This window comes from Ischnura elegans, chromosome 7 (genome assembly GCF_921293095.1).
Source record: "Ischnura elegans chromosome 7, ioIscEleg1.1, whole genome shotgun sequence".
Taxonomy (NCBI): Eukaryota; Metazoa; Arthropoda; class Insecta; order Odonata; family Coenagrionidae; genus Ischnura; species Ischnura elegans.
In genome coordinates, this window is record NC_060252.1 from 36675883 (window position 1) to 36747971 (window position 72089).

General features: G+C 39.3%; 2 protein-coding genes across 2 annotated transcripts; one reads left to right on the forward strand and one right to left on the reverse strand.

The window, feature by feature from the left end:
* Positions 1–23649: 23649 nt before the first annotated feature.
* On the forward strand, positions 23650–29910 carry LOC124162960 (nose resistant to fluoxetine protein 6-like). Its single transcript, XM_046539740.1, has 6 exons — positions 23650–23714; positions 24163–24226; positions 24333–24522; positions 26989–27131; positions 27307–27422; positions 27878–29910. Exons 1-6 carry the CDS (start codon positions 23650–23652, stop codon positions 27888–27890), a joined length of 591 nt encoding a protein of 196 aa, XP_046395696.1. The 3' UTR covers positions 27891–29910.
* A 12678-nt stretch (positions 29911–42588) lies between these two features.
* LOC124162761 (LIRP-like) lies at positions 42589–49771 on the reverse strand. The gene is made up of 3 exons (XM_046539398.1): positions 49605–49771; positions 45640–45868; positions 42589–43478 (listed from the first exon to the last, which is right to left on the reverse strand). Exons 2-3 carry the CDS (start codon positions 45866–45868, stop codon positions 43246–43248), a joined length of 462 nt encoding a protein of 153 aa, XP_046395354.1. The 5' UTR covers positions 49605–49771; the 3' UTR covers positions 42589–43245.
* Positions 49772–72089: the final 22318 nt, after the last annotated feature.

Below are 72089 nucleotides of genomic sequence, written 5' to 3' on the forward strand. Positions count from 1 at the left end.
AACCTATCTTTAAATCCATTAAATATTACTAACTCAGAGCTATTTCTGGTAGAAATGATTTTTTTTTTCTTTTTAAAAATGACTTTTCATTTTTAAAATGGGAAGTTTTTCTCCCAATCACAATTATTGTGACAGCTTCATATTTCGCCATTAACCTTTACAGCAAAATAGAACACGTAGTTGAAGTCTTTTCTGAATAGAGGTGAAAATTTATACACTTTTGATATTAATGAGAAGCAACATTGTGTATAGTGAGCTAAGTAATAAGCAGTAGTTTTTAGGCTATAGGTGCGTGTGCGACTAAGGCCATTTTGCACCACTTACTGATCGATTTATTGATAAGGAAAAGAAAACAATAATGCTTAGAAAAACAAGACTACTAGTCCTGAAATATTGTAAAAAAATATGCATAAAAATTATTCCAAGCATATTTTATTGAAGAGGTTACTTGATCGTATAAATCTTATGAGTCGAGTGACATGTTCGGAGTTGCCTCCAGGCACAGCAGCTAATTTCCCTACGACGTTTTGACTCATTCGTTAGACCCGATATCTTTCACAGTCCGTCAGGAGATGCCACACTGTTAATGGACTATCGCAATCTACGCATTGGGGCTGAATTTTCTCCTCCGTGAAGAGGTGTGAATGGGTTAGGATGCCGTGACCTATCATCAAACGTTCTAAAAAGATATCCTCCCGGCGGATATTCCACGCAGATATGACAGGCCTAATTTCTCGAATTTCGTTTACTTATTTATTTTTTATTTATTTATTTATTTTACATTTTCGAATTAACCCAAGGAAAAACATTTCAAAAACTTATTACAAAAGCACTTTCCAAAAGATATACCAAAAAACATAAAAATAAGTTATAATCACGCTCTTATTTTCAACTATTACAATAATCTTCCAAAGAAAATATTAAATAAAATTCAACAATGCATACTTTGCAGGTTACAAAGATACACTATTCTTAATTATGATACTTATCTGAGATATAAATACATTTTTATCCCATGATAAATCTTACTGTTTGCATACAGTGTTGTAATCCCCACACATTCTTAGCAGTGGTGAGTTGCAACAATATTTTGATTTTGCAAACGGAATGAGGAAGGTTTGCTGGCACTTTTGGATATATTGAGGAACATAAAAATTTAATTTAATGTTTTAGATACACCAAATTAATTGTTACAATGTGGCATAGCTACCGAAAAACCAATAAAATTACTTTCAGCAGCCCTGAGGATAAGCCCTGAGTCGTAGCTTGAAACGTCGGCAGAAATGGAGTTTCTAACCCGTTGGAAGTTTACCCACATGATCGCCGTGAAAACATCAATTATTTTTTCATCAAAATAGAAGTAACTATTTTAGGAAGCACCCTTGGAAGTCAGCGACTTAATAGGACAAAATACGAAATAGGATAATAACACAATACTCTAAATACCTATGCACTTACTAGGTACGTGTTCTAGCTTTAAAAATAGACACATGCAACAGCGTCGAATGTAATGCCCTCGAATCCTGAGTAATAGACGCAACAACAGAGAAAGTTCTGCGAGAAGTGAACGTGAAGAAGGTCATGTGAGGCGAAAATACGCCTCACGAACTATTTAATTAATTTAAAAAATTACTTCGCGTGAAAAGAATAAAATGCGAAAGTTTTACGATCTCGCCCGCGTTACGCACGGAAATTGATTTTGACCGGAGGCCATCGAGTGAGAAACGGTTTCAAACTCCATTTCAGCAAGAAGGTAGCCATAAAATTTGAAGTTGTGATGGGAATAAAAACTTTATGCTTTTCGTCTACTCTAGAGCAAAACAAAAACTTAAGTCCACTTGTAGGTTCGCCACGTTAAAAAAAGTTTATGACCTCCATGGAGTACACTTCCGACCCGAACCAAAAAGCTACTCACTTTAATTAAATAAATTGTTTAAGAAACCTACTCCAAGTGTTGCTTACTTTCAACGATAAAAATTAGGATAAAAGGCTGTTGTTTTTTCGACACAAAGAAGACCACTGCAAATAATTCCGGTGTCAGTGTAGTTAAAAGCAAATCATACACGAGTGATTAGGGAATAAAATATTCCAAGGTAAATGACGCTGTCTTACGGGTGAGAAACGTGAATCGTGTTTAGTATCGTTTCGGGGCTTATTAAATTTAGTTTTGCTACCACATTATGAAGACAAAATGGCGGTTAATGCAATTCCAATGGCTGAAAAGTCTCAACTTCGGATAACATTGTCGACAGCTGCCTGTTTCCTGGGCGATGACCACGCCAAGTTCGGAAAGAAGAAATCTATCACTGAACATAACGATACCTCCACTGCACCAGCGCTCAACAATCGCCTACCAAATCAAATCCGCTCATCTAGTAGCCCTAGTAGTACTAGATGAGCGGATTTGATTCGGTGGGCGATTGTTGAGCGTTTATGCAGTAGAGGTAACAATAATGACAGCATTAAGGAGCATAGCGATGGCTAAGTTCTAACAACACGTATCTCAAAAATAGCAACTTTTCAGGAGAGCAAAAGAAACGATTTGTAATTTCAATTGTACACTAAAATTAAAAACCAAAAATTCATAAAAATAAAAAATAAGCATACATTTGCAAGCAAAGAGTTTTTTCCTTCATTTTTATTTTTTTATGTCATAAAATGTTAAATGTTTTTTAAATTTAACTGTGTCAAACCGAACAAATTTTGAGGTATGTGTTGTTATAACTTTGCCGTCGATAGGATAAAACAACAAAGACACGCGTCTCAGCTTCTTTGATTTTTCTAGAATGAGCATGGTAAAATCCGTTTAAATAATTCACTCACTCGGGGATACAACCCATAGGTTTTTTTGTGGAAAGGTGAGAATGTACGAGTAAACCGGTTCTGCTATTTTAAGCCTACGTTATCGGTTAACACATCTCCTAAATAAAATGGATCATTCCTTAAAGTACAGTGTAATTTGCTACGCTCATACACTCTACTACATAAGCTGCAACTTAACGTAATGCATCTTGCTGTACCAAACTAACAGACCCAGTTGCTTTTCGGTCAAAGCAGTCGGGGATGCCATAAAAATGAATACCCAGAGGGGGTTAGGAGGGGGCAGCCCAAGAAGCAAAAGTAAATTTAGTTCAAAACGAAAGTTTTGATCAATACAAGTAAATTCTAAGCCTAATCAATCTTAGTAAAGCTTAGTCCAAGTAAAATGATATTTAAAATGATGTTCAAATAAATGTTTTGTGTGTCGATAAAAGATGTTTAAAACATGTAATTAAAATAAAAAACATTTTTCCAGCAAATAACTGTAAAAACTAATATAGCGCTGATACAATCACCTTAAATTTTTGTTTCCATAACCTTATCTTATTACTACTTGAACAACCTCTGCTTTCCTCCCTAATTTTGATCCTGTGTACCCCCTTGAATGAATACACGTGCAGTTCAAGTGAAACCGTGTTGGATCCGTCTTTTTTTCCCTGCCAAAATGCAATACAACAAAAGAAATACGAAATAAAAATAACAAGTAAATAACAATTATGATTGAAAATTCAGTTCAATTTGTTATGATATGGTAAATAAAGGTTATATGATGAATAATATCTATATGCCAGAAAACCCACTTCTGACCACTTACTACGCACTCACTGATGCAAATTTTTAGGGTGAACGAGACGAGATACGACAAAAGTCATCGAATTGAACCCCTCTAAAATCGTCTGAAACCCTAGGATAATGTTGAAATACGAATTTTTTTATTCGCTGCGATGTTTCCAACTGCATTTGGGGTCAAGAAATCGAACTATCAAAAATGTAACTTTTGGAATCTAGACTATGTGATACGTCGAGATACCAATTTCCAGATAGATCGGAGCACTTTTAATTTAGGCAAAATATTTCACTAGTATTTCGCGAATTACTATTTCAACAACGGGGAGGGATGCAGTGTTGCGTCATAGGGCTCAGCAAAGATTGTAAGAACTGGCAGAGTGATCAGAAAAGGCAAAGGAAAGCGAGTCCTGATCTTAAGGCCTGTTTACACGGTACATTAATCCAAACGAGTTAATGTATAAATGTATGAAAGGGTGAGTGAACGCAAAAAAATGTACCTTTCAACCACCCAACTTGTGCATATGCGTGAACAGAACAAAGAACCTGTTCTAATTTTGTTCATGCATGCGTACATGTTCCGTTCCGGTCCACCAAAAGCGTTCACGCATGCACACACGAATATTAAAAAAGAGGATCATCAAGTCGTCTTCCAAATGTGTTGCCAACCACCGCGCATTTGAATGGATTTACAAAAGTCGCCACTCGCGTCTCTGACGAACAAATTGATCTGAGTTTCACGGGTAAATCAAGTATAATTAGGGTTCTTAACTGAAATTTAAATAGATGATAAATGTGATATATTAAATCCATAAATTTTCAATGCCATTCCTCGCAATTACAAAGATTATAACGCAAAATATTTGAAAAAATGGATCGCATTGCACTCAACACCGCGCCGCGGACATTTTTGAAAACATGTTATAATGCGACTGAAGTGGCAACAGAAATCAGCCTTCTGCGGGATGGAATTGGGCCTTCTCTATATAGTCCCTTTGCTTGCACACATTAAACCGTACGTGCTAATTGGGTGGTTTCCTATATTTTTTTACTGCCTAAATCGAAATATTATTACTCCTGGAGTGCGCATTTCACGCTCTTAGATTTTCGAATGACGATATCTATTTTTCGCGATTAAACGAAAAGTGAAAAATTTCAAGCGCGCGAAAATGCGACGGCTAAGTAAGAATGATGGGAAAAGTCCGTGTGACGTATTTCTGGTTCCAGCTGTCGCCGTGTGAGGTGACTTTGGGGCGAGGCTTGAGCGCTGATACGACGCAGGCTGCTAGCAGGTAGCAGAGTACCATGCTAGCTGGTAGCGCTTGGCTTAAATAAGGATTATTAATACTTTATCAAACGAAGAAAACTTTCCGACCTTAGCCAGTTTTAATAGGTGATTATTAAGACATGTTTCCCTGAGCTCTGTGCCTCATGCATGTATTGGTAATCTCAGGCGATGTAAAAGTCCTATGTACTCGTATAGAAACTAGGTCCCTGTAACGTCACGTGGAGTGGCATCGTATGGGCGCCAATCTGGCCTTCTTCAAATGCGGGTAAATTGACCATTGCCATTCGTCTAAACTGGGATTTCTAAGACCAAATAATTTGTATATTATGATTACAGTAATGGTGGGTAACGAAGCGCAATCAATGCATTTCGTTTTATTTGATGAAGGAAACTACCCTATTTATCGCGTTAACAGGCTTTCAAAACTGAGAAATATTTGGGAGACTCACCATGTACTTTTGAGTAGACTCGGCGTCGCGACGTGGACCAGCTGTCTATGTCGGTGATGCACAGGTCTATATGCGCACATCCGAGCAGGGTGTAACGGGCGAAATGAACGGCCCAACTCCGACGAAATGCGATGCACTTCTGAGACGGTGCCACGGTGCCACGACGCTCGACGAGGCTTATCTCGCGTACGCCAGCTCCGACCACAAGGTCGACTGCAAACACGCTCACTCATGCTACCCTCACTGCTCCGTTGAATGGGGCAGAGCTAAAGAAATTAGCCCCTCTAACTCGTGTCCAGGAACCACGGCCCGCGATGGGATGAACCAAAAAGTGGCCGGGAGCCGACGAGGAGGATCGTGTATTGCGACGGGGCGGGCAGAGTCGAAATAGGCAAGCGGGTTAGGGGAACGTTGCGCTCGCCGATAAGAGTCCCATCGTTTTTTCATTGGGTCTATTCCTTGTGTTAAGGGTTTCAACCCTCAGCCCCCGGGCCGTATGCGGTCCGCCGACTAATTTCTTGCGGCCTCTAGAGACAAGAAAATATTGTGTCGCGCCGTGCCCGCAAACGATACTCCAAAGGACGCTAGCGACACCTACTTGGAAGTTATACTCTCTGTGAGCTCGCATTGTTCATTATAAAATCGCATTGATTAAACATTTTAACCGATAAAGATTATTGAACTTTGAAACTATATGCTTTTTTTTATTGTATTGACGTGGTGGTAAAGTGACGTTGAGAATTGTGGCCCTATGGACGATGTGAAATCGATTTTTGGCCCTTGCATTAAAAAAGTTTGAAGACCCCTGCCCGAGGGCAATAATATTGCGACAGAGAATTCTCCTGTCGGCCTTCACTTGTGATGTCGCCCACCGCACATTTAAATGGGTTTTCAAAATTCGCCACGCACGTCACTGACTGGTAGGGCGATCGCAATTTCACGGAGAAATAAGCCATAATGAGGGCCCTTATCTATGCACTATAAGACCCACTTTCGACCACTGAATTACTGACTCATAAACAAATGAGATGTCCATGCGCAAAGGCGGAAAGATAAAAAAGATCGAAGATATAACTACCAAAAATCCATTAAGCCTTTGTAGCCCAAGTAGAGGATCTTGACCGCTTTAATAGGGTAGTCTCCTTATTCAAAGAAAACGAAATGAATTGATTGCGATTCGTTACCCACCATTAGTGTATTCATAACATACACATTATTTGGTTTTAGAAATCCGAGTTTAGGCGAATTGTAATGGTCAATTTTAACCTCATTTGAAAACGGCCAGATTGGCGCCCATGCGATTCCACTCCACGTGACGTCACAGGGACCTAGTTTCTATACGAGTAGATAGCAGTTTTACATTGTCTGAGATTACCAATGCATGCATGAGGCACAAAGCTCAGGGAAACATCTCTTAATAATCACCCATTAAAATTACCTAAGTTCGGAAAGTTTCCTCCGTTTGATAGGGTATTAATAATCCTTATTTGAGCGAAGCCGCTACCTGCTAGCAGGTAGCAAAGTACTCTGCTAGCAGCCTGCGTCGTATCAGCGCTCAAAGCCTCGCCCCAAGGTCACCTCACACGGCGACAGCTGGAACCAGAATGACGTCACACGGACTTTTCCCAGCATTCATACGTAGCCGTCGCGTTTTCGCGCTTGAAATTTTTCACTTTTCGTTTAATCGCGAAAAATAGATATCGTCATTCGAAAATCTAAGAGCGTGAAATGCGTACTCCAGGAGTAATTATCTATTGATTTAGGCCATAAAAAAATAATAGGAAACCACCCTATTGGATTCAAACGTAAATTTTCGAAGTTGTAGAGATTCTGATCAAACAATTTTAGCTTGTAGAGTAAATTGAAATCCCCAAAGGCAGTTATGGGATGGGATAGAATGGAGGCAAATCAGTAAGCCATTGCGTAAAACAAATCAAGATAAGATAAAAAGTTTTTTTTCCATTCTAATATATTTTTTAATGTGCTCATTGACCTGCTTCTTTGTCTCCCACCCACCCGATCCCATCTTCGCCTAATCCCTTAACTTCACGAGCAAAGAGCACGGCCTTGGTGGATTTCATTTCATTCAACCGGTGCACGGCCATAGAACGTTCATTAATTGAAATAATAAATTTCAGCTTGCCTGTTTTACTCTATATCATCTATTAGTTGTCTAATGCTGATCCAACTGGCTATATTTTTAGACATGTAGTATACTATGGTTTTGGGGGAGGCGACCGACAGCTGAGTTCATTTGCGCCATGAGGGAAGGGTATGGAAGGAAGGGTGGAGAGAAACCCGGCGTCGACATGCCTGCTCTAAATGAAAGGTTTAGGATAGGAACACGGCATACGTCCCATCCGACAGACGGAGTGTTGCGCTTGAAATGTCTTCCACACAGCGTTCAAACAGGCAAGTAGGGAGGTCTCTGAAAATTCTCTGTCGCCGCCGGGATTTGAACCCGAGCCCTGAGGGTGAGAAGCCAACACTCTAGGCACCACACCAACCCGACCCCCGTTATACATGTTGAATTAATTGTATCACTTATTGCCCTCTTGGTTTGATAATATCTTTACTATAGATATATTCCCAAGGTAGATCATTGGCGGGGATAAATATGGATATTGAGAGGCGAATGAGGGTGATGGTGTTTACGCTAAGAGAGACATTTGAGCGGGGTTGATTTGTTACCTCGGTTGTGTGAAAAGCGCTTGAAAGTGGCAGAAATCAAAGCCCAAATTTGCCGCAGTAAAGTGCACTTAATTCACGGGAAATTCATGAAACGTGAGTTTCCCTGGCCTTAATAACAGACGCTGTTTATTATAGCTCGAACGAGAAAAAAAACGGGGCCGTCGTGGGACTGGCCGACAGAAGTGAAAACTGAAACCATTATTATCCGTTTATTTTTTATATAGATTTAATATTATTAAAGAACTAATTTTTCCAGTAATACTCATTTTTCAACAAAAATTTAAATTATTTTTTTTCAGCAAACTGTTTATAATTAAACAGATATTAAAAATACGATGTGTATGAATAGAAAGTAACATCATTTACATATTAAAATATAATATGCTTTTATTTCTTTACCGTACAAAATTTTTATATCTATAATTTATGTTACAATGTAATATGCTTTTATTGCACTAATTTACAATATTTTAAAAACTAGTTTACATAAAACATTTTATACTTCTGAAAAGTTAACTTTCATGTACAGTTTGAACAACACTTGCACCATCTTGACGACCAGCACCATCATCATCAATTTGTAAAACTGATACAATAGGTTTAGGTAGCTAAAATAAGAAATGAACAATTTTAAGATCGCGGTGTCGGGTCGGTGACGCTCACGCGAATTCTATGCTTTTTCCCCATTCCACAAAAGTGCTTAACGCCGCTAAAGAAGTTTTCACTTCAAAAACTTTAAACCTATAATTGTTCGCTATGCACATAAAAGAAAAATGCCTTAAATTGTAATGACCTGTATTTTTATAGCGCGTACACTCTTCTGCACGTTCATGCACGAGCTCTTTATATTTAATGAACTTATACTATATACACTATAGATTTTTATTTTCAATTTTAATATTTTTAAAACAAAAAGAATTTAACAGTCTATATATTAACAATATATTAACAAAGTTTATATATTAATCTCTATTAACAGTCCACAAAATAATATGCACTGTATAGAAAAAGTACATATGTACAGTATAGAACTAGAAGCAGACAGATGCCAGTATACCGTATGTAAAAGTATAGCGGTGACGCAACCGTTACCATTGTATACACTATACACACTACACATATGTATATCTCGCTGTAGCGATCGCGGTGTCGGATCGGTGACGCTCACGCGAATTCTATGCTTTTTCCCCACCCCACTTAAGTGCTTAACGCCGCTAAAGAAGTTTTCACTTCAAAAATCGTGGGAACCAGGAATCGTAAAAAAAGTATTTTATTTTTTACCCTATGAACTCTCGAGAATTTCCACGACATTAAATCGACTTGCTGTAAACTACGGTCAAAAATTTATGGCTCTTTTCTCCAAAGAACTCAGGGTTGGTATGAATGAAATTTTGCGTTGTTTAACAAGGCTGGTATTTCACACGAATCCGCCCGCTAAAGAATCCGCACAGCCTCCATTGATATCATTCATGATATCATAGAAAGCTCCAAATATGGAATTTTCAATATTTAAATAAAAGATGGTAGCACTTTTCCACGATGTTTTAATGCGCACGAAGTGTTTCGGCTAAAAGAGCCATCCTCTGGTTCAAGACAGTACCAGATGATAGCTCGGTGTCTTGTACAAGATGATGGCTCTGTGAGCCGAAGCTTTCTGTTGCAGTAATCGTAAATGAATGTTTTATCTCCCACTCCTTGTGCGGCTCAATCCAGCTTTTATTTTCTGATGCCAAGTATCCGTCCAAGTAACACTGATTATTACCATTTTCATCGCAGTGCTCTGGTGGCCACAATGATCCTGCTCTCTACGTCTGCGACATTTTTGGACATATACTTGGGTCCATCCCCTGAAAACATGCGGGAAGACAAAGGTAAGTATCAGAAAACAACTCGTAATTTCATTTCCAACAACTTTTAATTCAAAAATAGCACATGTTGTATCAATCACAAATCGAGTTACACGCCATATTACACGTAACGAACAGAGAGAGAGAGAGAGTTCTTGAACAAAACAAAAGAATGGCGAAAATATAATCAACTTCACAGATTCAAATTGATATGACACAAAATAATGATGTCAAAATATTAACTCCAATAGTAAGATGATCTGATTTGTTTTTTACGTTTAGCCTGAGAAGTAAACTTTCCGACAAGTTTAGGGTCATCTATTTTTATCCCAGTCCTGCGGTTCTTTATTCTTGAAATTTTTCAGCCGCTCTAATGTGCTTAAATTCTCTTATACACACAAATATCAATTAAAGTATTTTTTAGCGCCATATCCGAGATGCAACAGCATCTCAAACGGAAAAATTATCACCAATCAAGCTATCCAAATTAAGTTCCAATCTCACGTATCTTTCTGAATGCAATCTTTTTTATGAGGGTAATCTTCTCTATCACTTTTTCTGCTCTTATTTACCTTTTACTATCGTGAAGCTAATGAAATTCAATTGGGCAATTATTTACATTGAGGCGGGCTCCTTATCGCAACAGTGTCCCCTTCCTTTTTCCTTCCTCTGCACTCCCCTCTCAAAGCCTGAGGGAAAAAGTCGCGGACCTCATGATCCTGGCCTCACAGGTGTATCACCGCGGGCCCACCCCTAGGATTCTGGTTTCACTATCTCCCAATAACTAACGATTAAGTTAACTTTCATAGATGTGAAAAAGAAATTCTTTTGCTATTTAACTTTCACCATTATTCTAATATGAATTCCGTGGTATTTAATTCATAAACTTACTTCTTATTCTTAGATTTTTATGTGGATTACGGATTAATTTTAAATTCTTAAACGCTCCTCAGGAAAAAAAGATAGCATTCTCTTGTTACTCACGTTGATACTTGCTGTGGTTAGCAACAATTTTCTCATCACGCCGATCCAAATATACACATAAATATCCAGGCTTGAAGGTTGATTTTCGGCATCGGTGGCAGCGGGGTACAGTATTCGCTTGCCAAACCGAAGATCGGGGGTTCGAATCCCGTCTGGGCAGATTGCCCCAATTCAGGACATACCTGTAGGTGTTTGTGATAGTCCATTGCTATGCTTTGTTAGGCTATAACTATGGATAGATAGACTATTAGATGTACAAACAACAATGAATATCACAAACGATGTAAATTAAAACAGTGTAATGTGAATGCCCCAGGATGTAAATTGCATAATAATGTTCATGGTAAAACACAAAGAACAGTGTAATTCCACAAACTCTATGATGCGCTCGACTAGTTTCGACGGCTATAGCGTCATTCTCAATACAAACAGAATGACGCTACAGAAGTCGAAACTTGTCGACAGCACTATTAAGTTGGTTGAACTCTACTGTGTTTTTTGTTCTACCATGAGTTGTTCCACCAAGTCATGCTAAAATTAGTTGATTTTATTCCTATTATTGTTAAATATACATGATTAATATTAAGTATATAAAATAAATTTTATACAATAGAAATGTTTTCCTATGCGTACGAATTAACTACAAGATATCCTTATAGGCAACCCGCGTACCACCCAAACTCCCGTGAAGTAAATTTCTCGCTGTGTGCCTGATGTGTGATAACATTATGTATGCCAGGGGCGCAGCTAGAAATTAAGGCTGGGGGAGGGGGTTTAGGTGCAACTAATACCGGGGTGTGTGGGGGTATGGACTACCCACCAGGATAAGCGGTAAGTACGATATTAATAAATTGCGGAATTTTAAGATAAACGGTTCAAAATGGTGAGTTTTTCGGCTTTCTGAAGGATATTTTATTATCCATACACTATTCTATTAGTAATATCAATCCAATTAAGTAAAATGGATTAAACTTAAAAATTTCTCTGAGCTCTGGGGGGGGGGGGGGTTTAACCCTCAAAACCCCCCCTCGCTGCGCCACTGATGTGTGCCGATCGCGTAGCTATGCAAAGAGTGGCAAATATCATACGACCATCTTTTTCGCAGGTTTTATGACCAACTTGCTGCTCTGTTTCTCCATCAAGAACAACCTGGTGCATTTGCCGAGGAAGCGTGAGAATGTGGGTGGCCTCAACGTCATGTTCGGCATTCGATTCATCTCCACGGCCTCCGTCATCGTCTCGCACAAGTTCATCCACGTGCTCCTCGGACCCGTCCAGAACTCCAAATACGTCGAAGAGGTGAGCGAAACCTGCTACCTATTTAATCCTCAAATTTTTTTTTTTTAATTGACACGTTTCATTATACTCGCTTTCCTGTTTGTGTGCCCTACTGAGCAAAATCTTGCAGCTCAAATTTCGACCACTTCCTGATTGGCTAGAGCAGTGAAATGTTTAGGATAGCTCAGAACAGGTTTAACCCTTTAAAGACCGAACTGACTCACCAAACTGATTTGTTTCATTTTTTTGGCTTATCCTATTCATTTTATAACTAATTAAGAGATATTACGAAAGAAAACCCGGGCAAAAATTTTTAATGCGTTTTCAAGTGTGTTCCCAAATGGGAACACGACAAAAAATTTGCTATTTCTTGAAAAATAAATGTACACTTGACCAAAAAAAATAAGTTTAACAACTAAGGGCCATAGGCGGATCCAGGGGGGGCACGTGCCCCCGTGTCACTCCCCCCCTTAAATCCGCTTTAGGCCCTTGGGGCACGGGTTCCCATTACAATAATGCCTTGACCGGGATTCGAACCCGGATCCCCCGATTTCCGGTCGAGTGCTTTAGCCAGTTAAGCTACCGAGGCATCATTCTTCCCTGTGGTTATTTTCGGATACTACCGGACAAGATGTTGCTGGACTGCTGAGCATATGATGCCACAAACAGTCCAAATCGTGTGCACAGCGCCACAGCCGGAGAGCAGGCCCGGACATAGAACACAAAGAGGTGTTCGCTCTAGACTAGTTTAAAGTATACCGAGACTTGCCGCGGTGATAACTTATACGGGAGTCACCCGCAATGCACAATCGTGCGAAAAGATTTTTTTCTCTGTGGATCTTTCGCACGATTGTGCATTACGGGTGACTACCGTAAAAGTTATCACCGCGGCTAGTCCCGGTATACTTTAAACTATAATGCCACTAAATTGTAGCACAAGAATATGAAATACATTTAGGCCATTTGAAACCAGGAAAACTTAACTTATCGAAATTCTGAAAAAGAAGAAATAGCCTAGATGGTGTATGATGTTTTTTCCCTCACTTACTTTTCCAGAACAACAGGAGTCCTTTGCACGCGTGTTTCCTCCACGGAGACTTGGTCGTGGACACGTTCTTCACCTCTGGCGCCTTCCTCCTAGTCTACATCCTGATGCACGAAATGGAGCGAAGGAAGCCTGGAATCTTCATCATTTACCTCTTCCGATACATGAGGTGAATATTACTACCATAATGGATGATTTAACACATTCCCGTCGAATACAATGAATAAACTTCTCACTTGTTTGCGCGCGGGTCAGAAAAATTAATTTCAGGAGTCAATAAAATGAGCCATTCCCTCATCTAACGCCTAAAACTGGCATTATTATCTGCCTAAAGTTTATTTTAATTTTAAAGCCATATAAAGTATATTCCATTGCCAGGAATGTGAATACAATTAATATTGGTTGCAAGCCACGAGGAGGCAGAGTGTTATTGTGAATCGAGCTTTTAATAACCCTGTCGAGGCACTCTTTAATTCTTCAGACCCGCTTGCAAACCAGAGATAAGTTTCATTACTGCTGTCATTATTACAGTCAAGGCCGCCAACGATTGATGCCGAAAGTTATACAACACGAAAAATATTTTGAGTGGATGGAAAAACTTTGGGGGGAGGATATGTTAAATTGCGTATTACACGATGAAAGATTTCTAGTTTTCCCTACGGATTGCTTTTGCGAACTCTTCTCAGGTAGTACACTGGTCTTTAAACCGGATCAAATGGTATAAGCAAATGAAAGATCTACGGCCGTTTAAGAGTCGAAAGAAAATAAATTCCCGAAGGCCGTACTCTTTGCTGGGCAAAAAAAGGACGAGGGGGTGTTTGAGAAGTTAGGAGGATGACTGTGGGGTGACACACACCAATTAAAACTGAAACACAATAAAACAAACAATCGCGAAGTCTCGCTAACTCACCTAACAGATTTGCCAAGGGGAACAAAATCCGCGTAGATCACAATCACAAACTCACTCAGGTTTACGAAGCTGCCGCTTACGCCAGTGACCCACTGGCACCAATGTAATAGACCAAAAATATAAAATTAGGAAATGCCCGCTCACACTCACGCACCTCGTGGATTTGATCTAAGGAACAAATCAAATGGTGAATGTTGGCCGACGTTTTTCTAGAATTCTTTTCTAGCATCCTCAGGGCTGAGATGAGAATCATACCTCAGACCTAAGGATGCTAGAAAAGAACTCTAACGAAGCGTCGGCCAACATGGGCCATCTGACCCGGTGTAAAACCCGAGAGTAATTTACCAAAATGTATAGTGCATGCCGCTCCATCGGTCGTAATTTGTATTTTTTCTTGGCATATTAATCTTTGCATCGGAAAGGAAGCGTTCATGAACAGGACGGAGCTTATGATAGGGTCGTTATGTAACAGTTAAAAGAAAAGGTTAGTGAAGAGTTTGATTTGGAGTATAGCTCTCTACGGTGCGGAAACGTGGACTCTCAGGAAGGAGGACGAGAGAAGACTAAAGGCATTCGAGATATGGGTATGAAGAATGGAGAAGGTGAAATGGACAGAGAGGAGGAGAAGCAACGAAGTGCCGGACATGGTGGGTTAGGAGAGGCAACTTTTAGATGAGATACGGAGGAGACAGAAGGCTTAGATGGAGCGAGTACTTTGGGATGGTAAGTTAAAAACAGTGTTAGAGGGTAGAATGTTGAGAAAACGAGGGATAGGAAGGAAAAGAGTAGGTTTTTAGATAGAATTTAGTAGGCCTGGTAGTGAATTGAAGAGGGAAGCGCTTGAAGGAAGGGAATTTTCCCAGAATGCTTCTTAAGTACTCCATGGCAACCTACATTCATCGGTAGATTACTATAGTAATAATTAATCATTCAAATCTTTCGGCATATATAGTCTACCTTGAACTTACATGTTTTTTTTTTTTCATTTGAAAGGTTTGCCCCAATAATATCTCTCGTGCGAAGTTGTATGTTTGACATTTAATCAAATTTTGGCAGTTTTTTACTCTTATATTCCTTGAGAATTTTTAGATGATAATGCAATTTTTAAACGAGAACAGACACAATGCGACCTGGGTTGCATTAAATTCGTAATGGGGGTGAGGATCATCACTAACCGCAGCACCTTCGTGGCATGGAATACCTCGCTGCGATAATACGTCTGAAACCTCACATACGCATACATTTGGCTTTAAGATATTCATTAATTGTTTTTTGAACTGATGTAATAAAATAATGTAATAAATATGTGGTGTGTGTATTGAGGTAATTACAATTTTTTATAGTTATTTTAATGTTTTCGACTCGCTTCGGCTCACGGAGCCATCATCTGGTCCAAGACCTGGATCTGTGAGACGGAACGTGAGGTACACATCAAAATAACTGTGGAGAGTTGCGGGGGGGTGTTTCAGAGTCTCATGGGATTTATTTCAACATGCCGAACTTCCACTATATACGTAGGTAGGGGGATGTTAAAATGCATATTACATGATATCAATTCATATTGCATGATATTAATTCGCCAGTGAATGCGAGAGATTGATGTCTCCTATCGATTACCCAAAAAAATGAATCCATGACATCATATTTAACCGAAAGTAGAAACCATTATCCTATCAGAACCAAAAAAGCCGGCCTGAATCAGTTGAATTTACCTTGGAGTGTGTCTTTTGAATGGGGGTAAAATTTTCGTTCGATTTATGGTGGCGATCATTCATGGCTTCCTTGACACCAATATCTCCTCTCTTGACCCGCCTTGCAGGTTGACGCCAGTGTTTATGTTCCTGATGTTCTTCTATGCCACTCTCCTGAACAAGATCGGGTCGGGCCCACTGTGGGAGAAGATCACGAGCCCAGAGAAGGAGCGCTGCCAAGAGAACTGGTGGACCAATATGATCTACGTGAACAACTACGTCAACCCCGAACGAATGGTACATTTGTGCTTCAAACAACAACACATAATGAAATAATATTTGACGCTTTCCCGGCGAATAATGAGGGTGAACGTTTCTCGGGATTCCCACCGGGTTGAATACTCCATTTTAGCCGACGCTTCGAGCTCCAACTCTGGGCTCATCCTCACGGCTGATGATTTTAATTATTCCATCGTGCCTTTTTATTATTTCAGTAGTAGTGACGTCATGGCAAAATTATCACCGACGGGACGCACTTTCCTCAACTTTTATTATAAGTGAAATATTACTCTGCGTGTTTTTTTATTGCCAGTTATTATTTAAATTTTAACACAATTTTTTGGTCTGGTTACAAATGTACATATATTAGAAATTTTGAGGCAGCAAAATTGATAAAAGTGCTATTTGATTATTATGTCTTTTGTTAACCAGTGCCGGAATGTACCAGAAGGCCGTTTTTATATTTATCCCGAGGGGTACGTACCGGAACCATGGCACCACTGTTCAGTTGCCCTGAGAATGAGCTCCGACTCGGGGATCATCCTCATCATTTCAGCACCCCTGGCGATGAGCCCTGATTCGGAGCTCGAAACGTGGGCTAAAATGGAATATTTAATCTGGTGGGAATCCCAAGAAATGTATATCAACATGACAAAATCTCACCCTAGAACCAGTGGTGTAGCCAGGGGGAGGGTCCGGGGGGTCCGGACACCACCTCCCCCCCCCCCCCCGAAATATTAAAACAATTATTTTCCTTCATAAAATAAAACAAAATATGAAAAATCATGAATCTACAAAATATGTCTTTAACAAATGAAGTTTTTCTTCGATTACGAAAAGTGTTAAAATTAGTTAATAACCCATTACTCAGTACCCTGTTTTTCAAACATTTTCTCCCCTGGTTTTGGACCCCCCCTCCCTGAACGAAATTCCTGGCTACGCCATTGGCTAGAACATTACTAATTTTCCATTTTATCAAAATTGAAGGTATTCAGATATGGGGAGTACCCGTCGGACTACGTAATACTAGATTTTTTCTCGGTATTTAATTGAAGTGTCATCATCATCCTCAGCGGTCGTCAATCCTAAGATTGGTTTAGTGCAGCTTTCTACACAATTTTCCCATCACCTATTCTTTTAACTTCCTCCCATCAGCTATTCTTCTGCTCTACATTCTTCATAACCTGGTCTATGTATCACAACTGTGGTCCACGAATATGTCAAAGAGGCCAAATTAAAACTAAAACATTAAATCTCTGCATTTCTAACAAGCAGGATTGCTTGGATACGAATATTTTTTAGGGTTCCCCTTAGTGAAAAAACTGTTAAAAAAAACTGTTGAAAATTTCAACAGTTAATTGGGACAACTGTTGAATCCAACAGTAACTGTTAAAATCCAACAGTACCTAACTGTAGAAAATTCAACAGTAACCATAGAAAATCCAACAGTGACTGATGAAACCCAACAGTAACTGTGAAAATCCAACAGTAACTGTAGAAAATCCAACAGTAACTGTAGAAAATTCAACTGTAACTGTAGAAAATTCAACAGTAACTGTTGTAACTCAACAGTAACCATAGAAAATCCAACAGTGACTGATGAAACCCAACAGTAACAGTGAAAATCCAACAGTAACTGTAGAAAATTCAACAGTAACTGTTAAAATCCAACAGTAACTGTTAAAATCCAACAGTTTTTTCTCTAAGGGTCCATGGGGGGTTTAATCCCTCTTGATCCCCCATAGTAATGCCATTTATTCAAACTAAATGTCATCTAATTGTGTCAGCATTGCAGTTATTATTTTTCTCTCTGATGAAGATTCACTATTTCTCTCTCTGACAAGGTACCTATAATATTACCATTGCTTTCATCATTGCGGGATAATGATACCACTGCGATTGGGTCTGTATGTAGGCTAGAGTGTTTGCATTTTATAATATTTCTTGGAGTTTAGGTCAATGTAAAACTAGTTATAGCCAACGTTTTGATTTATTTTTAATCATCCTCAGGGCTATGAAAGAAAAAACATGAACAATATAAAATACAAAGATAACAACGATATACAATATTTTTAGATAAAAATATTACGATCGCATTTTTTATACAATAATATAATTTAAAGTATACACATATATATATATATATATATATATATAAGAACAGAATAGAATACAATGCACAAAAAATTTTGGCATACCTCTTAACTTTGTATATATTTATTGATGTTATGTTACTAAGGTATTGCCACACCTAGTTACCATTAATTTTGATTAGAGTGTTTGCTTCACACCTTGTGGGCCCGGGTTCAAATCCCAACTGTGAGAGGTAATATTCTGAGGTTACCCAATGCCTGTTTGAGTGCTATGTGGAGGGCACTTCAAGCACAGCACACTGTACGTTGGATGGAACGTTAAGCCGTGGTCCCCTAGGCATCTTTCATTGAGAACAGGCTAATGCTAACGTGGGGCATCTCTCCACCCTTCCTTTCTCACCCTCCTTCACTGTGTAAATGACCTCAGCTATCGGTCACCTAATCCTAATACTCAGGGACGCCGACTTGCAAAAAATATTGGGGGGGCCCAAACCGGGGACTTGCCCCGGGAAGTTTTATAAGCAGTGAGTTTTAAGTTTTTTAAGCATTTTAGAAGAGTCATATGATCAACATTAGAACCCTTATAACTCGAATCTCGATATCTGGACACTCCGGGGAAAATTGACAAGCCTGGCACATTTTTTCCTAACACCCATAACGGATTTTTGAGGAGGCTCGGGCCCCCTCAAGCCCCATGGAGTCGGCGCCTATGCTAATACTAACGATCTTTAAAGTTAACAGTCTTTCAACACCCATGAAAACCAAGGGCTCACAATTTTCGTACCATACCATAATGACAGTATATTTATCAAGGATGTTGTAAATATCTGGAGGAGGCACCACCGGTTTTGAGTGTGGAGCGAAGTGTGGCCAGAATGGGGGTGCTTGGGTAGGACGAGCCACGCCCACTTTGACCAAAACATTGACAATCTAGTAAGGGTCAATGATTTCTATTTGGTGATAACTCGTTAATACATTAAAATACCCTATGGAACGCACAATGCAAACCTTTTTTTCTTACTTCATTGATAGGCTTCACGAAGTTATGACTCAAACATCTTTTCCTAGGGAAAAATTATTATCAATCACCACGGTTACGTTCTTCAACCAGCTCGGCTAAAAATAAAATTTACGTTAGTAAACTCGTCTTTTACCTGCACTTATACTGGTATTTATTTTTTTATTATTATAGCCAATGGAAACAAATCTAACAATTACAGTAATAAAGTATATTTTCAAGGATTTTCCCACTAGTAAAGTGGCTAATAGACACAGTGTTTATACATCAACAGAAATATCAGGAATGATGGCAAAAATCCAAAAACAATCACGGGGAAAATACTAGTGAGTAAATTTTCACTCACCATAGTGCATTTTCAGATCACAACTTAGCCACATCAAAATATCAGTAGGAGACTAAGTCCAAAAATTGTCAAACCAAGATGGTGGAACTTTAAACCACACTAAAAACTTGGAAACAGCGGCTCCAGATATTTACAACCTCCTTGATATTTATCAATAACTTGCTTCTCTCCCCCTCCCATCTCTTCTTCAGTGCATGAGTCACTCGTGGTACCTGCCGTGTGACACCCACATGTTCATGATCAGCGTTCCGCTCATCTTTCTCCTCAAGAGCCGACCACGAATCGGCATAATCCTGCTATCCATCGGTGCTGCCCTCTCAGCCCTCATCCCAGCCATCATCACACTGACCCGAGGCCTGGATGCCACCCTCCTCATCTACCTAGAGTAAGGGCTCAATACAGGGGTGGAGTATTAGTTGAAGACCCCAGGAGCAACATGGTCAAAGGTTCTCTACCAGAAAAGCCCCCTATCAAAAATAAAAGTGCGAGGGCATATTTAACAAGTTCCCTGGCGTGGACTTTTGGACGGTTTCGCCCATTGCATCGACATGTTTTTCTTTTTTCTTTCGTTTTAATGCTTGGTTCCATTCCATTTGAGTTTTCATGTACATTCAGCTACGCATGCCACGTCAGTCACGTCATGTACAGGGGCATACTAGGATCAAAACTATGGGGGGGGGACAAGCCATGGTTGTTCAAGTTGTAGGTAAGATTTAAGCATGGAAAAGGTGAATGAAATCAACATTTTAAGGAAACTTTAACAGCTCTTTATTAGTTTTTAAAATTATTTGCATGAAAAAATAATATTTTCCTTGAAGATTTGCAATTTTCGCTTCTGGGGGGGGGGGGGGCAGCTGCCCTCTCCTGCACCTCGCTGGGTACACCCATGGTCATGTACGGGTAGCCAAAGTAGCTGTGACCAATGGCGTGCTATGAGCGGCCAAAAGAAAGGCTCATTTCTTTAGTCATAATGACTGAAGCGGCATGGAGACGAAGTACATAGGTATTTCAGTCATCATGACCAAAGTGGCACTGAACGTGTTAAATGAGAATGTTTTATACTAAAGCAAACAAAGGAAAAAAAACAAAATATTTAACAGTCTTTTCAGTTCTTCTGACATCTGAGCAAACATGTCAATAATTTTATTTTTGTCTACCTTAAAAGCTAACAGTCTCTCATTACTCATAACAACTAAGGACTGAAAATTTTCATGAGAGAAAGTATTTTGCCTCTATATATACTAGAAGGAAGATAGAAGGAGAGGATAGATAGAAAGGGCCATAACTATTGTAGGGATCTCACCTATTCTTTCATTTTAACCATTCACGTACCAGCAAGGTCCAAGGAAAATGGAAGGTGTAGATAGAGCACAGGGCTCCCGGAGGCCACCCTGTGCCTTTGACCCTCGGGACCCAGCAGGGATTCCTATCCACCAGCCCTGGCCAGTGTACTTCAGACTAAAAATATGTGTGTGTATCCGTAGAGAAGCAATACATCTTTAATCAAACGCTTTTCTACAAATTATAGTTATTCCTCAAGATAAGGTGGATTAAGGTCATTGTTTTGGGGCTCAATTTTCCTTTGGAAAATTTTCATAAATAAGCGGTGAAGGCTAATTGATCTTAGTCAAGACATTATATGTGTACCTATCTCCTTTAAAAGAAAGCCAATTTGTATCAAAGTAATACATTAATTATATAATGACCGCATTACTTGTTTCTTTCTCATGCAAATGTTTTTTCTTCTTGGAATTATTTCGCATATATTATAGCATCTAAATTTATTTTCTTTATTTACTGCCAAAAGGCATACATTATGTATCAAGTCATAACTTCCACTCTTCCTTATTGATATGCAATACCTCTCAGCATTAATATGTCTGAGGTCTGAATGTGTGGGAAATTGGTTATTATATACTCTTGAATTCTTTTTAATTGGAAAAATAAAAACTTTCATCATGAGAGCCACCTTAAAATAGCTTTTTTTTCAATTTTCAAGATATTACAAGGAGTGACTGCCCGCAGGCTTTCCAGAATTGGCCTTCCGTAATTTCTATGAATTGAGTTCATAAATTGATAAACTTATCGGATGCCAATGGTTCACAATATGTTTTTTTTTATTATATTTATTTTTATTTTCTCATTAGCTCCTTCATTCTGAATGCCCAAGGTAACAATGAACTTCTTCTCAAGATGTACTACCCAACTCATACAAGGGCAGGGCCATACATTGTAGGTCTCATCGCCGGGTACATTCATTATGAATGCAAAATGAATGAAAGGAAAGTGTCACGGGTAAGAATACCTTCCATTTCTAAATTTATCTGCATTTTCACTCTAAATTTTATAAATAGTTTTTACTTGTTTAATAATACATATTTATTTTCCATTTTTTATGTTTATCTTTAAATTTTACCTTATGGAGGCTGTTGGAAAAATATCTAAGCCAGGAAAAATTCAGGAGTTATGTATCAACTGATAGTACCTTGCACCTAAACACAGTGTTGCCGACTCCATGGGGTCTGAGGGGGCCCGAGCCCCCTCAAAATTTGTTATGGGTGTGAGGAAAAAATGTGTCAGGCTTGTTGATTTTCCCTGGAGTGTCAAGATATCGAGATTCGAGTTGTCAGGGATCTGATGTTGATCATATGACCCTTCTAAAATGCTTAAAAAACTTAAAACTCACTACTTACAAAATTTCCCTGGGCAAGAAGGTTTGGGCCCCCCAATATTTTTTGTAAGCTGGCATCGCTGCCTAAACACTGAATCTATGAGGATCATCAATCAAAGATAACCCTTCATTTGAGTGGTATTGATATACTATGTAAGAGAAGCTGGGATGAGTTGATATAATTGCAATAGAAATTTTCTCAATACATAATTGCATTAGCTTTGGCTCCAAATGAACGCAGAATATATTTTAAGCAATCATTCACTCCCTCAGTGATTGAACCCAACAATCTATTTAATAGGCTGGTGAATTCAGGTTAGTGGCTTGGTTCCTTTATCCGGTCCATCTTGAATTTGGAGTATTTTTTTAGGAGATGTTGAAAGGTTTCACCCAGGATTTGAACTCAAGACTCCCTGACCAGCAGGCCAATGCTTTCCTCTCCAGGCTACCACACGTCCAATCTATTCATTGAAGCCATGTATTTTCGACAGAAATGATACAGTAATTATAGCAAAAATCCAAAACCTACAGCCCTACACTAGATATAGCAATACTGCTCATGCAAAATTCAGATCATATCAGTGCATAAAATAACATAAAGGCCAGTTGGATGTTGCCTAGAGCCAAGATTTTTCCAAGAAGCCAGTAACAATTTTTCTTTGAGGCATTATTTAACTCATAATACACCAGGGACAGACTCAGCATCAAATTTGGAGGGGAGCTAAGTGTGGGGAGCATGGAATCCCTCTGGGAAAGAGGGACCTTCTCCCATGTAAAAGTTTTTAAAATAGCTATTTTTTATGCATTTTGGAACCAAAACTGTTATATCCATTCTTAACAACAGATGAAATTGAACAATTTTAGACATTTAAGGATACAAAAGCTAACATATCACAGCGATTAAATTCAATGTAAATATCACTTGACACTCTGTTTTATTCTCAATCCTATTTTACATCCACTTCAAGATGGCTCTCTCCTTAACAATTCATCATTTATCTTTTATCACCATAGCATCGTCTCAAACAAAGAAATAAAAGAAATCAAAATAAAAATAGACATGCTCACAAATAAACAAAACAAACAACAAATGAACTTAAAAACAGAAAATAAACTAAACATATACAAAAGTGATATTGTTCATAAAGACACAGGCATCGAAAGCTATATGAAAGTCATAAAAAATTTGAGAAATTTTGGGTTATGACCTCTCTGACCCCCCTAAATCCACCATCTATTTACTGCCAAAAGGCAGACATTATGTCTCTGCTCAATGGCTCTGTAAATAGCGGACTTTTTTTTGCACAGCAGCATTAAAACTGATACTTAACCACCATAGAGCAAAAACAAATGTTGATATTTATGGAAATTTTGGGTGATAGAAGATTCAAGCAGTTTCAGTTTTTCTTAGTGAAAATTACTTAAAATGTCCTCTTCAAATATTTTCTAGACCATGCTCATTGAGAGAAGAGCACTTAATCTGAAGATGAAGATTCTAGGTTGTATATTCTTCATGAGGTAAGCTTTCAGCATTAAAATGAAAAGGTTTTATTCACATTCCAAGGCAGGTATGTTTAAAGGTCGCCACATCAGCAGTTTACCTCTAACCTGTGACCCCATTGTAGGATATAAAAAATAACTTGTTCATTGCTCCATTGATTTGACATGATTTTCCATGCAACCTCAGTTGTGACAGGAAAAACTATTAGAACTGCTGTTTATTCTGAAAAAAAATCAAACTTTTTGCTATACGATTGCTATTTCCTTTTGTACATAATAAAATTTTTTAAAGTTAATTTCCAATATTAACTCCATTTAAATGTTTTGCCACATCCCTATTTTCATGTGTAACAAAAATGCCTGTTAGATCGTTTTCAAACCAATTTCTTCATAAATTTCCAGCATCGAAGGTATTTAATACAATAAATTTGTATTTATACACATTTATATATTTATCTGATTTCAGTTTGCCTTTGGAAATTTTTCATTTAAAAGATGCGAGTGCCAATGTATCACAGTCAAGACATGATGTGTGTACCTATCTCCTTCCCTAGAATGCTTATTTCTTTCAAAAGGAATAAATTCATAACATAATGATCACATTACATATTTGTTCCTCTCACTAATTTTTTTCAGATGGTTACCATCCCACTATTTCTCGGTGGCTGCCTCCTCCTCATTGGTCCACTCTTCTACGCAGCGCTCTTCTATGTCCCAGGCCGTCCCTACTATCCTCTTGAAGCAGCCATCTATGCAGGCACGCACCGAATGGTCTGGGGTTGTGGCATTGCCACCATCATCATTGCCCTCTCAACAGGCAACCTCAGTGAGTGATCCTTCCTTTACAGCCTAAAGCAGCACAAAACATCACTATATTACTAATTTATATTTGTATAGTGACCTTTTATTTACTCCCTCAAGAAAGAGATGACTGTACATACAATAACCTAATTAGAGCTTTTGAAGATGTTATTTTTCTTTACTCTAGTGAGGGATTCGATATCATAAAAGCCAGTCATTGGAAACTTTTATTTATTATGTATGAGAATTTAGCCCTTTCATGCAAGAAGTAAATGTTTTCCATGCTGCAATTAGTATGAGAATATTTTAAACCGCTGCGTATGGAGCTCATTTTGCGGAAGATTAGCCCAAGTATTCTCGTTCATCTTCTTTAGGAACCAACTCAATCGGGTACTAGACCAAGACCCCAGCCACTCGGCCAGACCCTTGAATCATATTTTAGCATGAGTTCACAGTCAACTTATAGCATTGACAGTGTTTTTTGAAACAAAAAATTGGTTTTGATTGGCAAAAATTAACACTTAAGTAATAATAACGAACGTATTTTTAAGCATTGTAAAATTACAGACGGATTTCTAGTGTTGATAATAACACAGCTAGTAAACACGAGTTACGATAAAATTTCTTTTAAAAATTGCTTTCACACATATTAGGCAAAAAAAATTCATTTCGAAATATACAAAATTAGAGCATGCATTAAAATGTCTCTTTGCAAAAACTATTGACAATATAAACGCCTCACAACAGATTTCTGCATTGAGAAGGATCATAATTGAGCAGAAGGGTCTAGGGCCAATTGCCGAAGAGTGGCTCTAAGGTCTCGCTAAGCTGAGTCTCAGGCAAGGCTTGAATACCGCTGACCATTGTTACCTCAGCAGTCACTTCCCTTCTCAGGTGTCAGCTCTAGTCAACGTATGTTCATTTGCATTGAAAAATCCACACCAGTTAGAGCTGACGTTAGATCTTTTGCATATGAAAATGCTCGCTTGATGTTCAGTGCAACAGGGTTAATCTTTTAATGCTAGTGGGTTGTGATACATGTGAAACATTTAATTACTGTATTTCAGGCAAGAAGGATTGCTGTGATAAATTTTTTTTACTATTTTTAGGGTTCTGCAGGGTTCCACTCCTCTTATTCTCCCCCCACACCCACTCCTAACAGAGTATAAGCGAGAGATAAAGAGATATAAACCCCTAAGGCCAAAATCATCCAACTGAATGTGATAAATATTCCTATCAGGTGTGATTGCTTCTAGTCACTGAAGTTACATTGTGCATTGTTTCTGAAAGGAAGGCATGCCTACTAATGCCTGTGCTTCTACAACTGGTTAAGGAATAGGACCCAGCTGGATTGATTCACTGGTTCATTTAATATTACCAAAATTATGGAATGCTCAGCCATCACGAAGGTGCCTTACATAGAGGTTTGGACCGAACAAATGTACATCGGTAAACAGCTTTCTGCTGGCTTCACTTTTTTCAGCTAACAACCTCTCCAAAACCTCCACGGTGCCATATGATACAAAAGACCATGTTACTATAGTCCCCTATCAGCAAGTATGCGGGAGGTTACAGATTTCATTCAGTTCATGTTCATGGTCTGGCCATGGTACCCTAAGTGGCTAAAATCCTACAGCATACCTTAGGCAAAGTGTTGTTCCACGAATGTTCTGGCCAATAAACCAGATCACTTAACCCCACCAAGCAACAAAATGAACATATTGCGTACGGATGGCGAGAATTCTCGTCATTTTTTTCACGAACGGATGACGAAGATTCTCGTCATTTGGGCACAACAACCGAAACAATTTTAAAGCGTACAATACGTATTCGCTTGCGATACGCTTTAAAATTGTTTAGGTTGACGAGAATCTTCGTCATCCGTCCCGGAACGTGCGGGAAAAAAATGACTATAATTCTCGCGATCCGTACGCAACGTGATAATTTCAGAATATGTTATTTTTGCATAAAGTTAGACTAGCTATATAATGAGGCTGTTCACTCAGATCTAAAATTGTCTGAAGACTCCATACATGACAGTGAAAGATGAGTTAAGAAGAAAAAAATTCCCAGCTGAACAAGCTGGTTTCTAATTTATTTTCAACATCTAAAATTATATTTTATGACTATCAATTACGACATGATCAGCTGATTTAGAATTAAATGCTAATGCTAGCTCCAACCAATATATGAGCAGATAGAGAGCATAATTACTTTTTCATTATAGCTTCCTAGTTGAGTCTTTAAAAAATCCATTTCAACATTTAATAGCCCATTCCTCAAATTCTGAGAGTAAAAAATACTTCTAGTACAGGATGTGAATATAAACTTACACATAATAAGCAAAAAATTCACTATGTATTGTCTGATTATGGGAATAATTCATACACCTGCATGCACTTTTCACAGATGAGGAGAATTAGGTTTTGAATTTAATGACAACCACAATATTAACAATTAATTTACCTATTTACAAATCCATGTTTTTCAGGTTGGGTCAACTTCATCCTTTCAAATAAGCTGTTTATTGCCCTTGGGAAACTCACATATAGTGCTTACCTTGTTCACCTTCCATTTGACTTAATAGCCGTTGGAATGATTCGGCAGTCTTTCTACCTAAGCACTTTTAACATGGTAGGTATAATTAAAATTTATTTCCTGCAATATATTTTATTCGACAGACTAATAATAATAAGCCACCAATGTAGCAATCACAAAATGTGTTCAATTTTTATAATAAGTTATCAACAATGGCATCTGTCAATATGCATACATATTTCCTCTGATTCTGTAAACTATTCATTTTCAGATATCTATCTCGATTGCTGACATGGTCTATGCCCATGCTGCAGCCATTCTACTCTACCTGATGATTGAGTGTCCCTTCAGAGACATGGCAGCACTTGTCTTTAGCAAAAGAAAACTGTGAGTTATTGTTCTTTGATGGATGCCTTAGAATGAGAAGCCTTTTTGGGCTTGTGCACTAAACAAAATTGCTAAATTTTTTATCACCCCTTTCTCAAAACTATGATTTTTTTTCCTTTTTATACCAGATCCCTAGTGCATCATATAATATGTTGCCTTAGACAATGAAACTTTCAGATCAAATATTGGTTTCTTAATTAATGAGTCATTTCATTGTCAGAAAAGGCATTTGATACATGAAATACCCTTCCACTGAACTCTGTAGAAGTTTTGACTTCAAGTTGATGAATGACCAATCACATTTTTAATTATTATAATCCATGCATACTCACTATGGGTTCTTCGATAGATACGTACCCCCTCATGCATCAAGTTTGTGATTTAGTTGATACACTGGCCCTCACTTCTTTCCATGTGAATTTATAATGCCTCTTTTTTTTACTCTTTCCTCTCAGAGCCAACAAGTGAAGTGAATATTTGCCGAAGTCATCAAGTTTATGGAATTGTTGATGAGTGAATTGGCATGGAATGAGGGATAACCTTCCACAGTTGAACAGACTGTTGCTAGAAGCATGAACTAAGATTAAGTCCTACTGCTCAAAGCCTTTGAAGTACTGTGGACCCTTCCCTACGTGAAGATATAATGACAGAGGTCACTATATTGCATGGTGAATGATGAACTATGAGCATTAGCAGTGTGCTTGAAACTTCCACTCTATCCTTTAAAGAGTGGGAATCATACTTTGTGCTATTTTGTTTTATTACAGTGTTACCCTCAGTTCTTTTTAGAGATAGAAATGATCAAATGAGGGAAGAATTGTGTTACTATGTGTTATTTATTTGCCAAATAAGGTGGGCAATTGAAATAGCTACCAGAAAAAATTGCATTTAATTTTTTCTTTGTATAATACAACTGAGTAGGCTCCATAGGTTGAATGGTTTGTTTCTTAACTTATTCTTGTTTTTTTTTCTCTCCATCATATTTTCATTGTGCTGACACAAATTGATCTGGTGGGATTGCAAAATGTGATGTCATAGCCAATCCCTTTTAGATGGGCATTGTTTGTCCTGATATTTATGCCAATGTTATCACATATAACCAGCGATCAACATCAAGGAATCATTTTTTTGTGATCAGAATTCCTAAATATTTTAGCTATAGGAATAGTATAGATGCAGTTATTTATACAGCCAGCAAGAATCCAGAGTATCCTCAAAATAGGAAATTATATCCTGAGGTTGTTTTGAATTATCCAATTACCTATCCTTCTTTGGCCCAGTACTGGATGGAGTTAATCCATTTATGTTCCATATTAAACAATTTTTCCTCTCTCCAAATGGAGTATATTCCTCATCATAACACTTTCTACAATGGAAGAGCTCCTCATCGTCTCTAGGCTATGTACTATGCATGCATCTTTTAGATATATCATGCTCTATATTCAACAACTATCATCACAAATATTTCATGGCCTTCTTCTCTGTTCAAAATAAACCAGCATAGCTGAAACATGTATTTCAATAGTGAATATCCTGATATGGTTCCCAAAATTATTGCATGATTGTTAAGAGTGTGTAACTTATGATTCTTCTTTCACCAAAGAATTCACCAGTTTTTCCCAATTTCTTCTGTCCAATTATTCATTATGCACTCTGCCCTCTTCTTTTTTGCATTAGAATCCTTATTTATAAACACAAAAATATTTGCAAAATGCATAAAATGGAATGATCCATTCATCCCATGATGGCTGCAATAATTTAACAATCACTAGATGATACCGCCAACTAGGAACAATAAAAAACTCTTCAAGTCTTATCCACTCAAGAAACATACCTCTCTTTAGGTGCTATAAGTCCCCCTTATCATGGAGGTCTCAAACTCAATGCACCTTAGCCAGGCCTGGCAATTGAGTTCAACATGCTATGCATCTTTTGCTTTCTGGGTTTGTATCCCTTGAAGATATAATATGTATATGTATAGATGGATCAAAGTTGAATGAATATGTATGTACCAACTGTACCGAATTGTTTTGTTTTTCAAAGGAGGTATGTGTTGATATGATGTCAGCCTTACGTCATCATCATCATACTGTTCTCAGGTGGTGATTAGAAGGATAATAAGGAAAAGGGTAGTGACCCACTCAAATTCTTGGAAGTCCTGTGAAAATAATGTGATAATGGTGGTAAATTTCTTTGTGGGAAAAGTACAGGGAATGAAAAGTAATATGGATCATCATCATGCCCAAATTCTGCTATTTAAGGCGTGAGATCAAAATTGACCCATTGGAAATATCTCTTTGTTATATTTACCTACTCACTTTAAACTTCAATCACCACAACTGATAATGTTCTTATTATTTAAGCTGTGAAGCTGTGATAATACACTGGAGTGTGTATGGAATAAGTTTGTGTATTGGAATGGTGTTTTGAGTTTACAAGTGATTTATTTATGCACTCTATATAAGGAATAAATTTGTGAAAACCATTACCCTTGGTTCTTTCATTCTAATGAAGCAGCCCTTGAGTGGATTTCATTTTAAATCCTCATTGTATGCCACAATATTGCATTGCTACACCTTCAGAGGTTACTGTATTACATACTACCATATGTTCATAGTTAATTAAGTGTTCATCAGGAACTACCAGAAATAACACACCCTAAATATGGGTAATTCATGGTTTGCTTGGTTTAGTAGAGAAATTACAAAAATGCCGATGAGAATGCAGCATAACTTGAGTAGGGCACACAGACTGGTGCACTTGAGAAAATGTCTCTCACTGACTGCCTAAGAGTAGATAACCCTCGGGAAAAAGGTGCCAACCCAGGGTTCCATTAATTCTTCGTAGGATAGGGTTCCTCCCAACAACAGTTAGAAGGGTCTAGTTTGGGGTAGGGGAAAAGATTACTTGTTAAGAAAGGGAAACGGCCACGTCACATGTAAACAAAAGGTTTCCGTGAAGAAAGGAGCCAGAAGGGACGGTGAGCATTAAGGACCCAAAGGAAGAATTCATAATTTTGGTGATTTGAAGAAAGGGCTTGTTTTGGTGGCTCAGGTTTGTTTCATTGCTTCACATGCATGTGACAACGTGGTATGATGAGGCGAGGGTGTGAGGTGCGTTTGGGAGACAGCAAATGGCTGCAAACCGTGCTGGTGCAGGGTTCTCTGTCCCTCCTTTTGAACTGTCATCGGACAATTCTCGCCGGCTGGACTGTATGGGTGACTTGGGGCCAAATTTGGTGGGAGGCCCACTGTTTCAAGGTGTTGTGATTTGTAACGTAATTACAGTAAAGGCTGATTACATTCAGAGCTCCATTAACCTTCCGTCAGGCACAATGGATCTGATAGGCACAGCATGAGTTTTTTTTCATCTCTCACTAATTTCAATATATGGCCACATCAGGAATATGGGCATATGTTGAATGTTTAATTGGGCAGAGCGTACTTCGAAAAATTTTAGGTGAGATGGTTTTGAAAACCTATTTCAAAGAGGGTACCAATGTTGAAGTCACAAAATAAACTATTTAGTAAAATTATTAGTAAAAATGGATAGAGACAACTGCTATTATTACTAGCCTAGAGGAATTGTGCTCAGAAAGAGATGATGCATGGACAATGGAGGGATAATTGTGGCCTCTAGGAGAGCAGCACTATTTTAAGGTTACATGCTGCTGGCTTCAAAACATGAAGTTAGCGCAAGTGTCAGAAGCTTTTTATTATTAACCATCATGGTGATCAGACTCTACTTCTCTAGCACATGTTATGGGATTATGAATCATTAACCACAATGGTGAAGTAGCAGATATCAGTGGTTTATAAATTGTATTCTCTGTAGTTTATTAAAACTGAAATAATCTTTTAAATTCAGACATTGCTTTTTGCATTTTGTACTAGCAGAGAGTATTCATACAACATTTACACTTTTTATTAGTGAGGGAAGTATTTTTACAGAAACATTACCATAAGCTTGTGTTTTTAATTTCATTCTTATTAAATTTCCAGAAAATAAATTGTTTCTATTACTAAATGGCTAAGTACGTAGTCATTTTCCTTTGGAAGGAATCTTATAAAGAGTGTTGGTAAAAAGGTGGTAGCATATGTGATATTTGTGTCTTGAACGAATGAAATACTGAAGGCGTTTGTGATTAAGAGGAGAGTTACGCTTATTTACTGATGTAGTTCATGCTGTGTTTTATGTTGAGTCATTATTTGCTTTTCTTCCCAGTTCAGTATTTTAATGATTCCAATGCCGACGTCCGACCTATTCAATGATATATTTGAAGAATCAGTAGTTGCCGACCAATAAAAAATTTTACCGTAGGATCTTTCAATTGATATAAACTACATATATAATAAAATATATTATCCACCACCTTAATTTAGTTATGTTCTCTCTCTGGTCAACACTCTGTGGCCAGCATATCTAAATTGAATTCTAAATTTTAGTATACTAAATCAATTTTCGTAAACAGTAAATGTTAATCTGTCTAATGGAAATATGTATTTAGTGAAGATTTACTCGGTCGGTACAAATTCGAACTAAACTATTATCCTTACGTAATCGGCATCTCCGCAACTCCCATGTGTTTCAGACGGTTGCATTTCTCCCAGGAGACCGAACTTGCTGATTTCGTCGTCGGTATGGAGCTTCTGGCTTAACGCTTACCCGTTGGAACGTTTATCACACGTATCTCACCGAGGATACTTATACACTTACAATATTTTTCTTATCACCCTGGCTTACCCCCTCCCACACTGAACTTCCCTCTTCAATTCACAATAAGGCCTATTCCCTTTCATTCTATCCATACATCATATTCTCTTCCTCCCCGCTTAAGCCTTAATCATACGATCATTTGTTACATCCCTCTTAGTGATCGTTCGAGTGAACATTTTTCTGAATCACACGGTCCCTCCCGCCGTCGCTTTTCGCATCATTTCCGATATCACAGCTCGTTGTCGTAGGATCCGCGAAACGAAAATATGCAGCGTGTTCATGTTTACCTATGCCCGACCGATTCAAGGCCAAAGTATACAAGACCGTGGTCCGCCCAGTGGCCCTATATAGAACAGAATATTGGCCAGCCACAGCAAAACAAGAACAGGCCGTGCATGCCATGGATATGAGGATGCTGCGATGGATCCTGGGCATCTCCCGCTTTGATCACGTCATGAATGAAGACATCCGGAAAAGAATGTGAGTTGCACCAATCACGGACAAGATGCGGGAGGCTCGACTGCGGTGGTATGGGCATGTGGTGCGTAGTGACGAGAACTCCGTGGCGAGAACAGCAATGCGGCTGAGCCCTGAAGGACGCCGACCACGAGGACGACCTAAGATGCGCTGGATCGACAGAATTAAGGCACACATGAAGACCGTCAACGCCACGCCAGTAGACGCCCTGGATCGAGCCAAGTGGAGAAGACTTGGCAGAACAGCGGACCCTGCAATAGCGCGGGACAAACGCTAGGATGAAGAAGAAGATGTTTACCTATGTCGTTCCCACGATTGTCAAATTTTGCGCTGCAATCGCTCCATACTGGCATGCGTTCTGATTGGCTGATATGGTGTTTCATTGAGGGTTTCAGCGACGGATAAAGCGACCAGACGAGTGATGAAAAAAGTGATGGGGATCCTCATCATTGGAGTGATCGCGAAAAAGAATTGCGCGCGACGATCATTTCCGAGTGATCGCTCGAGTGATCGTTAGAGTGGTCACTCAAAAATGACGAAAAAAATGATCGTATGGTTCAGGCTTTACCTGAAGCATGAATTACACCATCATTTTATTCATTCCTTTCGAGGGACAGCTCCAGCAGTCTCTCCAGCGATGGCGGAAAAAATGACCGTTTCTTGCGATCACTTTTCACGGTTGCTCGAGTCATTAGTCGCTTATCTTAGTAGTTGAGTATTTCAATGATTCCAATGCAGACATCCAACTTATGCAACGATGTATTTAAAGAAGCAGTAGTTGCCGGCCCATCAAAATTTTTATTAAAGGATATTTCAATTTATATTAACTATATCATAAAATATATTATCCACCACCTCAATTTAGTTATGTTATCTTCGGTCAACACTCTATGGAGAGCATATCTAAATTCAATACTAAATTTTAGTATACTCAATCAATTTCCATCCCTTTTTCCATCACTCGGCACTTACCGTTTTCCGTCGCTGAAACCATAGCTGGCACCGTCCAACTGCCAATCAGGACTCACGGCTGCTAACACCGATTGTAACGCCACGCTGGGATACTAACTGAATGACAATTGTGAATATGGAATTTGACCGAATAAGCAATCGAAAAATAGACGGTGGGAATGATCGTGTTATTCAGAAAATGATTGGTCGAGCGATCACTCTTTTGGTCCCTGAAAACCTATCGCTTGAGCTATCATTCTAAGGGACGGAAAAAATTGTTCGCGTAACGCAGGTTCAAAATTCTTCCCACAAAAATACTTTAAAGCATCACTACCTTCCTCTCATATTTCTCAATTTAGACCAGGGATGACAAGTGAAACGAAACGAAAATACGAGACCTAGGTTTAGTTTCGTTCCTTCACGAAATTAAAATCACCAAGGAGTTTAGTTTCAACCCGGGACGAAACTTTACTCTCGGGAATGAAACTAAATTAATCGAAACTCCGCTGCTCATGGTTAAGTTTCGATCTCAGAAGTTGAGTGTTCTGGGATAAGAGGGAACTCTCGACCCACTACGTGTGACATACGTGTAGTGAGGTTAAAACATCGAGCTTAAAAATCGAGTGGCCAGTTTGCGTTCATCGCTCTCCTGTTCGTGGTAAAAATAAGAGTGCCCCATGCATCTAATGGCGGTAGGCCGAACCTCTACTTCATTCAACCATACTTCGTACTCGGTGTGTGGGTCGAAACTGAACGGTTCGAAGGTGAAGCACGTGGTCCCTTCAGTGCGGAACATTATCTGTGTTTCGTTAAGTCCCAGAGTTTTAGTTTAATTTCGACCTGAAGTAGGTTTTGATTCTGATTTCGTTTCGACCCTGAGTTTAGCTCCCTGGGTTTTAATCCATTTCGTTTCGTTCCTACATTTCGCTCCCGGGAACGAAACTATTGAAATTTTACTGGTTTTCACTTTCGTTTAGTTTCGATTGCCATCCTTGATCGAGACCCTCAGTCTCCTCTGTACCACCTGTAAAATTTTCCTATTCTTATCCTCTATACGTAGCACTTCCTCCTCTATACGTAGCACTTCCTAGTCAGCTGGTCATAGAAGCGTCAGGCACTAAAATTCTCAGCCGAGATCCAAACCTAGAAATCTTCGTTTTTTTAAGAGAAAATCTTAGAGGCATGTGCTCCTTTAAAGATAGTGACACATTCATTCTAACTTGATCGGATTTAGGTCAAAGGAATTTATATTAAAATGCAGTTCTAATGATTATTAGCGGTTTATTTTATCGTTAGCTCTGATAACGATAGTGATTGTTGGTAAAAGTTGTTCATGAAATAATCACTTCAATGAGAAAGATATGCTATCAAAATTACCAATACAATTACGATCACATGCTCGGTGATTCTGGTTCATTTTTATAGGAGAGGATAGAGCTAAACTTGAATTGAACCACTGGCTTGTGATTTGGGGTCAGTGGCCCCTCCGCGCTTCTAGGATTTTTGTAAGGTGGTGTACAAAGACTTCACTAGGGATTTGAACCTGAGACCTTCTGGTCAGCAGCCAATCATTCAATCTGCCAGGACCTTTCGGTCAGGTGATCTACCCTCTAGGGTACTACCTCCCTACAATTATAAATTAAAGAAAAATGCATAGTACATAGAAATACATAAGTGATTAGCTCTTTGAAACGTCAGACGTTTGTTTTGTTCCAAATCCTCTTTATTTTCTTTAAGAAACCATTTTTTTACTTACTAATTCGAAGAACTTTTCCTTAGTTTACTATCAATAATCCTACCTCTCCTCCCATCAACAGCTCCCTATCAACATCAGTAATTATGCATCAAACGTTACATCTTCAATAAGTTTTTCTATTATAGGCTAAATCAAACTTCGAGAACGTGAAATTGCCATAAAATGAGCACTTATCTATAGTTTCCAATATTTTTGAGCGGAAGTATGAACCTCGCATATCTACATTGCGTAAGAGAGTTCACCCACGCACCGCCAGTCACGAGGTACGCTCCAGACAGCGGAAGGAAGGGCTTTTAATTGCTTCGAATTACCCTTTGATACCCGTCCTGCCCGTTGACGGACGGTGGCGCTAATCGCCGTAGACACCGTGGCACGTAATATCGTACTTCCTCCTCACACGTCCCTTCATTATATTTCCACGCCAAAGTGTCTTCCGCCCTAGCTGCCCCGATCGACATGATTTGGCGCCACGAAGTAAACTTCCTGTGGTCTCCATGGCACGGATGAGCACTCTTAACGACTCTCCTGCGACAAATTAAGGGGTGACTTGGCTTATTTTGACCCATACCAATTAGTCAAGCATTCCACCAATCACTGTGCTGACGGTGGACAAAACATGATATCGATCTTAGAAGACTTTTAATGGTTTTTAGGCTGAACGTTATTTAAAAAATATTGAATGCTGAATTTCCTTCTCCTAGTGAAGCTTAGAAATTGCGCAACTGACCATCTTAAGAATAATGTCGAGAATGGCCCCGTATTGCCATGTTAGACCAAGTGGACATAAGCGTGGTAAAATTCAAGCATTTTTAAATCCCTGTGAAATTACTGCTCTTAATAAATATTAATTACAAGCAATTTGTTGATATTTAAAAACTTATAATTTAGGCGCCATAGTTTAAACGACTAAAGTTTTGTCAACCACTTGACACAAATTTGCCTGATATCTAGCCTCTTGTTCAACATATGGCCATCATCCGCAGATTAAGCTCAAACGCATTTATTAACGGATTACCTCAAGGCTATGGACGAACAGTCAATATAGTAAGATAGTGTGATGACACATGAAAAAATCGTGTCATCTTTAACAGAAGTGCTTGGGTAATGCTAATGACTTATGTATTTCTATATACTATGCATTTTTCTTTAAATTGTAATTGTAGGGAGGTGGTTCCCTATAGGGTAGATCACCTAACCGAAAGGTCCTAGCGGGTTGAATGATTGGCTGCTGACCAGAAGGTCTCAGGTGGAAGTAAAATTCCTATAAGACCTCGGATTTTTTGTGTTTGTACGTGGTACTACACTTTTAACTATTAGTGCATATCCGTATCATCATGACTGGTCAACGATCTTAAGATTTGTTTGACGCAGCAGAGACCTTCACTCAATTCTCCTATAAGCTAATCTTTCCACGCCTGGGTATTTCTTCTCTTTCGTATCCTCCTTTACCTGGACCATATATTTCATCCGAGGTCTTCCTTTTTGCGTTCTCACCATCTACTTGTCCTCGACGATTGTGTTCATCAAGCCATAATGTTTTAAGATATGGCCTATAAAGTTGTTCTATATTCTTATCAAGGTTCTCGTGAGGCTTCTCTTCTCTCCTACTCTTCTTAGGGCTTCCACATTACTTACTCGGTCGATCTATTTTATCCTCATCATTATTCTGTAGCACCACATTTCGAAGGCCTATACCCGTGAGAACGAAAGTTTGAACAAATTTTCTCCATTTGTTCAAATTTTCCTTCTCGTGTCCCATCCATAATACTTAAACATAAAAATGATTGCTGAGCAATAAACTGTCCTTTAATAATATGTTCAAATCGGATGTAACAATGTGTGAAAAATAAAATTATATTATTATTATAATTATACTATCTCTACCGTCTCATTAAATTCGCAATCATTTCGAAGGGCTGCGTCACCTATCAAGGATTCGACCCCAATCCGCGACGACGGGCTATAGCGCCACTGAGCGCACTTCCGCTGATCTTCACTGAAATATGAGTGAGCACTGTGGACCCTCGACTTTGCTCTTTTTTCACAAAGTGATTTTTGAGGCCCTGGAAATTCCAAATATAGATTAACCTCCTCGATTTAAGAAATGAATAAATAATGAATGAATTATTTATTGTTTTTTTTTCTACCTATTTTCATATGATACAGTAGCTGAGACATCAGTGGTGGAACCGTTCGAAATATGGTGTTGCAAAAGGATGAAAGTATATAATTCATTGCATTTATTCATTGGGTAAGATGACACGCGGCTTTTTGCAAATAATTTTTTAATGTACTAGGGAAAATGTCCTGTACTCGAAAATAATAATTTTTTGTGGCGGAAAAGCCAAGGCAAATTAAAAAAACGGAAAAACCGGAATAAAATATTTCAACAAAAAGTAATAATGTAGGAGCTTAAAATGCTCGTAGTTTCATGAAAAGCACAGGGATGAAATTCTTTCCTGATGTAAAATTAAAATGTAGAAATCACGTATCAAAAATCGGGGCTGAAACGTTTTTTCCGGTTTTTCCGTCAACAACATTGCGACACCACATCTCGAATTTTTGGATTCGGGACATTTTTCTGAGAATATTAAAAAATAATTATTCGTAAAACGAAACGTGTCGTCAAAGGGTATAATTACCATTTCTGGTGAAATAACTGAATATTTCATCGATACTTCATGCCTATATCTCCCTAATTAATCTAAGAGATAAATTTAGGGACGGATATTTGGTCGGCTTATCCCCTAAAATATCTTTCAGCTTCCTTCCGCTCAGAGATGGTCGTCAAGGGTAGATTTTTAGCATATCTTGGGGTCGTTGCTACGTGGGTGGCTTTCTCAACATCACCCCGACGCCTTTGCCTTCATTAAGAATTCGCAAACTACTCCGCCACCGCCCCCCGCTCTTCCTCTGTCTTTCTCTCCTGTCGCATTTTTTAATTATTGGCCGGATCGAGCGCAAGTCATGGCGTGGCTAGTTAATATTCTCACTCACGTCAAATGGCCCTCCCACGCTTCGACCAAGTACTTCATGCGTCCAAAAATATGGAGAAAATTGCGAGCGATAGACTATGCAAGGGGGAAAGATTCTATATTCAAACAGCTCTCCACTCCGACTCTTGATTACTCACACCTAGAGAACAAATATAATTTCAGTTACGCCCAAAAAAAAAGTTTACACAGGTAGGACCTCGTTTGGTCATCTACTTAGAAGGGCCATAATCAGTCATTTAGCGGGTTCTATTTATTATAAGTGTTTGTGTTTTTTTACTATAACCATTGATAAAATCGTTTAAAGTTCCTCTAAACTTCATTTTGAGTCATAATTGTTTAATTTACAACGATTCTTTTACGAGCTAAAATGTTTAATTGAGCAATACCTTCTTTTCAAGACAGCAAGAAATACATTTATAGTCATCTATTAACACACGTTATTATGCTCTTTGTTAATTAATTAGCATTGCAGTATACAATATTATCACACATTGCTATTTGTAACATAAACATTACGTTGATTAGAAAATTATCATTAACATATTGTGACTGGTACTCAAGGGTCGCTGATGGATACTAAAATACATAATCCCCATAGATTAAATTTATGTGGGTACCGCGGTGCAGCGAAAAATGTAATAATTGATACCTTCACAGTGGAGACTACTAGTCAAGGTCTTGGTAGGGTAAAATGAAAATTAGCCAAATTTTCGCGCAGTATATCATTTTACATATATGATTTTTGAGGGCAAGGAAGACCATATTTAGCTCAATAAACGCATATTTAATTATAAATGATTTTTGGAACCGTTTTGCACTTTTAAGGTTAGCTTATCAGGTTCATAGGGTTATTAGTTGAAACTTTTTTGAGCCTGAAGGCATTGCGTTGTTTGGCTGTATATGCGTCGAGGTCCATCTATTGCCGTGTAGGCACTGCTTCCGAGAATTTATTATTCAATTGCTGATTTTACTGAATAAATACTATAGATTTTCTAATGTATAGTAATTTCAATTTACAGAATAGTGATATAATTTTCCCGAGAAACATCGTCCTTTTGGGATGACTTACTTCTTAATAGCTCTCGATAAATTCTGCACCAAAAATTAATTTTTCACACCCAAGTTCAGAGAACCTTGGAGCGCCACGCTTTCAACGATGGGGAAAATAAAAAACCGAATTTTCAGTTACCTTATCAGGCATTTATTCGTGCTGTGGTTGGTTTGATTACTTCTTTATCTGCAGCTCTATCAGTCGGCAACATAACGTAAATTTTCTGCCGAGCATTTTTGCGGCATTTGATGTGCTGCTTTTTCTAGTCATATATTAATGGGAAAAAGTAAGTGATCATCCCAATAAATTTATCACTTCAAAGAAAGTGATGCTTACATAGGGTATCGTGATGGTGTTGTAGCTACAGAATTAGCTTCACCTTCACACTCCAGGTTCATTCCCCGGAAATCCGTCTGCTGAATGGAGCGTTAAGCCGTGGTCCCTCGGCGCCTTTCCAAGAGATGGCCAAACCTGAATTTCTTTCATTCCTTCCCTAGCTACCCTTCCCGCAAGGCGTAAATTATCCAAGCTATCGGTAACCTCCTTCAAACGCTATACCATACGTTATTCTTACGACGGGTGATATTTTCTGAGAATACTGTGCTCTTTCCCGTTTTTGATGTCCGTTGAACTTTCGTTCCTCACCCTGGTAGCTTCATCATCATAATGAGCTTTACTTTGCTTCTCTCCGATCTACACAGCTTGCTTTCACACATCTTTGCGCGAATGAAAAGAAATAAGTAAATGGGGCAGATAAGAAGTTAACATGAAGATGGACGTCAGGGGACGTCAAGGATCAAGCTGTTAAAGCAACGAAAGAGATAAATGGAGGGATGCTGGACAATCTTAAGATAATCGTGAGGTTTAGGAATGAGGTTTCATTCATTTAAAAAAATTGCTATTGTTTCAAATAGAGCACTGTTACTGAGCCAACGGTGAATAATTAAGTCCCATCTTTATCTAGATACTCATTGTGAGTTCTCTATTATCTATAAAATTCTGTAACTAGGCCCCGACATATTTGGGCACATTCATCATCATCATTGGTCAACAATCCTAGGATTGGTTTGACGCAGCTCTCCACTCTATTCTCCTTTCAGCTAATCTTTTCACACCTACGTATTTCTTCTCTTTCACATCTCTCTTCACTTGTTCCATATATTTTGTTCGAGGTCTTCCTTTTCCATTCTTACCTTCCACTTGTCCTTCGACGATTGTCTTAGTTGCCTATAAGGCTTAGCAGGGCTGGCCACATTTGCAGGAGGGAATCTGATTCCAAACTCGTGGTGATAACACAAAATGTTCCGCAAGGCAGATGACCGAAATGGTGATTAACACTTTGCGTGCCATGGACGTAATATTACGTCCTGCTAATCCTTCTGAGGATTGCCATGGACGTAATATTACGTCTTTCCATTTAATTGGCTTTGTATGCGTGAAGCCGTAATATTTCTCCCGTGGTACCTTTCCAGTTTACTGCTTAGGGGTTCTGTTTTTTCAAAAATCAACTGCTCGATGGAAAAAGAGTTCAATTTATGTCTTGAGGACGAAAAGTCCTCTGTAGCTATCGGCATTCTCATCTTAAGCCACTTAGTGTGAACATTCTTTGGGCCAATGGACCGTTCGTTGACCGTTGGGCAATGGAATGTTCGTTGAGGGGCAATTGACCCTTTTTGTCATCCAGGATTTATAATGCTTTGCTTGGAAAAATGCTTTTTTATGATTTCCATGCTTTAAATAGTTCAAATTGAGCGTATTTAAAAAAATATTATGCATGTTATGGCGGTACATCATATGTTGCAACTTTTTTATTTTTCAAAATCAGTAGGTTTTCATTGTTAAATTATATATTTAAAAATTAGCAATAAATGTTATTCAACTCATTCATAAACAAGAGCAATGTCCATTTTTATTGAAATGCACATCGATATAAAAATATTTTTGATGCTAATGTTTTAAAAAATTACGAATATAGTAAAAATGGCTGGATTTTTCAGTAGCGCTTTAAATTTAGCAGCCGGCACTCAAAGTGTTAAGAGACCAAACGCTATAGGAAATGGGTGCTTCAACTTTAACTCCAGAGAAACTATAGAACCATGAACGGGTAGAAAGAGAAAATATATACCGATGGAGCGGGTAGCGAAGACCACTTTTCGAGGTCAAAATCCTGCTTAGGTGATAGTGCATAGCAGTGGCGTAACTAGGAATATACTTTTGGGGGTGGGATATGAGATGGCCAGGGGTAGGGGGAAATTTTTAAAAAATTACATGCCTGAATTTTACATCATTTTGGTACTAATAATTTAAATTTAAGCAGATGCAGTCATTATATTTCAAAACTAGGCAATATTTTTTAATAACTTTTTTTATTTCTCTGATGCTTTGGTGGGGTATCTATCCCCTTTTAACCCCCCCCCCCCATAGTTACGCCACAGGTGCATAGGTACGGTAAGGCTTCATATTGGGCATGGCAATTTTGGCCACTGCTCCCTGAGCCAGTGTTTTTTTTTCAATAAATTATACTAAGTATATCCGACTCTGCATGAGGTGCAAATAATGCAGAATGTGTGGGGGAATTTGTTTCGTGTTTGAATTATATCTTAGCACTTATACAGTTGGTTCAACTAGACATGTTTAGTAAAATATACCCATAGTCGGGAATTTGAGCGTTCGGTGTAAGCAGGTAGCTCAAGGCAATTGGTGTAAAAAAATACTAGGAAGAAAAATATCATAAAATTCGATGATCATTCGAAGTAAGCACTAGGGTAAAACATTGTTAACCAGAGCCTTTAAGTGTAGTTAAATTATAAATAAGTATTTTCAGTACTTGTTGTATTTCAATTATTATTGAAAATCAAACCGTACAAACAAGACAAGGAAATTAAAATCAAATATCATTCGAGCAATTTGATTAATTTTTCTTGATTTCTAAAGGAAATGCATCAGAGGTTGAGTGAAATCTGTTTTTATGGGAGAGGGATTAACTATTCAGCAAATGTTCCAAAGAATTAATTATAACTCGTGGGAAAATGAAGCACGAGTTGGGCGGGAATTCGACAATAATATTAATATAACTAATGAAATCAGGCGCATATGACGTCAATTCTTCGAAGCCAGAGCGAAAAATAAAGTAATAATCAGTATAAGCGTTTTCATCTATTGGTATCTATTGGCAACCTTAAAAAACCTGAGAAGTTTTCGTCAATATAATTCACCAGGAGAAATTAAAATCGTTTATTCTTAGAAAACAAAATTGTATTTCAGCGTATTTTTATAGCTCTTCTTCGTAGTAAGTTAACTACATTTCATTTCTTAGTTCTCCAAAAGACAGATAGCACGATTCAACCTAATTGATGCATTTACTTTCTTTAAAAAATCCTAAGGCATACATTTTGCTGACTTGAGGCATAGAAACATCCATAATTCAGTCTGTCAAACTGTGAAATTTAAAGCAGCAACTGAACTCAAATTTTGTTGCAAGAAACAATTGCATCCACTGAGATAAAATTACATTTTTTTCAATGAAATAAACTCAACTCATAATATTCAAATGTCCATCTGTTTTCATATTTAATATTTTCCAAGCATTTTATCACAAACTAATTACGCGACGAAAGCTGCCGGATAACACTCTCGGCGATTCCACATTCCATTTATAAACCCATACAGTGATTGCACTCTTTATTCGTATAATATAATTCGTATAATCCGCTCAATCACAATTGCAGCATAAATATTTGGGGATTTTGCGTTTCAAAGAGGCATTGCAGGGGCATTGGGTATGATCCACCGTCTTCGTCCGCTAAAAAATCTTCTTCTCTCCTCTTCCACCGTCGACTGGCGCCGTCCGTGGCGCCTCCCGTGGTTGGCGCCAGTCTACCGGCGCCCGCAGTACATTTGCAGCTGCTGGAAGGTGCAGCTGTTTCGGCAACACTCATCGTGAACACCCCGAGTAACTCGATGGAAACCCCCCGACGCCAGCGCTTCCCGTCGGAACAGCGGCGGGGGCGGGAAGTAGTCGGCTGCGGCGGGGGAGCGGAGAAGCCAGAGGGCGTTGGGCATATCCTGGTCGACATCAGGGGCCTTCAGATCCTCTGGACGGAGCAGGTCTAAGGAAAGAATTTCATTGATAGTCAGGAACGGCGTTTAATAGACTCAAATTGAATTCATCTTGAGGAATCAATGGTTTCAGAGGTTACTTCGTGGAATCTTGACATTATAGATTAAAAAGTAAACTTTCTAGTATTCCACAAATCATTTATCAAAAGACTCAACCGGTTTCGACCTTTTCGACTGCGTCCGCCGGATTGGACGCTAAGCCGTTATCCCTTAGACACCCTTCATTATAAATTTTCTGATTTCAACGGCAAATTTCTGTTGATAACGACCTGAAAAGGTCGAAACTGGTTGAGTCTTGTTTGAAATACAATAAAGTTTACTTCCTCATGTATCAGCAATTTAAGGAGCTGGTATGGAAGAAATAGGACTAGTATGGAGCGTCGAATAGCCCAAGTTGAGGTATTATTCACGGGAAATTAAAGAAAAGGCCGATATGTGAAATGTACTGTTTCCTAATCTTGCAAAGTAATGTTACAAAATAAATATTACAATAAGACGGGGGAGTCAGGCTTGTGCAGTGATTATAGTGCGGGATTCCCATCCAATAGATCCGGGTTCAAATCCCAGCGGTGGCGGAGATTTTTTGCGGTGGTCCCTTTGGCGCCTTTTAAAATGAATTTTTTTATTCCAACAGGCAAATTTCTATCCAGCCCTCCCACTTACCGTAAATGAACTCATCATCCCTTCCCAGTACCAAAGTATATAAGTAAGTATATTAAGCGTGGAGATAGGATTACAAAGACCGAGAGTGCCAAAAAATAATTATCGTTTAGGTAATTGAAATGTTTTCTTTTTTGGAGAGGCGGCTTTTGGGTGAGATTCGGAGGAGACAGAAGGTATGGATGGAACGAGTACTTAGCGGGGAGGTGATGTCGAAAACAGTGTTGGAGGGAAGAATGTTAGGTAAGCGAGGGAGAGGAAGGAAGAGAATAGGATTTTTAGATGGATTAAAAGGAAAAGTAGGCCTTGCAGTAAATTGAAGAGGGAAGTGCTAGAAGGAAGGGGAGGCTCCCTTAATGAATCCTAAGAACTCCATGGAAATCCACCTAAATCGGCAGAATACTTTAATAATACTGTTGCATGTGAGGCCGTAAGGTGTATAAAGACTGAGATATCTACAGATGATTTTTCATCTACAGAGAGTGAAAATAGTCGACTTCTCATTGGAATCTGGCAATAATACAGCCCACAATTCACTAACTTCAAGCTGGTGGAATGCTTTTTCTCAAATTCACTGATTTGTATAAAAATGTGTTCACTAGTTTAATTTAGATGCATGTAGCCCATTTGAGTGAAAAGTTTTAATTCAGTGATTATTTTGAAACTTTTCGGTATAATTTTTATCGTATTCCTTAGGATGATCATATATATTACTGTTTTATTCATGTATGAGCGCGAATAACTCTTTTTAAGCATTACTTAACGTTTAAAATTTTATTGCAAAGATTTGCTAGAAAAATCAACAAAATTTAGTGGTTAAAATGTCAACAACAAGCATTTTAACATCATTTTACTGTCACCATATACCATTATGAATCCATGCTAGGGTTTAAGCGAGGAGAAAATGTGAAGAACGATGCGTTGATGAATTCATTTTCTATTAAATTAGTGAGCACGAGCCAGTAATTGTTTGTCTTTATAATAATGTATAACGCGGACCAATTATGTTACGAAAGAGTGTTACCAAATGCTTTCATAAAATGCAGATCACGGGGGGTAATCCATGAAAAGAATCTACTCCCTGTTTAAACTGTTTATGTGATATTCTAGTACCTTAACTTATTCTACATCGGGTACTACTTAACCTATTACAACCAGCCTTCGGGTTTAAATACTAAGTAAGTGAAAGCTCTAAAATACGGAGTATTAGGTAAAAGTGAAGAGCATAGCTGACCATAGAGCATAGACAAAAGTGAACAACTGTTCAACTCCGTACCAGTACATTTCAGTGAATTGTCAGTTTTCACAATACGGTTCTTATATTGTACGAGTGCGAGTTCTTATTTTTTGGCACGAATGCAGTACATATAGTAAAAATCACATGGGAACTGGGTCTTTTAGAGATCTGTTTATCTTCGATTTGGTACATTTCAGAGAACCATTTGCTACGACTGTTCGGTTCTTTACGACCCATTTCTAATGTATGCATACCTGTTGGTAGGTAGTCACCGCTGGACTTTTTGGATACTGGCACGAATGGGCTGTTGTAGACACCGTTGCAGACCACCTGCAGCGCCTGCACTAGGTAGCGGCCGCAATAGCGTGACCCACTCCTCTTCTCCGTCAATGCTGCATCCAGCTGCTCCCCGTTCGCCGCACCCGCCAGCTGCACCCAAACCACCACCACTGCCGCAAAAAATCGCACCACGGCTATGTGCATCTGGCGACGAAACACGTAAAATTATAAATAAAATCTAGAACTAAATATATGGGATTCCCAAGAAATGTCCCAATCCCATGCATAGGCCATGTGTGGTGGTTCATACGGTCCATATACGGGACCCTACGTAAATTATATAGTCCATATATGACCACATATATGAATACATATATGGACAATGTATGACTCATGCAATGTCGATCCCAAATATTTCTCATACATATTCCATCCATGAACTAAGGCGTGGAAAATGCCTTCAACAGTACACCAATAATGTGCACAGGGCATCTTCTACCTTGGTTTCTAATTAATTGACCACTTGCCGAAGGAATATTCACAGTAAAGTGGGTATCCCAAATCTCTGTACTCGTGGTGGATAACCGATGCTGCAGTAAGGCACTCCTTCCACTTGAAAATGTCAGTTAGAATCCTAACGAAAATATTGCCATAAGTAAACAGCACACGCGGCTAGCACCCGAGAATATAGCGAAGTAACTAACAACTCCTTCCCTAAAAGCTCAGAACCAACGCATTTATAAATACCTAAGTTTTTAACCTCGGCCGAATGGATGGGTTTCAAGAATGGGTTCCTGGTTCGTGCTCAAGGACAGGAAAATGACTTATTCCTTGAATAGAGTTTTCCCTCTAAGCGTTATAAAAAACGTACGCAACCAAATAAATTTACAGAGCAATTTGTCAATTGCACTCAGCTTCATTAGGTATCAAGATTAAATGCAAGTAATTACCTCTTGTTAATGACTCAGGGGTGTTGAAACCGTTTGACATTGAACCGAGTAGAGATCTGTGAAATAAATAAAGTTTAACTACATTTATTTATTCATGAGTAAGTCCCACGGAATTAACTCGCAAAGAATTGAAGATATTAATTTCCGATATTAATCCCCTGGTTAGTGTCGATTTTCCGCCTTTTGACTAGTTTGTGCAAAGAAAGGTGATGTAAATATTCTCTCTACGGTGCGGAAACGTGGACATTGAGGAAGGAGGACGAGAGAAGATTGGAGGTATTCGAGATGTGGGTATGGAAAAGAATGGAGAAGGTGAAATGGACAGAGAGGAGGTGAAACGACGAAGTGCTGGACATGGTGGATGAGGAGAGGCAACTTTTAGATGAGATACGGAGTAGACAGAAGGTTTGGACGGAGCGAGTACTTAGCGGTACCGAGGGAGTACGGATGTTGAAAACGGCGTAAGAGGGTAGAATGTTAGGTAAACGAGGGAGGGGAAGGAAGATAATAGGATTTTTAGATAGGTTGAAAGGGAGGAGGCCTTACAGTGAATTGAAGAAGGCAGTGCTGGAGGGAAGGGAGGCTCCCAGATTATTTCTTTAGTACTCCATGGAAATCTATCATAATCGGTAGAATACTGTAGTAATAATTCCCTGCGTTGCCATGCTCTTCGAGGATTTTTGTTTGGGGTGCCCGATGGCTTCAATTGGTATCTAAACCCGGGGCATTTAGCCAGTATCCCGATGCACTATCCGATGGTCTATCGCGCTCTCCCTAAGTGGAAACCTATGTCGTGGTATGGTAAGGTAGGTAAGGAAGGGTGGAGAGAAACCTGGCGTCGACATTAGCCTGCTATTAACGAAAGGCGCCGAGGGGACCACGGTTCAACGTCCCATCCGACGGACGGAGTGTTGTTGAGCTTGAAATGTTCACCACACAACATTCAAGCAGGGATCGAGCAGTCTCTGAAAAGTCTCTGCACCGCCGGTATTTGAACCCAAGCCCACGGGATGGGAAGCCGACACACTAGCCACCACATCAATCCGATCCCCACCAATGTCGTAAAATGCGAAAATTCCACAGGGGAAAAATCATTGGAATTGACCACAATACGAACTCTTGTGGTATGTGGTGAGCGTGGTATTGTATTTGGAGTGGGCGACAGACAGATGAGGTTATTTGCGCTATCGGGTAGGAAGGACGGAGAAAATCCCGGCGTCGTCATTCGGCAGCTCGTAACGATTGGCGCCATGGGGATAACGGCTTTACGTCCCATCCGGCGGACGGAGTGCTGTACTTGAACTGCCCTCCACATAGCAGTCAAGCAGGGATCTGGTAGTCTCTGAAAAATCTCTGCCACCACCAGGATTTGAACCCGGAGTATGAAGCGAACACTCTATCCGCCACTTCAGCCATGAAGGAAGGGTGGAGAAAAACCTAGGTTCGGTATTAGCCTGCTCCGAAAGGCGACAAGGTGATCATAGTTTAACGTCCCATCCGACAGACGTAGAGCTGCGTGAGAGTTAGGCACCCTCCGCAAAAGCATTCTGGCAGGGATCGGGGCATCTCCACAAAATATCTATCAGCGCTGGGCTTTGAACCCGGACCTACTGGGAGGGAAGCTAACACTAAATCCACTACACCAACCCAATTCCTGCCCTAGGCGTTCCGACAAGGCAAGGTACCTGAACTGCCAAGGCACTGTCTTCTCCAGCGGAGCTTTTTTTTGTCTCGATTACCCCCGAAAACAGACCAATGAGGCCTTTACATCGGGAGTTTAAACAATCAACAACAGACGATCAAGTACACCCATGTCCTGGGAGATTCATCCCACCCAGGCGGGACTCAAACCCGCGACCTTCGGTATGGTAGGCGAGGAATTATCCCCACCGCCATCGTGGCCGACATAAAAGTTCGCACAACGTGGGGCTTGATTCCACGACCCCTGAAATTAATAGTCTCATGCTCTACCGATTGAGCTAACCGAGCGGTATTGTCTAGAAAGGAAAAAAACTGTCTTGTGAAACCAAAATAACTCCACAGGGGATTAAGATTCCTTTGACTTGACTTTGCTTTTATTTAACCTGGGAGGGATGAGACCAGTTGGCCCCTTGTTCCCCTTCCTTCAGGGCGGTAGTTCAAGTAGTATAAAACATAATGCAAAAATGGGAAACCCCGGTTCATATCCCGTTCAAGGCAAATTAATTTTCCGCCCTAAGACAGGTTTGATTGTACCGAATCGAACAGTTTTAAATTGAACCGAATTAAGCTCTGTAGAATAGACGAAGCTTTAAATGCATTCATTTATCAAGAGGAAGTCCCACAGATTTAACTCGCAAGAAATTGAGGATATTAATATTCGTTATACCTCGGTGAGTGCCCATATTCCGCCCTCAGACAGGTTTTCGCAATCAAAACTGCAGTAAACTTAAGGCTGGATGGCGATACTTGGTGGAACTTGGTGACAGGAAACATAATAAAGATACACTGTTGTATGTTCCACAGAATTTTTAATAACCGACCAAGGTTTCGACAATACACTACGTCATTTTCACTTGGCTGGATCGACGTCGTTCTTTTTAAGGCTGCTTCTGCTGCTCCTTCGTTCTCGTATGCGCTCTCTGCGACACCTTTGAAAATTACATAGTGTATTGTCGAAACCTGTGTCGGTTATTAAAACTTCTGTGGAACATACAACAGTGTATCTTTATTATGTTTCCAAAAGTGCACTAAGTGTGTACTCCCTGTGACATGATTTATTTTTGCAAGAAAAATGGATTAAATTGATTATAATGTGAGCATTGCTATAATATTTCGAATAATTTCGACTTAAACACCAAGTGCAGTGGCGAGTGACCTCGGGGAGGTACAGTCCGCAGCTGTTCCTTGAATGATGTGCAATTTTGTAAGTGTAGTGGACGTGGAATAGCCAAAGTGACCAAAGGTATCATTTCACACGATCTGCCTGTGTTGGCGGCGGCTGAACTAACCTCTGAGGATCCTTTCAGTCCACCGTCCACTCAAGTCTCTCTCTCTTCCTCGTTCGGTCCTTGCGGGCACTCGGCTGGCTCGACGTCGTTCTTTTTAAGGCCGCTTCTGCTGCTCCTTCGTTCTCCTATGCGCTCTCTGCGACAGGCTGCCGTGCCCTCAGTCCGTCTTCAACTCACCCCTCAGACGACTGGCGCACCCCCATTTATATGCTGCTCGTGATGGGCGATTGATGAGGGGGCGGAAGGATCGCACGCGGAAGATGTCTCCGCCCCTCTGACTCCCCCCTCTTCCCTCCCATCACTCCCTGGCTCCATCCTGCTAGAGGGATACCCCGGGGGGAGGGGCCTCGCAGTACGACGCACGCGAGGGTAAGTTCCCTTGTACCCTAGCAACTACAATGGCATGCGAAAAAAGAACCGAGAAGGTAATAAAATAGGAAGGTTGGGGACTAAAAATATATTTATAATATTATATTGTCGCCCCCTTTTTCCCCACCTCCAAGTGGTATAAAACACAGCCCAAATTTGGGAGATCCGGGTTCATATCCCGGCAAATTGTTCGAGTCGTGACTCTCCTGAGTTGTTTTTTCCCGACTGAGGGCATGGCTCTTATTCTGTTAGTTAATAATTCTGTTGGTCCCGTTCCTATAAAATGTAAACACAGGCTAAATAAAGACGGGCTAGGGACAGAATCTTCTAGTTGTTAAAATGTTAAAAATATTAAATTTGTTGGCTCTGGTTAATACCATTTTATTTACACGTCATTTTGCAAAATAATTCATTTCTATTTTACCAAGTACTAATTACAAATAAAAATGGACAAAGATATTGAGGTTGGTACAAACAACCAAGATAACAAAAAATAGCATAAAATTTAAGGCACAAATCATATTTAGTTATGAAATTACACTCCGTGATGGAGAAGAAATAGTTAAAAATAAATTTATGCAAACAAGTATTCAAGAATTAATATTCATAACACGAGTGTAAGTAATATTCAGCTGGTCTCTTTCCTGGAAAATCTAAATACAGGATACGTCCTCTAGGATTTCTGGGGCAAGGACGGTCCAGGGACAGAATCTTCAGATTTTTCAAATATTAATTTTTTAAACTCTGGAGTACCTCCTCTCTTAAGAGCAATAAGATTAAACAATCATTCCACTGCAGAATTCGTTTGCACTTTCACAATTCCAAATATCAAATAACAAATTAAAAAATACATTGAAGAAGCTATAAACAACCAGGATAGTAAAGGCATGATAAATTTTAGGGCAAAAGTCCTATTAAATACTGAAACTTCACTCTGCAACTGAGAAAAAATAGTACAAAATAAATGAATACCAGCAAGAATTAAAGACTTAATATTCAATGTATGGGAAGAATAACCCGAAAAATAAACATGATGTAACAAAGCATTAAATTACAAATGAAGGATTTGAACAATGCTTAAAATCATTTAGAAAAATTGTATTTTTATGAAGCAGTTAAGTATGAAGTGTTTGTTTATCGTTACTCCGCCAAAGGTTTGCGGTGAGAGTAATCCATAATTGTGTGGATTCCACGTAGAAGGAGTAATGAAATATTGGTTGACTTAGACTGTAGAGTTTAATGGGCATTTTAGATAAAGAAGAATATACTTACTGCCAAGAAGAATAACAATAGTGCAGAACATGTCCCACTGCCCCCAGTGGAAATGTACTCAAGTTCGCTCATTTATTTAGAGAAACCAAAATTAAGGCCAAAATTCCAATGTTATTGTGGGAAATGGAAAAAGGAGGAAATGAAATATTTATGAATAGATGTCCATCAGAACGGCTCTTTTTCCAAGTTTTAGTTGGCGTCCTCAGGGTCATTCACAATAATTGTCATGGGAAAAAATTCCCATGGATAGAGAATGAAACCACACATCTTCGGCATGAACCTCGGCACAATTTCCATGATGATTAAGGAATATGGATAGCGTATTAGTCTGCGAAGTCAAAGGTCCGTGGTTCCATTCTCGTTCCACGAGAATTTTTTCATATGCCAATAATTGCGAAGTTCTAGGCCCTTAATGTGGTAGGTTATAAATCTATCAAACTCAGGTTCGATGTTTGATGAGATCTAAGCATTTTCAGTATTATGTATTGAATCATTCATACAAAAGCCCTCATTCCAAGGGCCCAATAGACCTGAATACGCCGACACAAAGAGGGCTAAAAGGGGAAAAGGAGGACAAAATCAACAAACGAATTGGTTTCGAGGAGAGAACTCCAAAATTTAAAAAAATACTCAAACATGCTGGTAATCTGAGAAAGGGATGCCAATTTCATGTGGATTCGCTGTTGGTATAATTATATTAAAAATGAAAAAAAATCCTGAGGTACGTACGTTAGTCTCCAGTTTTCTCAGAAAACCTTACAGATTGAGAAATTCTTCCGTTTGAATCACGGGTTCCTCTTATTCCAAAAAGAACCTACTTGGAATATTTTTATGGTATTAATGAGGTATCATATATTATTTTTTTTACTTTTTTGTTATTTTCATTTAATTTTAGACATTTTAAGCTTAGTTTGTTGCCTTATATCACTTTGATTCATATGTGTGTCCGAATGGAAGATCCTGCAAAAATTGCATCTGCACTTATAACATCATGGAAAAAAAATTTTGGGCAAAACTGGTGACTGAGAGGAGTTCAATAAAGATTACTATAAATATCAACACGTTTTCTCACATCATCACTAGTTTTAATTTCATTTTGATCTCTAAGTCATACATTACTGGCGCTAGGCATTGTGTCATCTTCCCAATAACAGCTAAAGATAATCATTCCCTCTACCTTTATCTCATTGGAATCGCTCACTGATATCCGAAACCGCCACTTTTTAAAAAATTGGGACGTGGAAAAAAGTCTCCTCATTCGGCCATTTTCTTAAAAGCTTCAAATGAAATCATGCGAAAATCGACGCCCAATTTTCCAGAGTTGGTTTCGTCATTGAAGTTTTGGTTCATTAACTAGTTCAGATAGATCCGATTCGATTGTTTCCGGAATTGTTGACGGAATGAATCGCTCATTAGGCTGTTTATGACAACAAATCACGTGTGAGGGATGAGAGAGGCCAGGAATAGTGGAGAAACGGTGAGCTGCACCGAAAACGTTCGCTCACTGATATCTGAAACCGCCACTTTTTAAGAAGTACGGCTGATAATAGGGAAACACAAGAGACGTGGAAAAAAGTTTCCTCATTCGGCCATTTTCTTAAAAGCTTCAAATGAAATCATGCGAAAATTGACGCCCAATTTTCCAGAGTTGGTTTCGTCATTGAAGTTTTGGTTCATTAACTAGTTCAGATATATCCGATCCGATTGTTTCCGGAATTGTTGACGGAATGTATCGCTCATTAGGCTGTTTATGACAACAAATCACGTGTGAGGGATGAGAGAGGCCAGTAATAGTGGAGAAACAGTGAGCTGCACCGAAAACGTTCGTGACGTCATTAACTTATGAGGGCAAAAGGGCCAAGGCCGTCGAATGCTCGTTGCGAAAAGATCGAAAAGTAGGCGACGGAAGAATCGATCAACTGAAACGTAGGGGTATCCTCATTTTATCAAATTCAATCGCAACGTACATACATTAAAGAAAATTTGGAGAACGAGTCCATTGTATTCTCACAAATTTCTTTTCCTCATGGCCAGGCAGCCCGGTTCGTGGGTTCGCTTCACACGATCATAGGCGGATTCAGGGGAGGGGGGCACAGGGGTACGTGCCCCCCTCCCCCGAACGATTACCAAGTAAACAATACTTTTATACTGTTATCATTACGTTAGTTTTGTTTTGTGTATTATGGAGCCTCAATCATTTGATTCAATATTAATAACTTTCATATCGAAATAAAGAATATTTTCTACAGCAGTTGTTGTATGTAGTTTTTTGTCTCAAATATCATAAGACATGTCCTTTTGACCCCCCTCCCCCAGAAAAATCCTGGATCCGCCCCTGCACACGATCATGTTTTCTATTCCTTTCGATGGACCGCCCCAGCGATCGCTCCAATGATGTTAGAAAAAATGTTCGTTTCTCACGATCATTTTCCACGACTGACGGACGAAAAAGGGATAGAAATCCCATCCCTCAATCCGTCGTGGAAAACGATCGTGAGAAACGAACATTTTTTCTAACATGGGCTTGAGGGATGGGATTTCTATCCCTTTTTCCATCCCTCGGCACGTCCCTTTTTCCGTCGCTGTGACAATCGCTGGCACCGGTCTTCGGCAAATCAGAACGCACGGTCGATAGCAGCGATCGTGATGCCACGCTTGGCATTTAATTGAACGTCACATCTGAACACGGTAAGTGATGGTGGAAATGGCCGAGTGATTCTGAAAATGATAGGTCAAGCGGTCCCTCTTTCGGTCACTCAAAACCTATCCCCGGAGCTGTCATTCTGAGGGACGGGAAAAAATTTTTGTGATTCAGGCTTAACATTCTTCCTTAAAACACACTTTCAAACAGCATTACCCAACTCACTACTTCTCCGTTGAGACCCTCTGTCTCCTCTGTACCTTCTGTAAACTTTTCTTTTTATCACCCTCCTCTCCCTCTTAAATCCTCGTCAGCTAGTCATTGAAACGTCGCATTCCAAAATTCTCAACCGACTGCTAATCCGAGAGGTCGTCTTTTTTTTATATACAATCTTAGTCCTTTATAGCATTTTGTATCATGGATTATACACTACACTATGTGCCGGTTATTTCTGAAGGGCACATCAGGGTAGTTTCCTTCATCAAAGAAAACGAGAGGCATTGATTGCGATTCGTTACCCACCATTAGTGTACACATAATATACAAATTATTTGGTTTTACAAATCCCAGTTTAGACGAATGTCATTGGTCAATTTTAACCTCATTTGAAAAGGCCTGATTGACGCCCATGCGATGCCACTCCACGTGACGTCACAGGGAACTAGATGCTATATGTGTAGTCAGGAGTTTTACATCGTCTGAGATTACCAATGCATGCATGAGGCACAGAGATCAGGGAAACATCTCTTAATAATCACCTATCAATATTCCCTTATGTCGGAAAGTTTCCTTCGTTTGATAGGGTATTAATAATCCTTATTTAAGCCAAGCGCTACCTACTAGCGGGGTACTCTGCAACCTGCTAGCAGCCGGCGTCGTATCGACTATCGGCGCTCATAGCCTCGCACCAAGGTGTCCTCACACGGCGTCAGCCGGAACCAAAATGACGTCACACGGGCTTTTATTATTCATACTTAGCCGTCGCGTTTTCGCGCGCTTGAAAATTTTCACTTATCATTTAATCACGAAAAATAGTTATCGTCATTTAAAAATCTAAAAGCGTGAAATGAGTAGTACTCCAGGAGTCATAATCTTTCGATTTAGGCAATAAAAAATAATAGGAAACCACCCTATTCTTCCTCCCTAACGCATGGTACATCGAATATGATACACCCCATCGTTATACTACGAGGTTCTCGAAGCAGTCAGCAGGTGCAAAAGGTGATCAGATTCTCATTATGTAGAAGGAAGTCAGCTCTCCGCATGACGAACGAGTAACAGGATTTACCTGAGTGATATAAGTGAATTCATTCTAAAAAGAAGGGGTAAAAATATTCCATTGTTACCTAAGCTTTAAATAATAACCTGAGAATTTATCGTATTTATTGATGAATACGTATTAGCGTTACACGTAAAAATATGCATGTATATATGATGCAAACTGGCTTTGTGGTCAACTGAAAAAATTGAGCAAAGGCTATATACATTTTTATAGGTAGAACGAATATATTCATGGTGTTGTCCTTCCGATGTCTCAGCTCTCGTAAGCTGTCGAAAGACTCAATAACATCACTGCTTATGGAGTATGATAACAAAAACTATGTTGATAGGTGTGACAATGACAGTTTTGCAGAACCTTGCTTCAAAACTGTCATCTATTAATCTATAGACATATTATTATTCGAGTGATATTCCGTCAAAGGACGAGTGTCAATATGAGATCAAGGAGAAATTATGAAGATGGTGAGAAAATAAAAGAAAAAAATATTTAGTAAGTATATTAAAAAATAAAATGGCTTGCAGCAAATTATGTGCTAAATTACTTTTCCTTGGTCATTCTTAGCGGATAGATGCTATGCAGCTTTTGAAATGAATATTGACTACTATTGCTGAAAATTTATAATAGTTTATCCTCTGTGTTTGCATGTTTATCCGCCGTTGTGTTCCAGGCGCAAAAAGAGGCGCATCTAATGAGATAGTTGCCACTATCGGTGGAGTAGAAGTTTCATGTGTGGCATAGTTCATAGTTTCAGTAGTTGTGCTTCTGCCTCTTCTGAGTGGGGAAATTCAGACTTCTGAAACATTCAGATTAAAATAAATGAGTAAAAATGTGCCACTAAAATTTCCAAGTATTATCAAGCAATACAACAAACAAATGGGCGTTGTTGACCAGCTTGATAGCTTGCCAGGAAGGCAAAGGGACAGAATGCGTTCTGTTTGGTGGTGGTTTCTCCGAATCTTTTACCATTTAGTGCATGATTTAAGGTTAGATTTCGATCGAATGTCAGTTGTAAATGCGGAAAGTGACGTGAAAAGCGATTGGAAAGGGGATGGTGGGAATGGCGGTCTAATTTAGATAATGTTCGAGCCGGGCGATCACTCTATTGGTCCCTGATAACCTATCGCTGAAGTTATGATTCTGAGGGACGGAAAAAATGATGGTGTGAATCACGCTCTAGCGCGGTTCCGAAAGGGTGCAATCAGATGGGTGGTCGGAGAGTTCAACGCCGGAGAGAGGATGCTCTTGTTTGAAGCGTCTGCACACCCTCAGTCTTTGATCTAATTAAAATGAAATGTCCCTACTTTTCGAGGAAATCATCCTAATTGATTTCATTGTGATTCCCTACGATGCTGAATCATACGACTACAAGTCCAGGAATCGTTTAAACTATGCTATTACTTTATCTCCGTAAGTAATTTTATTTCACATTTATCTTGAATTTAAAATAGCACATGGGTATTCCTTAAGCCTGAACCACACGATCATTTTTTTTCGTCGCGAAAGTGATCACTATCGCGATCACTAGGCGAAATGATCGTCGCCGGCAATTGTTTTTCGCGTTCGCGATGAGGATTCCCATCGCTATTTTTCATCACTAGTCCGGTCGCTTTTTCCGTCGCTAAAACCGTCACTAAAACCCCATATCAGCCAATCGGAACGCATTCCCCTATGGAGCGATTGCAGCGCTGCGTTTGAAAATTGTGGGAACGACATGGATAAACAAACACGCTATATATTTTCGTGATGTAGGTCCTATGACAACAAGCTATGATATCGGAAATGATGCGAAAAGCGACGGCGGGAGTGACCGTGTGATTCAGAAAAACGAACACCAGAGCGATCGCTTTTCGCGACGGGAAAGGTGATCGCGATAGTGATTACTTTCGCGACAAAAAAAATGATCGTGTGATTCAGGCTTTACTTAAAATTACTTAACAAAAACATAAATTGATGTTATATACTTCATTTGCGCCCTACCTGTCGTATTGTATCTAACTTCAGCAATCAATGTCGGTGTTTGATACGCCTTAGCGTTTTTCTCCCTCTTTATTTCTCTCGACAGTTTTCCTCTCTTTCCTATTCTCATCCATACTTCTCCTACATTATTCCACTTTTCTTTTTTAAGTATTCTTCAATACAACCACATGTGATTTCTCTGGCACATCTTTCTTATTAAATTCCCATTTTTATCTGCAATTCGACACCAACTTCATAACTCTCGTACGTTTATCTAATCTCATTCTCAGTTCTAAAGAGGTCCTACTTTCTATCTAGATTCCTTTCATATTTTAAATTGAGCATTTCTTTGCGCTAATATTCTTGATAAAGCGTCAAGTCTTGGTATTTATCGCCATAAATCCTGGTTAACTGAAATTGAAATCAAGGAACCAGGCCCATAGGAAATTATTTCCATGGAAGATACTCTGAATATTGCTTTCATTGTTTCCTAATTTTTTTAGCGAAGTTGACATGCCCAAAACTATGACTTTATCGTATTTTATTGAGCCCAAAATTTTGAAGGTAACGTATATTCCAAGTAATTACGCTTTTTATGAGCGATTCCTTTCTTCAATGAGTCATTCTCCCTGAAGGAGTAAACTTTCATGACGTCGATAACTCATTAAAATTTGGCAACAACTTTCGCGATTTTGCGATATTATAAATTTTGGATAGAAAAGCTGCATGAGTAATATTTTTTCGGTGAAACTTATCTTTCCTTTGTATCTACCGGATTCATGAAATAAATTGCAATTCCAAGTTCATTAAATAAATTGCAATTTTGGTCCGAGTGAACGTGCTCATTTTTAACAGTTGGGGAAAATTCGTATATCTCACGCCAACGCGTATACTAAGGGAGAGCAACCATCGAAGCAACCCATTGTTTAATATTCCTAAAGCTTCGAGTCAGCATTTACTGGTGAAAAACATTTGGAGCCGTAAGAAACATTATACGTCACGAAACCCTTTGGCCTTCATTGCTTTTGCTTTCTGACCATACAATAATAAATTTTTGATACCCCAAAACTGTTTATTTTGTTATTCCTCATGAACTCCTACCCCTTACAAGCAGTGCACAGAATAATACACAAAGTACGCCACAAAAATGAAGTCTAGCGCCAAGATATCGTCGCCCAGTGACAGAACGTGGAACCGGTAGTACATGAAAAAAAACTCAAGTTCTAAGCATATTAAATTCCAGTCCAGAAGATTTAAACACCAACCCCAAGTACACGGGTCACAGCTAAACCTGGACAGGTATAAAATTTGTTGATTTATATGGATTTTTTGGTGATGAAGCAAGTTTCAAGTAGTTTCAGTGTCGCTCGGTGAAAATTCTTTAAAATACAGTACTGTCATAAAATCATGGTGCAGTTTCAGTAATTCATAGGAAGATAGAAGTAAAATGGTGACTGAGTTTTCAGATGCTGCCCAATCCCAGGTCAGCTTGATTGCCTTGAGAAGGGCACTTCTAGTGCAGCACTCCGTCCGTCGGATGGGATGTTAACCCGCTATCCCCTTGGCGCCTTTTGTTAAGGGTAGACTAATGTCGACGCCGGGTTCCTCTCTTGTCGAGCGATTAAGGGCGCACATATTGAAATTCATTAATTATGTAAAAAAAAACTTTGTGATGACAAATTCGGAAAAAACATGACCTGTAAGAAATTCTATTTTCATTTAAACCATGTTCAAAACCGCAGCATTATTTTACGATAGCCCTGTATGATCTGCTTACAAGGGCAGTTAGCCAAAGATTTCTATCATCACTATCACTGGTCAACAATCCTTAGAAGGGTTGACACAGCTCTCCACTTAATACTTCTGTCAGCTAATATTTTCACACCTACGTATTTATTCTATTTTACATCCTTCATTAGCTGATTCATATATTTTGTTCGGGGTCTTCCTTTTCCGTTCTTTCCATCCACTTGTCCCTCGACGATTGTCTTCATCATCCCATCATGCCTCAAGATATGGCCTATAAGGTTATTTCGTATTCTTGGTAAGGTTTTCATGAGGCTTCCCTTTCCTCCTACTTTACTCTCTCCTATTATTACTAAAGGCTCTATTTCCAAGTGAGTGTGAACGACCGCATTTCAATGGAAAGCCGGTTATTCTTCCAGTTTCGTCGACATCGCATGCAGCAGGTCTCCAGCGGACAATGCGCCCAAATTATGGATCTCCTAAATTCCTGCGATGCAAACCCTTTTGCCGGCGTCAATGGTGCAGGGCAACCGCGCGTGCGTTTGCCGGATACAAACCCTCCGCCGAGGGCTCGAGACAAATCAATTCGGCTTCTCGCCCTCTTCGGCCACAGAACACGCACAACCCCCCATTTCTCACGCCTCCCCCCCCCCCCTCCAGTATTTTGCTCCAATCGTTTGCGCGTCCGCTTGCATCAGCCACGCTCCAATAACTGCTGCCTCTTTATTTACTCCCTCATTCGCTCACCTTGGAGACGTAAACACGTCGAGGAAGTGCGCCATCTCTCTTTGGGGACGGCCGCCCTCAGGGTGTGTCGCTGCGGTCGCCCGCACTCCATTCCACGTCTCCCCAAAATACCTCGGAGGAAATGTACCAAGGGGACCAGTCAATCCATAGAGGAGGCATCAGTCTGTCCCATTCAAGTTTGAGTATGTTGTCACTTCAAAGAGCATTTTAATTGAGTTTCAAAAATGTCCGCAGCGTAGCGATGAGCTCATTGTGATCCATTTATTCCCTATTTTTATTATATAAATTTAAAATCGTGAGGAATATCATTGAAAAGTTTGAAACTAATGTATCACATCACTATGAACATAAATATCAGTAAACAGAATTATAGCTTATTTCTCCGTTTAACTCAGGTCACTCTATCCATCAGAGACAGTGTGGCGATATTTATAAACCTAATTAAGTGTGTGGTGGGTGACAAAATATTGATTAACCGTCTGGAGAATCCTCTATTGTAAAATTCGTGAAATATACATTCGAGGGAACGCTGACGATGGCTTCGCAGTAATCAAAATTCGACGCAACTTTTGAAACTCGAAGTAAATAGATTAATACATAAAATTAAAATCCTAATATTTATCCTTCTTTATTCCATTCATGATTAACGTCTGTATTCTTTTATCGGTGATTATTCTGTTTAATGGAAGTAACATTTGTAATTGAAATGAACATCCTGAAAACAAACGCTGTGGTCGTAGTCAGTTGTTTCAAAGGTGGTCACATGCGTAGAAGTCAATGAGCATTCAAAAAGGGTTGATTCAGACTTAATCTGATGAAATTCCAACAAATTGTAAATAAATTATAACTGGGAATCACCCATAAACACTTTAATTCACACGACATTCAATACATTTTGTATTGAAACGCCTGATGGTGTGGCGAATAGCCAGTAAGTTTGTTTTGTGAATTTACAATTTCCAAGAAGTGCTCTTACGAGTATTCATTGAGTATTCCCTACTATTTCCTGAGTATTTCCGCAATGCTATTCCCCCAGCATAACATACTTTGCCATTTGTTGTGCAGTTTGAGGTCGTTGTTTTTGAGGCTGGGATCCTCTGCATTCGGCGGCGCCTTGGTGGTATGCAATATGTCTTAACTTAATTGCGTCTGAGGTCTGATGTGCGTTTACAAGTGGCTTTTGGATATTCCTCAATTACTTTTTAATCGCTCGTTAAGCTGGTGAAATAAAACCTTTCATTGGATAGCCTACTTTTAAAAATTACTATCTTTTCATTTTTTTTTCAGAAATTCCAGGGGGATGCGGTCTTCCCATCGTTAATCCGCCCCTTAGAGCAGACGCGACTTGCTCTTTAGAGTAAGGATTAGTAGATTTTGGATAGCAGCACCTCCGTCAACAAAACTTGTACCCATCGTATCGCATGACGTTGGAAATACATGTACATGTTCAACATGAAACGGGCACGATCCTCTAAGAATTCTTAAGGTCGTTTTACGAGAGACACGTAAATGCACAGGTTAGAACTGCATTAATTTTTCACTATAGCATGCAATCACGCGAATGCACGAACGAAATTAGACCAGCGGCTATTTTGGCCATCTCCACTTCATGCATTCTCGCATACATTTTAGCAATCCACTGCTTTACAAGACGCAATTTTGACTGCGCCTTCGTACAAAGGTCAGATAATGTAATTCCGTGCCCCGTGTAAAACGGCCTTTGGGGAAGCTATCACTGACAAAATCGCATTGTAGGATAGTAATGTGTGCTGATTTAGCAGAAAAAAATGTTTCATTTTGATGTAGAAGCATGCTTATATACAATTGGGATTAATCTATTATCGTTGGCACATCAATTCATTAGCCCGGGAGGACTCATTAGGGACTTAAAATGAAATATAATGCATTAAAATATTTTTGAATTTACTCTCCCATGTAATTTCACTGAGCTTCCCTACAATGATTTTTCTTGGCAACCATATCCACATAAGAAATGTACCATTTCGCTAATCGTGCACAAATCATGTAACAAAATACCAGGGTAACATTGAGATGGTCGAGGTATTCTGCAACCAAGGCAGTGATTTCACCCGTCATCTACTTATCTAAACACTATAAAACCCACTTCTCACCACTCACTGGCTGACTTACTCACTCAAATAAATGTTTCGGGAAAAACGAGTCGAGATACAACAAAATTCATACAACATATCACCTCTAAAATCGTCTGAAACCTTAGGAGAACTAGTCAAAGCACTAAATTTTTTTATCTATCGCAGTAAAGCCATCTGTCTCTATGCAGATTGCATTACTATGATAGATAAAAAAATGTAGTGCTCCATGGAGACTTCTTGGGGGAATTTTTTGTAATAAAATCGATTTTTCAAAAACGCCATACATCGAATTTAGATCACCTGGTAAGTCTAGAAACCGATTTTCAAATCAATCGGAGTACTATTAATTTTGGCCAAATCGTGCAATTTCACTCGTTCGTGAATTATTGTCCTCACAACGGAGGGAGATAGGGAATTGCGTCATAGGGTTCAACAAAAATAGGGTTCAAAAAAAGACCGCAGGCCTTTTCCGGAGGAGTCAGCGAAAGTAAGCGAGTCCTTACTCTATGGGAGTAGTGCGCAAATAGGTATCGATGGCCAAGTTATAACAACACGTATCTCAAAAATAGCACCATTTAAGGAGAGCAAAAAAAACGATTTATTTTTTATTGTATATAATTTTAATTAAAATTAAAAACCAAAAATGCATAAATCTGAAATGAAGCATATATTTTCAAGCAAAGAGTTATTTTTTGTTTGAATTTTATCTTTTATCAACAGTATTAGCAGCATAAACTCAGACCGGCCAAATTTTTAAACACGTGTTGTTATAACTTAGCCATCAATATGTCCCTTTAAACACTTCAAGATTGAGGAAGTTAATTACAACCTCAACCTGGACCGCTGACGTCAAACTTAATATTATCACCTGAGATCTTGAAGAAAGCAATAACGATGGTGGTAACGTCTTGACGCTGGGTCCCATATTTTGCGAGATAAACGCATCTACTTTGAGCCATGGGCGTACCCAGCGGCGGACAACAGGGGGCAACATCCCCCCCCCTCTGGAAGCAAAGGTAAATTTAGTTCAATACGGAAGTTTGGAACAAATTTTCTTTAAATTAATGAAAAGTGATGTTATTACAAAACACTTAATTATAATGAGATTGTATTTTTTTCGAGCAAATAATTTTGAAAAATTAATCCAGCGCTGTTATAATTTTCTTGAAATTTCGGTTTAATTAACCATTTCCGTGCTACATCTCAACGACCACGGCTTGCCCCCCTCTAGTTTTGATCCTGGATACGCCCTTGCTGTGAACATGATTTAAGAGTCATGGACTGAAGGCATGGCTCATCACTCGAGTAGACGAAGGAAGCACACCGGAGAAGACACCGGCCAGTCCATGAATCCCATTGGCCCATTTCGAAAAGACCGTCTTCCCATACAAAGCAGACAGAGAAGCTCAACATCATCAACAGTCACCAATCGCTATATTTGTTTGACTCAGCCCTCCACTCACTTCGCATATCGGCCAATCTTTTAACACACTAGTTTCCTTCATCAAAGAAAACTGACCCATTCAAAATTCAAAATCAAATTTCGACTGTCGGATTCTCCCTGTCTTTTATCTAGCGATTTGATCGATGGATTTTTCTTCCTCATAGGAAAACCCACTAAAATCGCTGGCACATTAATTGCGTATGCTTGGTTTCGCTTATAGTAGGGCCCTCTTCGCTTCTATAGCGTTGGGGTGTTTTTCCCTCGTCCCGTCCCTTCCGTCCCTTTCCCTTCCCAGAGGCGTCAACGGGCTCCTATCGCGGCGGCGCACAGTGGGGCCAAATGCTTAAAAGGTGGTCATAATTATTAAATATCATGCAATGTGTTTGAAATTTGGAATATAACAGTTTTCGAGGTCGCTAATTCCGAATATGATATTGAAATATAAATAAAATTTATATTTTCCAAAAAATTGGAATTTTTGCTAAAATAATACAGTAATTTTTCCTTGTGTCCAGTAAAAAGGGGGGAATATTTTTAATTATATTATATTACGAATATAAAACTGATTTTGAAAATTATATGAAATACATTTCAAAGCTTTAAGGCAATCGATTAATAATTTTATGCATTATTTTAAATAAATATCATCATTTTATGGCTATTTTTAATTTTCAAACATTCTAAACGAATTAATTTCCGATATTGTTACATGTATCTTAATGTACACGTTATAAGCATGTACACATACTTATGGCTTAAAAATATATCCTGGAATATAATAAGGTAGCAAAGAAATTATAAAAACATTATTGTACAACAGCCAATCTGCGTAGAATATGAACAGGCCCGCGACCACTCACTTAAAAAAATGCAAACACTAAATATAATCCGTCTCTAATTCGTCCCATGAATAATTATCTAAGCACAAAACTGCATTATTGAATAAACCCACTTATTATTTTAAATATTAAATGAAAAATAATAACTTAGGTGTCTTTATAAGAATATATAAAAAGTTAACAAACACATTTACATCACACATTATTATATAGTAGGTTTTCTACGTAGAATATGAAAACAGCTGCGCACACAGGCTCATAAACGTAAACACAAATTTCAATCAGACTTCGTTCCATCCAAAGAATCGTCTACCGATTCCGATGAAGATCCTGATTCTATCAGGTAGGATTCATAAAAAATATTCACGGCTCCGGAACATAAAACTGTCGATGACTTGGACCGCATCACAATCTGGCTTACAATAATCGAGTCGGAATGTAACATCAATCTCACAACGAAGTCCACTACAGTTTTTTCCTCGAGCACTTTCGGGTAAAATCTTCCCTGAATTTCCTCAAGTTTGTTGCACGCTTCCTGCGCTTCCTCTGACATTTTTCCGATTGGTAACAATGAATTTTGTATGGCCTTCCTTTCGTGCAACAGTATTTAGGGTAAACATTGTTGGCATGCAAAACCAGTGATATAATTCAACAATAGCAGTGCTGTTTAAATAGAATACACTTCGCAGATATCTATATTTATTCTATAGCCAGAAGACAGCTTGTAGAGCAGTATTAAATCTCTGAAGAAGCTCCAAATTGAGGCCTGTTATATTGGCGGAAATTTCAGAGTTCTCGAGCTGTGTTGTCGTTACTACTACCATACACCTGCTTTTGCCGGTTTAAACTAAGCTCCTTTTTAAGTCCTTCTCCTTCTTAGGCTCCTCCACCAATTTTTTAGCGTTTGTATTGCAGATCTGCCAGGTTTTAACTTACATTCTGAAAGCCAATTGCAAGCAGCATTCGAAATTTCGAATCCATGTATGCAACGTGGTTAAACTACATAGTAAGTGCTCCCTCCTGCATGCAACGTGTCAACGAGCTGCGCGCTTCGGCGTCCATACGGTTGGAGGTTACTTACGTATTTCTTTATTAATTCACGAAGGGGCGGGTTGGGGCGGTTAATTTTTTTTGTTATGATAGCCGAGAGTTGTGGCTACAATAATATAACTATATAAGAGCACTGCAGAGCGCTGCTATATAACTTAATGATGTTCGTATTTTTATTTTTGAATAAAAGTGGTGCAATTTATTGCTTAATATTTATGTTAATAATAATTTTAATTTTGTTTCAATGTTATGGTAAAGCAACATTTGTTATCTATGCACATTGCTGCGTTGATTCTATTTTTTAAATTTTAAATTTAGCCAATTGGGTAGCTGAGGAGGAGTCTAGAAGATGAGGGTATTTCGAAGCGAGAGGGAGACTATGTATCCCAGCAGCGCACCTGTCACTTTGAAAGTGATTTTTACGAAGTGGTGCACACTTACCTGCTTCTCGAACTTTTTTCTCAGCAGCTCAAATAAGCGTCTTCCCAACCATGTAAAAAGAAATCATTACCCCGAACTTTTATTTTTCTAATTATGGCCACCTTTCATAGATTTGGCCCCACTGTGCGGCGCCTCATTCCTTTTTCCTTCCTCTCCAGCCCCTCCCCGGGTGATCGGGCGTATAAGCCACTGGCTTGGTTCCCGGCCCCGGTGCGTTGTATCCTTCGAAGGGTTCGCCAAGAACCCTCATACTCTTTGTCGGATTCTCCATATCTAACGACTTGATCGTTGGATTATTCTTCCTCATAGGATAATCCAACTAACATCCAACAAATAATAATGTTAGAATAGCAACGGCTGATGCCTGGTTTCGCTGATGGTAGGACCCGCCCGCCTTGCGACGGTTCGGGATTCCTCGTACCTTTCCTTCCTTACCTATCCCACGAGGCGTCGTCGGGCTCCTATCGCGGCGGCGCCTCCTTCCTTTCTCCTTCCTGCCCTCCCCCTTCTGGGTGCAGAGGTGAAAAGCTCGCGCTTACAGACCCTGCCCCCGGAAGTGTATCCTCGCGAGCCCGCCATAGGGTTTCGTTCCATTTGTCGGATATTCCAAACTCCGAACCCGCGAAATTACAAAAAATTATCGTTACTTTTTAATTAATTTATTATAATTTTTTACATAGCCTCGTATAACAGCAGTGGCGAAGTGGGTTTTGAGGGATAAACCCTTCCCCCCAGAGCTTAGAGATTATGTTTTATAAAAATATTTAATGCAATTTTAATGACAAATTTTGTAACTAATATTTGGGAGACGGATGACTCACAAAGAAACGTCAAACTATTCACTTAGCAGTGAAACTCACCATTTTGAACCATTTACCTTAAAAAACATTTTTGGAGGAGGGCCCCCGCACCTCCCGCTCACCCTGGCGGGTATTCTATACACCCAATATTAGTTGCGCCTAAACCCCCCCCCCCCCTAGCCTTAATTTCTAGCTGCACCCCTGTAATAGTAGTGTTGCTATTTTACAGTGGCCAGGTGTTAATATATTAATTAGAGGACATAGAAGCAATATAACAAGAATCGGCAATAGGGTAGCTTCCTTCATCAAAGAAAACGAAAGGCATTGATTGCGATTCGTTACCCACCATTAGTGTATTCATAATATACAAATTATTTGGTTTTAGAAATCCCAGTTTAGACGAATGTTAATGGTCAATTTTAACCTCATTTGAAAAAGGCCAGATTGACGCCCATGCGATGCCACTCCACATGACGTCACAGGGGCCTAGTTTCTACACGAGTAGATTGGAGTTTTACATCGTCTAAGATTAAAAATACATGCATGAGGCACAGAGCTCAGGGAAACATCTTTTAATATTCACCAATTAAAATTGTGTAGGGTCGAAAAGTTTCCCTCGTTTGATAAGGTATTAATAATACTTAATTAATAGTATAGCGCGCTACCTCCTGGCAGGGTACTCTACGCTACCGCCATGCTCGGCAGCAAGCAGCCTGCATCGTAGCGGCGTTCATAGCCTCACACCCAGGTGTCCTCACCCAGCAGCAGCCAAACGTCATAGGGGCTTTTCCCAGCATTCATACTTAGCCGTCGCGTTTCCGCGCGCTTGAAATTTTTCACTTTTCATTTAATCACGAAAAATAGATATCATCATTAAAAAATCTAAAAAGCGTGAAATACGTACTCCAGGAGTAATAATATTTCTATTTAGGCAATAAAAAATAATATGAAACTACCCTATTCTTCTGCTTTAGATTCTTCATTACTTACTCTATGAATCTCAACCGTTTTTTATCAATGCCATTCTTCCCTTCCACCTGTCCTTTTACGAGGATTTATATCTGTGGGGGGGCACAAGGGTCTGACAGGTGTTATCACATATGATATTTAAAAAAATATAATTACGGTTGAAAAAATTCTCTTTATTTGAATGAAAGTTATTAATATTAAATTAAATTATTGAGGCCCCGTAATGCACTAAATAAAACGAACGTAATATAACCGTATTAAAAATCTTGTCTGTTTTTTAACTGTCTGTGGGGGCACATGCCGCTCATTAAATCCGCCTATGCCCTGAAACATGATAAAACTTTCGGCTGCATCCATTACATTTTTTTACTTTTCCTGTAGGAGCTCCTACGGTTAGACATGTTTTTATGAGCTCGGCGATTTTCGGTTCACACTTCATTGCTTGTTCTCGAAGTTTTGGCCAAGAGAAATGCTGTGAAGGTGCTCCAGCCTCCATATTCGCTATGCATGGCTCCATGTGACTTTTTTCCTATTCCTAAAAATTAAGAGGACCTTAAAAGGCAGTCGTTATACAAGGATAACATTAAAAGAAATCGCTGATTTAGTGAAAGATTATCTATATAAATATATAAATATTATTTCAAAAAAATTAAACTCCCGTTTTTTTTAACACATCTCGTAGTCCCTTCTTCAACCCAAGGTTTTCAAAAATCCTCTCTTCTCTCCTTCTCATCTCAAAGCTTCTGCATCAATCACAGCATTGACCCAAATGATCTTTATCATCAATGCCTTTACAATACACTCTTATTTATCAAACGTCCCATTATAAGTATTACAGCTAAACCCTGAACTTTGTGAGTTGTTTGACCTCCCCTTTTCAGATGAATATACATGAATGACACGTAACAATTTATTAGGTGGTATAACCTATCGAATTAATAGGATAACTGTCAGCAGTGAAGCAGTTTTACGATCTATCACTTCCGGGTAAATTAAGTCGTTTCCTTGCTGGTACCACTTACAAGATGATGACTTCCTTACGTCGTGAATGATCAAGGGGAGATTCCCGATGCTATTTCAAGAGCTAACAAGGATGAATCTCACCCAGTCGGGGGTTTGAACCCGTACCCTGAGGGTGGTGTGCCCTGAAGGGATAAAGTACTCGCCCCCCTCCACTCGTTTGCCCTTTCGCATGACAGCCCCGTCGCTAAGGATCAGACGCCCATCCCCAAATAGGTACACCCTCGCTTGCGGGCACCGAATAAATAAATATTCAACAGACGACGACGGCGAAGCTAAAGACACCCTTCCCTCCGTCTCCGTCTAGATTACGATGACGCCTCCACCGCGACTGTGTCCCCACCTCTCGACGCTACAGTCGCATAAACAAAATTGATGGTTTTATGGCCACACTTTGTGAAGCTTATAACTCATAGGAGGCCCAAGAACATAGCGGTTAAGCGTTATATCTGTTGCAGTTTCGCGTGCATTATTTTCGGTAGCGGCAGTGACGTAACTATGGGGTGATGAGGGGATATATCCCCCCCCCCAAAGCCTCAGAGAAATAAAATAAGGACTATATAGTTTAGATATTGCATCAGCTTAAAGTTAAATTTTTAGTAATGATGTAAAACGTATTTCCAGGCATGTCATTTTAAAAAGCCATTCCCGGAACCCCCGTTGAATGGGAGGGGGGTCATCACCCCCGGCAATTTCCCCCTCCGAAGCATATTCCTAGTTACGCCACTGGGCAGCGGTATCTCGTTCAATGTGACTTTCGCCATTAACCGTAGTGGGAGTGGTCTTTTTTTAGTTGACGATCGTTTCGCATGCGTTAAAGGTGGGGTTTATATTATTTATTAGCTCAATTATGCATCATTTCCGTATATTTCCTCATGAAAAGTGGAAATCGATGACTGGTAGCGCCGCGAGCCGTGATTTTGATATCTGATTTAAATGCACGCAGAGCGACAACCAAGGAGACTTCACAAAGGAGGCCCAATTCCATCCCAAAGAAGGCTGATTTCGGTTGCCGCTCCAGTCGCATTTTAATCGGTTTTCAAAAGTGTCCGCGGCGCGGTTTTGAGTGCAATGCGATTCACTTTTTTCCAATGTTTTGCAGTACAATGTTTGCGATTGCGAGGAATGGCCTTGAAAAGCTATGGATTTGATAGATCACATCATCATGTATATAAATTTCGGTTAACACCCCTAATCATAATCTCTATTGTCTCAGTCTCAACTTTGTGGAAGTTCATTTTGAGCTAATGAAAAGAAAAACTTTGTACTTTTCCACGAATTTATTTTCACGGCACTACTAGCTACGACGCTGCGGTACCTGAAGATGACGCCGCTGCGTCGTAACTAGTATAGTTATAAAATAAATTGGTGGTAAATTACAAAGTTTTTCTTTTAAATCGCTCATCCCTTATTATACCTCATATCCCCGTGAAAATCTGATCAATTTGTTCGCCAGCGATGCAGGTGGCGAATTTTGTGAACCCATTTAAATGCGAGGTGCGTGACAACGCAATTATAGAGGACGATTTGAGGATCCTATTTTGTGTCGACAACAATTCTAGCGGTGGACTGGAGAATCCTCAATTGAATAACTTGAAGGATTGTATTTATTGGAGGATCGGGTTGGCGTGGTGGGTAGAGTACTGTCTTTCCACCGTATTGACCCGGGGGGGGGAGCAGAAACTTTTTTGGTCCCTGCTTTAGCAATTTGCGGAAGGCACTTTAAGGGAGCCGTATTTGCAATTATAGGAGGATTAATTCATTGATTTCCACTGTTTACAGGAACTTCTCTAAATAGAAAAATACTAAAGGTACAATTCTTGGCTATTTAACTTGATTTGTTATGTTTATCGGAGCAAACTTAACAATTTTCCCACAGCACTTTCTGGGTTTAGCCGATATAACACATCGATAATCAGCTTATCCTGATTCATACACAGCATGAAACAGTATATACTCTAGGTGGATCAATTTTGGTAATAGGAGTAATTAATCGGAGTCGGAAGGGACGTTAAGCCGTTGTCCCCTTTACACCTTTCGATAAGAACTTGTTAACGCCGTTACTAGGTTTCTCCCCACCCTTCCTTCCTTCCTTATCCTTCCCTCTTGTCGCAATTTACGTCAGCTGTCGGTCGCCTCCTCCAAATATCAGCCCATTCCCGCTCCTGTGTATATCTGGACCTCCGCCCCTAAATTTTGTTCACATATGTACAGTTTATGCACCTGAAATTGATGTCCAGACGTTGGAACCAAAGTCGTACAGAAATGCTTCGCGGAAAATGCAAATTTCATAGTTATTCGATATGTAGAGAGCCAGCAGACCCACCCCTCTCGCTCGTAATAATGAAAATTTTTAATGTTCAAGATTTCTACCGCCAACTACATAGAGCTGTCGTAATACTTTCGATCCAGCTTCTGGCACTACTGATATTCCTTAATTCTTTTTAGCTTAACATTTATTTTGAATAAAGTATCATGAGGTACCAAAATTTTAAACCATTAAACCTAACATTACAGTGATCTTCCTCCTCATCCGCTCCTACCAAAGATACAACATATAAGTATGCTTTGGCATTCCATGGTTATTATATGCATTTTATTTGCAAAATTGTTACACTCTGAAGGGATTAGATGCCCTAATTATTTTTATCATATTTAACATTTGTTGACTGGTTATTCTAAATGCTCGCAGCGCCATAAAAGACATCACGGAATACGAACCAAAAGGAACATTTAAACTCCCATTGAGCATACACCAAAGTATTTTTAAATCTATCAAAACAAATTTTTATGCGAAATAACGATACACTTATGTAATGCATTGTTTTTTTCAATTTATTTTTTCAAGACAACCAAGTTTTTGAAATCGCAACCGACCACACTGCGCCCCCTCACAAGGGGCACGTGCCCTAAGTCGCCACCACCCCCTCCATCTTGTTGACACTCGCCGGTGGTCATGGAGACGGATGTTGGTGGGCGATGGACCATCCGGCTGACGTCATTTCCTGCACAAACAGCCATTTTGCGTCAGCGGCGGCGGTTTCCTTGGTGGCATTCTTTTGTATTTTTGCCAATGGACTTGGCTGGTTGTCCATACATTCGATCGCGTTGCTGGGATTATATTAACATTGGTCCCAACTTCAAAATTTTTTTAAGAAGAGTCATGAGAAGTTTGATTTTGGACCACTTACGTCGCAAGTCTCAAGAGTCGCGCTGAGGATGCCCAACTCGTAACGACTCGCACAAAACTATTTCATGAATGCGGTGTTCGGTTGCTAATGTAAACAAGATGACGTCACTGGTAAGGGTTGATGCTGGGACTTACTGCCTCAGTGGTAAGGATATATTTTCAACCCTTCCGCATCGGTAGCTACTAGCTAGATATCAAGTCTTCCACTGCATTAGGGATAATTTGTCAAGGAGGCCACAACCTTTTTTTCTGCAGGTAGGGTCTGAGCAGGTGAAAGACCCTTGTAACCCTCTCACCATCCTTTTCCTGAGGACTACACTGTAGTTTTTTTGCTTAATTTGATACCAAACACCTATAAAATCGGTTTATATTTATATGAGCAAAGATATGTTCGAATGACGTGTTCCCTATACTCTTGAGCCATCTTTCGGCCACGTCGCGAGAACATACTTCCTCGAACCCTTTCATTGAGGATCAAAAACGCTGACACATGTACCGATGCTTTTTATACATGCATTGAGGCTGGGGCAGTTGGGCCCAAAAGTAGGGTGACTTTTGACATATAAGTGGGCCCTAAGCCCCCTTATCCCCTCCGAAATGAGGAA

Excerpts from the sequence above, each read along its gene's own strand:
- LOC124162960 (XM_046539740.1), top strand. The coding sequence starts at position 23,650 with ATGCTCATTGAGAGAAGAGCACTTAATCTGAAGATGAAGATTCTAGGT. Across the intron at positions 23,715-24,162 it reads GGTTGTATATTCTTCATGAG|TTTGCCTTTGGAAATTTTTC; the intron begins GTAAGCTTTCAG and ends ATCTGATTTCAG. Across the intron at positions 24,523-26,988 it reads CCTCTCAACAGGCAACCTCA|GTTGGGTCAACTTCATCCTT; the intron begins GTGAGTGATCCT and ends CATGTTTTTCAG.
- LOC124162761 (XM_046539398.1), bottom strand. The coding sequence starts at position 45,868 with ATGCACATAGCCGTGGTGCGATTTTTTGCGGCAGTGGTGGTGGTTTGG. Across the intron at positions 43,479-45,639 it reads CGGTGACTACCTACCAACAG|ACCTGCTCCGTCCAGAGGAT; the intron begins GTATGCATACAT and ends TTCTTTCCTTAG.